The sequence below is a fragment of the Lithobates pipiens genome, unplaced genomic scaffold (assembly GCF_037356315.1).
Source record: "Lithobates pipiens isolate NorthernLeopardFrog02 unplaced genomic scaffold, aLitPip1_a1.2 Scaffold_1, whole genome shotgun sequence".
NCBI classification, from domain to species: domain Eukaryota; kingdom Metazoa; phylum Chordata; class Amphibia; order Anura; family Ranidae; genus Lithobates; species Lithobates pipiens.
The window spans coordinates 208,398,075-208,470,163 of NW_027507685.1; the positions used below are offsets into that span (position 1 = coordinate 208,398,075).

Below are 72,089 nucleotides of genomic sequence, written 5' to 3' on the forward strand. Positions count from 1 at the left end.
TTCATTAATCACATTTAAGAATAGCGCTGTATTTTTTTTGGGTTAGAGGCCTATAAATAGCTGGCAAGCACTCATATGTTTGCCTCGGTATTGTTCCTTGTGCCCTGACCTGCTGCTTGCGATCCTGATTCTGAACCTGTTCCTGTGCCCTGAACCTGTGACCCATGGTTCTGATCCTGTTTCCCTGTCCTGGTCCCTACCCTGTCCCACCTGTTACCATTATCCCTGTCCTGTAGTCTGTTCCGTCCATCCTCTCCCTGTCCTGTGTTCCTTACCCCATCTGCTGATCTCCCCTTGTATGACCTTGGCCTGGCTTGTGTCTCTGATTCTGGACTGCCCTTGTTTATTTGCAGATCCTCTGTGCATGACCCTGGCCTGCCTATCGTTTACGATCCTAGCATTTCCCATTTATTGTACATATCTGTCTGTTGTTGTTTGGGGGTCTTTGTTGGTTGATTTATTGCACTGTGTGGTTGTATTTATATTATTCACTGTCCTTAATAAATCATATTTCACTTATACACGTTTGGGTTTCCTCTGTTGCAGTCCACACAGTTCTGGTCTTATCTGATACATGACAAACATCTTCTGATTTTCTTATATCTAGCAGTGGTGACTATTGTGCTGCCCATGAGCCGTTAGAGTTAACCCCCTTTTCAATCGTGAAAATCCCTTTCCCAGTCCTTTGCCTGTATATGGCAGGGTTTCTGAAAACTGTATTTTCCGGCATCCTACGGATGTCCAAAGGTTACTTTTCAGCTTTGACGTCACTTCCGGCATGACGGCGCCCCCCTTTTTTTTTACGCCGTTTCCAGTTTACAGCTTCAGTGTCACCTCCGGTGCGACGGCGCCTTTGTTATGACGCACATGTGTCCTCGCCTCGTTTTGGCGGCAACATTTTGGCACTAAACAAGGTGGAGAGGGATATATAAGATTTGCACAGATCAGTCTTCGGGGCTGGTCCACCTATGAGGGAGTCCTTGAATGTGCTTTGTGGGTAAGGAGAGAATCTATAATAGCCGGTCTGATGGATTGTGTATTATTTTTCATTTTTTATTTCTTAATTTTGAAAATGTTTTCTCTTACTTTTAGAAGTGGACTGGGGTATTTATATACCTACAAATTTCCTCCTTCTGGGTCATTTGAAACCTTGGTATTCAGTGTATCTAGGTAATAACTCTCTAGCTTTGTCCCATTTGGGATTTTTCTTTACATTACAACTTGGCTTTCTCTGTTGAATTGGATAATATTAATAATTATTATTATTTTATTTTAAGGGCTTTGTATGACATATGTATATTGAAGTCCCTTGAAGGCTTTTCCTAGAAATTGAAAAAACGAAACATTTTTACTCTGGAGGGTTGTTTGTTCCATTTTCCAGAATTAGTTGAGGTAGGTTTTGGATTTTTTTTTGGTGGTTGTATACATCTCTACTGACATACCAGATCAGTACTATTATCTTCTCTCCTAATCTAACAGATGGATCCCAGAGGGTGTAGCCTCTCTTGACAATTTATCCCCCTCTATGGTTTCATCAAATTTGATCCTCTTTTTATTACCACTTTTGGAGTATCTCTTAATATCATCGGCACAGCTCAGCTCTTGAAGTCAATTTTTGTCTATACGATATTCTGCTTGGCTGTAATTTGTATTACATTTATTATTTTGTTTTTTTGTGTGTTTTTTTCAATGATAATATGCATATGCGATATTAACAGTTCTCCTGAAGAAGCCCTCTATTGTATGGCGAAACATGTAGAGACTTGTACATAAGAACAATTGCAATTGTTCTTATGTATTCTGTGATGTATATTATTATTTTGTTTAAATAATTCTAAAATATGTATTTATATGTTTTTTTAACAATTACATAAAAAAATAAATATATTTTTATAATACAGTGTTTTTGCGCTTAAAAGGTCCCATAAAAACTTTTTTAGATATACATATATGTTCTTTGTTTGTATACATTCAGATCAAACCAGTTTTTTTCATTTCCCAAGTAGTTTTTGAATATTAACTGCTTGCGAATCATATACATCAAATGGAAATGGTCCCTTTTGTTTACACTGGGGACTTCCGAATACAATTTCCGTCTGCAATAGGTATTAGTGAGTGAGGCGTGGTTGTCCTCAGGTGTGAGACCGAGGCTTGGTCGTTTTGTGAACTGTTGGGTAAGTAATGGAAGAGAGGCTTGGTAGAACTGAATTACGGTATTATTTATAGCGATGGCGGGATGTAACGCTCATGCTCTGGAAGAAGTCCTTTGGTGACGAAACCGGTCGGGCGGAGTTACACATTCGTGTCATTGTGATACCTGGATACAGTAGCGATTGCCATATATCTATTGGAACTTAGCATTTATGCTGTTTTATTCCCGAATCACGTAAGTGCAATATTTTTTAATGAATGCAACTCATAAGGAGGTTTTACACTATAAGCATGTATCTCTTCATTAGGACTTCTACCATTGACACGGATGGTCCCAAGGATTGACATTATCCAGTGGCCTGTCTGGGACTGCTTTTATCTGGATTCCATATGTGACTGGCACATGAGGAGACATTAGAGATTGTGTGACTTTCTGTAATAGGAGGTCCATACTCTGTGGTAAGAGTACATCCTGACTTATGGTGGTGGTGAAGAGATTTACCTTGTTTTTGAAATACTGTATTTTTCAACCTTTTTTCCCCTTTTCACTTTTTTACTTTTTTCTGTTTTCACCTGTTTGGAATTCATTGTTTCTGAATGGATTTTATCTTTTGAGTTTTGTTATAGTCTATTTGGACTCTTAGCGCAACACATATATGCATATCATTTTTACTGTGAAAAATATCTCACGTTAGTGGTGCGGTTTTTAATTTAGTGTGTTATATCACGTGTGTTATATCACGAGTGCAATATTTACAGTTGTTTGGTTGGTAAGTTGAGCTGGAAATTTTTCTTTGTTTTTGTTTGACATGTGTCACTCTTTCATGTGCTCCTTGCTGTTAAGGCTAGTTATGGGTTGGGGCAGTTGCCATTTGTTTGCGCTGGAGAAGGGTTATAACCTTGCATTTTACGTTATGTTATGTTACATATGTTAACCCATTGAGATTAATTCCCACTTTCTGTCATGAAATCTTTGGGTATCAAGGTCTAATGATCTTTTGATCTAATGAGGACCTCCAAGGCCAAAGATAGCTGACATTGTTCAATATGTGGTGGATTGTGAGGCATAGTGGGTGCAAAGATGGTGAAAGTCATTGGGCGCCAGACACTTCTTGGATGTAAAAGAGGTTTTATTTCTTTTGACAATCCCTTTTTTATATTTTTTTGAGAAAGGGGGTTAGGGCCAGGACACCCTGAGCCCTTGTACACATGATCAGAGAATCCGTCGGAATGTGTCCTATCGGACTGTGTCGTTGGATAATCCGACTGTGTGTGGTATGCATCGGACTGATTCCGTCGGACCCAATTTTCCAACACGTTGGAAATATTTCCCGACCAACTGGACCTAATCCGATCATGTGTAGAGAATTTTGATCGGACCAAGTGCCACGCATGCTCACATTCAAATTCCGACACGGAAGCGCTCGTTCAGGTAAAACTACTGCTCGTAAGCGATACATTCGTCACGCTGCAATGTTAAAAATTCTTTCATCAAGCGCATTCTCTTTTTCTTTACAATGCTGCAAGAACGAACTTCTTTTGATGCTCATAGTTACACACACTTCTCACGAACGAATTTCATTACTCTTTTTTAACCATTTCAGCAATACAATTTTAGTTTGCGTCACATTTACACAATTTTAGATTAGGTTTTTTCTTTTTTGGATTTTTTTTGGGGGGGGGGGGGGGGGGATTTCCTAAAAATCTCCTTTAAAGACAGTTTGCTCATTTCTCCTTATTTTTTTTTTTTTTTGTGTAAACTTACAACAACAACATTATTGCATTTTTTATATTTTCTTTTTCTTTTTTAATCTACAGGAGGTTGTTTAGTGTTGGTACCCCTTGTTATTTAATTCACTTTGTATTTTGGAAATGTGCCTGCTCACAAATAAACTGTACTTTTGGAAGGAAAACACATTACACAAGTATTTCATCAAACAAAAAAAAAATTATTTTGTTCGCTAGAAACTAAAACTAGGAACGCAGCACTGGAGAAACTTCTTAACTTTGGTGCAGCCTTTGGCTCCCAGGGCAGACATGACTAAATTATATATTAAAAAATTGGTGGCCTGAAGAGTAGATATCTCAGGGAGAGAAGTCTGGTCTGGATGTGGATCTTCAAGAGGCTGCATCTTCTGGCACACCAGACTCAAAACAGGCCATCACTCTCTCGTCTTCCCACCAGGCATCCTTCCAGGCTGTGGCTGGGCTCCTGTAGCTGGGGCAGGAGAAGGAGGGCGTTGGTTAACCTCCTGGCTGCCACTTGCCACAGCCTCCCCCCGACTGAGGTCATCCTGTGTATGAAAAAGGGACATAGTTTTAGTTTTTTGATCATCAATCACAACATTTTGTGCTCCTGGCTTTTGCTAATTGAATGTTACCAAATAGAACAGACTATCATTCTGACACCAGCATTTTTCTTTCCCGTCCTAATAATTTTTGGTCACTACTGTCTCTTAAGATGTAAACCACTTTGAGAAATCACAACTTACTGATCAATAAGAACATCCAGTTAACATCATTAAATGTAACACAATAAATATGTTCAACAATGCATTACCTGTCTCAAGCTGGGCCCCACCACATGGTGCTGCCTGGAAGGCCCAGGTTTTACATCAGAAGCCTCAGCTGGGGGTGAAGGATGCCTTGGAGGAAGCCTGGAGAGTGGTGGCCTGAGTGGTGGCCTGGGTACCCCTTGGTCTACCAGAAAATGCAGCCTGTCAAAGTGAACCATCCTGGGGTAATAAACAGCATCTGTATCTCCTGCTCTCAAGGACTCCGGGTGCTTCTTTCTCTCCCTGAGATCTGTCATCTTCATGGCCACAATTTTGCGATTCAGATAGGTCATGTCTGCTGTGGGGACCATGATCTGCAACAAAGCAAGCAGTTTCTCCAGTGATGCGTTCCTCTTTGCCCTGTCAGTATAAAACTTGTTGTGGAACTGCCACAGGCAGGGCATCTCCATGTAAAGTTCTATGAATAGCCCCATAAAGTTTGCATTTGTGAATGGATCCATATTGTCTGCAAGACACAACCCAAGACAAACCCTCAAACACTAATAATGCAATTAAAATCCCTCCTAATCTTGTCCCAACATCGGCCTAGATAGAAGCAGTCTAGTCTAGTGAAGCACAAAGTTAAAAATGTTACCTTCGTTTCGACGTTCGCCGCGTCCGTGCCTCACACTCTCCTCCCAGATCGTACGGACGATACACACGTGTTGCATTTTATATACAGTGCGCATGCGTGAAACTCCGCCCGCCCCTGACGTTCTTTCCAGACTATTCCCCGCCCCTTCGCTTCCCGCGCAGTGGGGAGAGCACATGGCGGAGAGAACGCAGGTGCGCACTAATAGTTCCACTAACGAGGAGGAGGGTGAGGAAAGCCCAGAGCCTGAAACGTCCCAATCCAGGAAGACAATATTTAAGGCCTCATATATGTCTTTTGGAGAGATGTTGGAGATGGTGGACATATTGAACAGGACCGAATATGATGGGAAGTATGGACCTTACCCAAACCCAAATATCAGAAAGGCCAAGATCATGAATAAAGTTGTGAAGAGTCTTCTGAAGAATTTTGGGGTACACCGATCCAAGGATCAACTGAGAAAACGCTGGTCAGACCTGAAACTGAGGGAGCACGAGCAGTGCCTGAGGATTAAGCGTGTTCTTAAAAAAAGTAAGTAGTTGTCGTGTGTTCATATGATTATTCTTGCTTGCATACATGCTCCATGTGCTTTGATTTCATGTTGTGCATTTTAAAATGGCCACTTTCAAGGTCATGGTTTCGTTCGTTCGTATGAAACATCGTTCTGCAGGGAAGTATTCCAGCTTACATAGTTACATAGTTACATAGTTAGTCAGGTTGAAAAAAGACACAAGTCCATCCATTTCAACCTTAAAGCTTAACAAAGTGTCCCCAATAATGTTCTCACCTTGTAACTCCGCCCAAAAACACAATTGTACAACACTTCCAAGCAATGTTTCATGTTCCTATTTCTGCCTTCTGTTTGCTAATTAATCTTTGTGTATATTCTCATAGGGGAGAGAAGACTCGGCAAGTATGAGGACACCAGGGACCACACCCCTCCCAAAGAAGGGCAACTTCCAAAAGCAGAAACAGAGGAGCAGGAGCAGGAGGAAGGAGAGATTGTGGAGGTTGGCCAAATTGTCACCACAACAGGTGAGTGTCGGAGAACACAGCTTCCGGTAAGCTCATCAATATATAGCACCATATTTGGATTACATGGTGTGTTTGTTTGCTTTGTTTTGTAGGTGATGTGGAAGAAGATTCCCGTTTTACCAGTGAAAGTGCCCAGATCTTGATCGGGGAGATAATGGGGTGCAATCGGGATTTGGAAATTGTACAACAAAACATCAATGATGTTAAAAATAAAATGAAGAACATCATTGATGTTTTGGGGAGAGTGTGAAAACAAAAAAACTAGATAGATAGGGTTTTATTTTTGCTTTTTAACAAAAAAATGTTGTATTTTGCAAAATTAAACATTTGGAAGATGCACAAAGTGTGTAAACATGCTCTATCTCCCATCATGGGGGATCAATGTACATGTTTTGTGGAAAGTGTCTGAGTTGAAGGGGTTGCAGCCCCAAAGCATGTACATTGATCCCCCATGATGGGAGATAGCACATGTTGACACACTGTGTGCATCTTCCAAATGTGTTTTTTTTTTTTTTTAGGGGTCACACCCCATGTGATGAAGGCAATATCAGCCCAGTTTGTACATACTCATGTCTGATATTGTCTTCACTTTTCAAAGTTGAACTTTGTAAGTTCCTGTGTTCTGTATTTTACGGTTTGATACATGCCTGTTTACACAAAAACAACAAGGAAAAAAAAAATCTGATTAAACTCTGTTTTGGATACATAAAATCTCTTGGTTTGTTGTAAAAACCTTTAATAAACGCACATGTGAATGTGCTTGTATTAAAAAGTTGAATTTTTAACAATATGTGGCTTCCTTTTTCATTGGGCTTAAAATGTATTTGTAGTGAAATTTGAGTTTGTACTGAGAAGGAGAGCAATTTACTAAAGGCAACTCCACTTTGCACTCCAAGTGCAGTTTCAGGTGTACTTTTGCAGTGCACTTGTAGTGCATAGTGGATGTGCCTTTAGTAAAAAGCACCCACAGTGATGTGTAAATTTGGACAATCATGCCATTTTCCTGCCATGGTGCTGAAAATGAGCATGATTTAGATCAGTAATGCACTACACATTAGTTAACAAAAAGAAGGTGTGTGTGTGTGTGTAGCAGACCCAAAACATAATAAGATTATCTAAAGAAGAGACTGTCCCCTCATCTCACTCTGAACTTGGGTTTGCACTGTTGGTGAAAAAGGCACAACTTTAATAAAAATGGCAAAGTGGGAGGCCACAGTCTGCCATTCCTGTGGCGTTGAAGGACACTGTGTAGTGACACAAGAACAAAAACTAGTAATTTGACAAATCAACATTGCATGCAGATTAGACACCCACATTTTTTGACAAAATTAGTATAACATTTTTTTAACTGAGTATTTAAATCCTAAAGTATAAGGTCCCCTTATGAGAGTCCTAACCCCCCCATCCCCCCCATCTGATGGGCCCTTGCTAAAAAATGAGGGGGGATGTTTAGGACAGGTAACCCTCTCCACTTGATTGAGAGCTGAATGCCTAAATAATGTGTGATACTTTGGGAAGCCCCTCCTTAGTTACACTATTGGCAGCCCACCGGACAGGTAAGAAGTGTCATAATAATTAAATGGAAGCACATTTTGACATTCTGCTATTACATAGCAAGAAAATGTATGTGTTAAAAAAATAAAAATAGCATTTGAAAGTATTGAGGCAGGCCCTTACACTACATGCTTTGGTGAATTTGTCCATAAATGTGATCAGGAAAAAGGTATTTAGAGTGTGTATTGGGTTGGGTCAAGTCATCAAATAGAGGATTGCTATCAGCTGAGCTAGCAGTTGGGGAGAGGGGGGTTCCTAATGAGTTTGGCACAACTCCAAAAATCGAAAAAAGGTCACTTTGCATGAATTGAAGCACACACATCACATTTGTAGAGATTTTAGGGGGTGTTTAGGGGAAAGCAATACTATGGAGCTGCCAAAAGACATTGTTAAGTGACTAGACTATAGTTTTAGGGGCCAAGAACAGCATGGTGGGGAAGTTAGTGAGGCAAATATACATGAGGACAAAGGGGCAGAGCATATGAATTAGAGCATATTGCAATGATGGTAATTAGGGAATGAGGAAAGAAATGCAAGACATTAGCAATCATGAAATACATAGAATGTGATGTTTAACCACTTTCAGACCGGACCATTTTGCTGGTCAAAGACCAGACCACTTTTTGCGATTCGGCACTGCATCGCTTTAACTGACAATTGCGCGGTCGTGCGACGTGGTTCCCAAACAAAATTGACGTCCTTTTTTCCCCACAAATAGAGCTTTCTTTTGGTGGTATTTGATCACCCCTGTGGTTTTTATTTTTTGCGCTATAAACAAAAATAGAGCGACAATTTAGAAAAAAACGCATTATTTTTTACTTTTTTTATAATAAATATCCCCCAAAAATATATAAAAAAACATTTTTTTCCCTCAGTTTAGGCCGATACGTATTCTTCTACATATTTTTGGTAAAAAAAATCGCAATAAGCGATTATTGATTGGTTTGCGCAAAAGTTATAGCGTTTACAAAATAGGGATAGTTTTATAGCATTTTTATTAATAATTTTTTATTATTTTTTTTTTTTTACTAATGGCGGCGATCAGCGATTTTTATTGTGACTGCGACATTGTGGGGGACCCATCGGACATTTTTGACACATTTTTGGGACCATTGTCATTTATACAGTAATCACTGCTATATAAATGCAGTGATTCCTGTGTAAATGACACTGGCAGTGAAAGGGTTAACCAGTGGGTGGCAGTGTAGGGGTTAAGTGTTCCTAGGGGTGTGTTACTAACTGTGGGGGGGTTGGGCTTTAATTTAGTGAACACTGATCTCTGCTCCAATCACATGGAGCAGAGATCAGCGTCAGTTGCTAGGCAGAATGGAGAAATGCTGTTTACACGGCATTTCCTCCATTCAGCTGTCCCGTGAGATGATCGCGGGTATGCCCGTGGTGATCGAGTCCGCGGGTATGCCCGCGGCGATCGAGTTCGCGGGTCCCGCGATCGGACTCACGGGGGTCCCGACCGGCGGCGCGCTCCCAATGGTAGGGCGGCATTGAAGATTGGACATACATGTACGCCAATATGCCTGCCCGTGCCGTTCTGTCGGGAAGTGGTTAAGGATAAAACTTAGCATAATATAGTCCTTCTGCAGGAGATGAATGATGGCAGAACCGGTCTCTGGAATAATGATCCCCAGAGCCTGGGGGGAGATGCCTGTAGAGTACTTGAGGTCCTGAAGACTTCTCCCTGTCGCCAAGTAGCGCAACATGGCGATGAGCCTCTGCTCCGGAGTGATGGCTTGCCACATGCAGGTATCCTGCCTGGTGATATAAGGGGTCAGCAAAGCCAGCAGACGGTGAAAAACGGGGTCCGTCATCCTGAGAAAAATCCAGAAATGATCAGGATTATTCTTGCGGATCTCACGGAGCAAAGGCATGTGGGAGAACTGGTGACGCTGGCGCAACCAATTCTTGGTCCACAAACGCCTCCCCTCCCTGTTCATGGACCGGGCTTGTGTCAAAGTCAAAGTAAGAACCCCAACACGAAGCCCCTGCACAGCACAAACTGTACAATGAGTACGTAGACGAAACATGTTTGAAAAACGGTCGGCTGGTCAGAACGGACACCAGAAAGCACCGATAAACAGCAAGGCCTGAAAGGACGACCTGAATAGCAGAAGCCAGCAGACAATAAAAAATGCCTTTCAAAGCGTACTATACCAAGATATTGTCCACAATGAGAAGCAAATACTTAATGACTGCACGCACTGATTATCAGATATGCAAAGACAAGCACAAACTGAAGAGCGGTAGCGATCTGAATCACTAATCTGAAAAGCACAAATCGTCTCTCACCAAACTTCTACTAAAACACACGATAGACACGAGATCAGCAGAAGGAGCCCAAAGGGTGCCGGACGTGGAGCTGAACTTCCTTTTTCTAGTCCCGCCGTACATGGCTTACGTTACCACATTGTTGGCAACTGCTAAATCAGACAACTTGGCCCGACCGTGTGTATGCAACAGTTTCGGACACAATCCGTTGGACTAAATCCGACAGACAAAATCCGACTGATTTGGTTGGCAGAATCTCCAACCGTGTGTACAGGGGCTTAGATAGTAGCAAACTCAATTGGCAGACTCCGAGACTTCAATAGGAGAACAACCGTACAGGGAAAGGCCCCAGCAAGGCGCCACTTCTGCATGTGCAGGATTGCTGTCTCCTATGGTAACAGTCCTTTAACAGTTCCTAACTCAAATGTAACTGTTCTTTCAGCTCCACTACAACTGCTCCTTGTAGTTCTTCAATACTGAGCTCCCGGTCTCTCCCTAGACCCATTGACTCACTGACTATGAATCCCTTGCACTCCTCCAAGGTTTGCGGAGGTATCCTCTCAAGCGTCACCCCTACTTCACTGCTGGGTCCCTAGCTTGGCACTCCAGATACTCCTCAAGCTTCACCCCTGCTAACCGGCTCTGCCCCTGGCTTGACACATAAGGCTACTCTGCAAGCGTCTTCTCCTCTGGTTGGGTACCTGACTTGATCACCACCTAAAGTTTCCAGATTCTCCACCTTGCCCTTCGGTGAGAATATGATTCAAGTTCTTGCTTCAGTTACTCACTATGTTTCCTGGTAAAGGTGATTGGTCCCTTAGTAGTGACAGCTTCCCTTCTACCTCCGACCACTGACTGGTTCTCTGGCTGACAGAACCCTCATTTTTAATTGGGCTGCAAGCCGCAGTCCCAATCCTGCACTGCCCTCTTACTTCTGGATAGGCCCTCACACAGCCTAGCAGCCAGATGCCCCCAGGATAGGCCCAATCTCTGGCCTAGCAGCCCAGGGCAGACAACACACATCCACCCAGATGGCAGTCTGGGTGGCACAGAACCGAGATCACCTGACCTCACCTGAATATATAGGCTCTCCCAACTGGCCAAGGGATTAAAGAAAACCCCTGTACATTGGCTGGGACACCCACATACCCATAACCTGACCTTTGGTTGCCCTTCTTGTATCTAGTACCACCAAGTACCCAGCCACCTAGTGGTAGAAGAAAAAAGCTTAGGGAGAAATCAATAGATCCCTATCAAACAACCAAGATAACTACTCTTGGCAAGTAAATTTGTTTACTTAAATTTCTCCAGGGTGATACATCTGTCACAGAAAGTGAAGGCAAATCTAAAAACTATCCCTAAAATCTAAGTAGAAAGAAACTCAATGGGTACAATTGTTAAGATGTCTAATAATAAAGGTGGAATTTCTCTTCACTTTGGAGTCAAGAAATAAGGGGAAATCTACCTAATGTGAACAGAGACAGCAATAATAACCTGACAGAGGTTCTAATGCTTCTCCACTTTTTATACAATAGAAAAAGCTTTTATCTGAATTTCTATATTGATGCCCAGTTGCAGGTCAATTGGGAGTTCTTTTTTTTTAACAATACATTTTTTTATTAAGTTAACAAATATGACATAAGTTGGTATGTAGGAAATATACATTAGCAACATGTACACAAAGTATTTAGCTCAATACAAGGTAAATACAATTCAACAATGGTTCAAACCTTAGATACATATTTATCAGCCCAAGCTGACCAAGATTGGTCAACTTTGGTGGAGTTAAGAGGTGTAGCACAGGCTTAGTATTGCCTCTGTAATATTTGCAGAATATTGCTCTCTGAAACATTGCATTGCATTTTCTGGCTAAACTGATAGCTGCAGGATTGAAGGCAGATTGTGTCCTGCTGTAGCTAAGAAAGAAGCCCACCCCTAACAACAAAAACAATGAAAGACAGGATTGGATAGCTGCCCAGGAGAGCTGTGATTGGGAGAGAGAGAGGAGGACACAGGAGGAGAGACAGACTGGCATGGTGGCAGGCAGACAGAAGAAAGTATCCCATGTGTTTATCTCTTGAGCACTTCCAGAGCCTGTGACTCTCCTAAGGAAGGTGCACACTTGAGAAGGGAGTTTGCAGTGTGTTATTCTGCCTGATTACTGAAGATGTGCTAACAGTGCAGAGAAATCTAGAGACCAATTTCAGTGCTGCAGCAATCATCATCATTATCCTGTTTGGAGGTTTCTGTGGCCTGTGTTGCTCCCATCACCATCCAGTCAACTGAGACAGCAATCAACCAATTGCTGGAAGGAAGATATATCAAGTGTATCTAATGGTAAGAGATCTTCTGCCATCCTTGTGTATGTGGATCTAGCTGCTAGGTCCTATTTACTGTTAATGCAGCTTTATCTGAAGGTGGATCTCCACATCTGTTAATCTTTGTGACACTTTGTGAAGATACCCCTTTCCATTCTGTGGATTACAAATTTACTTCACAAAAGTCTGAGTACTCAAATACAGGATTTAAAGGGCCCCAACGCTGGCAGACTCTGTGTGTGTTTGTGTGAATAGAATTCCCACTGGCCAGTGGTTAGCTAGAACCTACAAGACCTAGGTAGGATCTTATAGTCAGTAATATCACTTTTGGTAAATTGTTGAACATTATTCTTTGTATTGTGTTGTACAGTTTGTTCACTACTTGTTCAGTGCATTTCAGGCAAGGCCTCCCACTGGCAGTTAAAGTGAATGAACACAAATCCTGTTTTCCTTTACTGAGAAGTTGTAGTATATTATTGCACTTAATATTTGTATTCTGTTAATCAGTTTATCTCTTTTGAGGGCTTTTTTGCTAGTTCTAATAAAGCCCAGCTAAAAGTTTAACCACTTGCCGACCAGCGCACGACGATGTACGTCGACAGAATGGCACGGGCAGGCAAATGGGCGTACATGTACGTCCCTTTAAATTTGACGCCCTGCCATCGGCAGCACGCGACTAGCGGCGCGCTCCCGCGCTGGTCGGGACCCCCGTGAGTCCAGTCGCGGGACCTGCGGACTCGATCGCCGCGGGCATCCCCGCGATCGTCTCACGGGAAGGCTGAATGGAGGAAATGCTGTGTAAACAGCATTTCTCCATTCTGCCTAGCAACTAGTGACGCTGATCTCTGCTCCATGTGATTGGAGCAGAGATCAATGTTCACTAAATGAAAGCCCAACCCCCCCACAGTTAGTAACACACCCCTAGGAACACTTAACCCCTACACTGCCACCCACTGGTTAACCCCTTCACTGCTAGTGTCATTTACACAGGAATCACTGCATTTATATAGCAGTGATTACTGTATAAATGACAATGGTCCCAAAAATGTGTCAAAAATGTCCGATGGGTCCCCCACAATGTCGCAGTCACAATAAAAATCGCTGATCGCCGCCATTACTAGTAAAAAAAAAAATAATAAAAAATTATTAATAAAAATGCTATAAAACTATCCCTATTTTGTAAACGCTATAACTTTTGCGCAAACCAATCAATAATCGCTTATTGTGATTTTTTTTACCAAAAATATGTAGAAGAATACGTATCGGTCTAAACTGAGGGAAAAAAAAGTTTTTTTATATATTTTTGGGGGATATTTATTATAAAAAAAAGTAAAAAATAATGCGTTTTTTTCAAAATTGTCGCTCTATTTTTGTTTATAGCGCAAAAAAAATAAAAACCGCAGGGGTGATCAAATACCACCAAAAGAAAGCTCTATTTGTGGGAAAAAAGGACGTCAATTTTGTTTGGCAGCCACGTCGCACGACCGCGCAATTGTCAGTTAAAGCGACGCAGTGCCGAATCGCAAAAAGTGGTCTGGTCTTTGACCAGCAAAATGGTCCGGTCTGAAAGTGGTTAAACTGTGTTTTGGTGTTACTGAGATCCTGGGGTCATCACTGGTGTGGGACAGAAGACCCGTATATTACAGTGGCCCTTGCGGGGGTGGCGCTACAGAGGAACTGCAGTCTGCTCACATAATGTAATTTGTAATAAAAACATCTTTGCCATTCTCCCTCCACTGAGTCTGGCTGCAGCCATTTTAACTGTGGGCAGCTGAAAATGCTGCCTGTTCACTTCCTGGATTTACACAGATACACAGAGGCACGTCTCCAGCTCTGCAGCCCCACAGCTTTCATTGGCCCTCTTATGACTCATCACCCCTCCCTTCCTGGCAAACTCTTATGAGAGTGAGAGAGAGAGCTGTCCATGATGTCATAAGCCTAGACTTTTTACCAGACAAGAAACAGGAAGTAGACTGTATAAGGTATTTACTGGCAAAAAAATGTTTTACTATCCAAAGTTTAAACAAGGGCAGAAGATTAAATAGATGGGAAGTTGAAAAAATTACTGAAGGTCTGCTTTAAGTGAGTTGATCGCCAGTAGATGTTCGTAAGTGTAATTAAGAACAGTGCTAAATAAATAAGATAGATTTGGGGAATCTTGGGATTTCCATTTCTGAACAATAATGTTCTGTGCTGATAATAGATTATGAGTCAGCACCAGTCTTAGGGAGTATGAGTATCTGTCTATTCCTAAATTGAGGATAGCTAGTCCCTGGTCTGGAGGAGTGAGGATTCTCACAACCCAAGTACTTGGAAGTGAGAATTCCTGTTATCGAAGATACAAGGCAGAAAACTTGCCTCCAGAAGCTAGTTAGGCTAGGGCATTCACAGAGAATATGTAATATGCTCCCTATTTTTCCACAGTTGCGTCAACAGTTAGGGAACATGTTTGGGAAGAACTTTGCTAGACTGAGAGGAGTGTAATACCACCTGTGTGTTATTTTAACATCATTTCCCAGTGGTTGGTACAGTGTGAAAATCTGTGGACCGACTTGAAAGCCTTTTGCCAGTGCTTCAAGGAATATGAATTGTTGAGTTCTTTTTCCCACTTTTGCATGGAGGGGGGGTTTAGGAATTAAACTTTGTAGTGTAAGAGGTTGTAAAACACAGAGATGCCCTTTAATTGGTGGTGTTTGTGAGGTGGAGAAGTTCCAGGCAATAGGGAGAATTTTGTAGAGTAGGTAAAGGGTGTTTGGACAGAAAGTGTATAATGTGTATTGTATGTTGCTAGGAAGGTGGAATTCTTCTTTCAAATGTTCCCATGATTTAAGCTTGGAGTTGTTATAGAAGTTTTGTATCTTGTTTAGAACTCGCATGTGAAGTGGTTTCATATTCAAAAATGGAATCATGGATTCTGGGGTCTAGGTATGGAGATTGGGTAAAGCAATCGGTGTGGATTGTTTAGACTGGCTGTGTAGGACTATCCAAGCACACAGTGATGCTATCATAGTAGGGGGGGGGGGGGGGGTAGACATGTCCCATGACTCAGCCATAATGGGTCTTCCCTATTTTTAAACCAGAGTTTAAGTTGGTCCAATAAGGTTGTCTAATGGCAGTCTTGGATGTTTACCAACAAAAGATTTGGGGGGCACACCCTAAAAGATGCATTAAATATGGTGCAGCCATAAGACCATAGAACAGAACAAAATATTAAAGTGCACACATGCAAAAATGACATTTGCCTCCTGCAAGGCTTTTTAAAACACCTGAACATTTTCAACAAATATTTGGGATTTAGTCACACCGTATGGCTATGGCGCTTAAGCCCACTGACTACCTCAAAGTACCCTAATATCAGTGGGTCCTAAGCAATCAATAGAATGGAAGATCCTGCTTCTCTAAACCATGGGAGAAAAACAATAGTGTCCACTAATAGTGTCCATATTAGTGTGTGGACACTAATAGGAGGCAATGATGGGGGAGTGGGGTTCTCCAGTCCAAAAGGATTCCTTTAGTTCTCCCATATAAAGGAGTGTATTTCTTCCATGGTTTAGAGAAGCAGGATATTCCATTCTATGGATAGTGTAGGACCCACTGATAATGGGGTACTTTGACGCAGTAAGTGGGCTTAAGCAACATATAGCAATATGGTGTGATTAAATCCCAACATTTTTTGAAAATGTTCAGGTGTTTTAAATAGCCTTGCAGGAGGTCAATGTTATGTTTGCATGTATGCACTGTAATATTTTGTTCTGTTGTATGGTCTTTTGGCTGCACCATCTTTTAATGCATCTTTTAGGGTTTGCCCCCCAAATCTTTGTTTGTCTATTGTATGGATTCTGACAAAATCTGTTTGGTCTGGAGAACCACACTCCCCCATCATTGCCTCTTATTAGTGTCCATCTGTGTTATAGAGGAGTCCTTTAGTTCTCCCATATAGAGGAGTGTATTTATCACATGGTTTAGAGCAGTGTTTCTCAAATCCAGTCCTCCAGGCGCCCCAACAGGTTGTGTTTTCAGACTTTCCATTATTTTGCACAGGTGATTTGATCAGTTTCACTGCCTTGGTACTGTATTATCAGAATATAGCACACACTTTTTCCCCCTGAAAATCAGGGGGAAATCTTGCGTGTGTGTTATACGCCAATCCCTGCTGTCTCTGAGGGAAGAGGAGTGAGTGCCGCTGAATTACATAGAGCCGCAATCTCCTGGGTACCCGGAGCTCCGTTATGCACAGCCATGCCTCCTGGACCACATTGGGCCACTGTTCTGTCTATCATATGAGCAGGGCCAGGAGGCATGGCTGTGAGCAACGGAGCGCCGGATACACAAGAGATCGCGGCTCTGTGTAATTCAGTGGCGCTCACTCCTCCTCTTCCCTCGGAGACAGCAGGGATAATCCAACACTGGCGAGGCTGCAATGATGGAAAAGGTGAGACTGCAGATGGGCACTGAGCAGGCTGCATTTTTGGGCAATTTAATGGCTGCAGATGGGCACCGAGCAGGGTGCATTGTTAGGCAATTTAGTGGCTGCAGATGGGCACTGGTGATGCTGTATTGATGAACTGTGACCCTAATTTTACTTCAAACTTCTTTATTTAAAATGTACTTTTTTTTTCTGAAACTTCCCTCTTAAAATGAAAGTGTGTTTTATACACCGATAAATACGGTAATTACCACAGCCATTTCATCTGCGGGAAATCCTGAAAACATGACCTGTTGGGGCGCCTTGAGGACTGGAGTTGAGAAACACTGGTTTAGAGAAGTAGGATCTTCTATTCTATGGATAGCGTAGGACCCAGCCATATGGTATGACTAAATCCCCATATTTTTTGAAAATGTTCAGCTGTTTTAAATAGCCTTGCAGGAGGTAAATATAATTTTTGCATGTGTGTGCTGTAATATTTTGTTTCATTTTTTGGTTTTGCAGGTGTTGTTTAACCTTGGGAGGGACCCCTGAATCCAAGATTAGGGACCTAGAAAATGTGACTTTGTAATAGGATACAGTGCTGAATTGTGTAAGGATCTGGTGTGCCTATGGAAGTGATGATGTTGGGTTAGTTAGAAGGAGAATGATGTCGTCAGTCAGTTGGGCGTTTTGATGAACAGCTTAGTTTATATAGTTACATAGTAGGTGAGGTTAAAAAAAGACACAAGTCCATAAAGTCCAACCTATGTGTGTGATTATATGTCAGTATTACATTGTATATCCCTGTATGTTGTGGTCGTTCAGGTGCTTAACTAATAGTTTTTTGAAGCTATGGATGCTTCCCGCTGAGACCACCACCTGTGAAAATAATTTAAGGTTAAACCTCTTTGCTTCTAATTTTAATGAGTGGCCATGAGTCTTGTTAAACTCCCTTCTGCAAAAAAGTTTCATGCCTATTGTGGGGTCAACAGTATGGTATTTATAAATTGAAATCATATCCCCTCTCAAGCGTTTCTTCTCTAGAGAGAATAATTCAGTGCTCGCAACCTTTCCTCATAACTAATATCCTCCAGACCCTTTATTAGCTTGGTTGCCCTTCTTTGTACCCACTCCATTTCCAGTACATCCTTCCTGAGTACTGGTGCCCAGAACTGGACAGAATACTCTAGGTGCGGCCGGACCGAATTATTGTTTTTTTAACTCTGGAGTTGATCCCCTTTTTAATGCAAAAAGAAGGCAAAGCAATAATTCACTCACACCATAAACCATGCTCAAGTGTTTATTTATTTGCTGTGATTTAATAAAAAATTACATATAATTCAAATATCACTCCATGCCTTTGATTCAATTTGTTACAAAAATGAAATATTCCACTGTATAATTATAAGTGTGAATCAACAAGCATTCCCATATATTTTGGTTTTCTCCTGACTGTCAGAATCTGGAAATCTTCACACATTGGTACCCTTTTTTTGGGCGGTCATAGTTGATGAAAATGGATATCATCATTTGACACATAATATGGAAAAGCTTGTATTCATTTTATGTTGGTTGATCTATTTGATCTTGATAGGGTTTATTTTGGAATGTATAATTTTAGATTTGGGTTTGGATAGTGAAGTGAAAGAGAGGTCATAATGGATCAGGTAGGCATCATTATACATGTAGAGCCTGTGATCATTAGGATTGTAGGATAGACTTTGCACGTTCTCCTTCATCTTATCAAAAATTACACTCAGCTTCCCTTCCTCATTAGTTTTGGTATCATACATGTAGAAGATCTCCTCTTGCTTTGTGCTGATGGCTCGAGTGGCATACAAGACCCCGCACACCATGAAAGCATTGCTGACTCCATGTTTGAACTGGGTGGTGTTCCAGGTCTGCAGCACTGCAAGACTAGTATCGTTAAGTTTGCTGATAACAATATTTCCAGCATGCTGCTCAGTTGCATAAATGACCCAAAGACCCTCTTCATCACCAGCTAAGTCAATGTCCTGCCAAGCAGTGTGTGAGTAGGTGAAACGGTTGTTGTATGCGGCACCAGGGAGAGCCGCTCGGGTGATCACATTGTTTTTCCAGTCATATTTACAGATGTTCAAGGTGTTATAGCAGTTAAAGTAGAAAAAGTTGTTGTACAGGATTAGTCCACCACCTTGACCACAATTAGTAAAGTCATAATTATTATAAAGTATCTTCAGTGCGGCGTGATTATAGATTGTGAGATCATTATATGAAGAGTATATGCGCATACCGTCACTCAACCTTCCATCAGTTCTTAGAGGAGCGACCCACTGGAGATTTTGATCAGCTCCTAGTAGTGAATCTCTCCCCCATCCTCCATACAAATAACTGGATCCTACATAGTTTAATTGGACTACAAATGGTTTGCTGATGTTAATGATTTGGCTATGTTCACAAGTACCTGCAAAAAGAAATAGATGAATATAAATGTTTATAAAAAAACAAAAATAAATGTAAATGCAGCAAATTACAACATTTGGGCTAGCCAGAGCTTTGCTAAGAACACTTCGGTATGTCAGTCATTACCTGTTACATTTGATAAAGTGTGGTTTGCATGGCTTGCAGTATCTGTAAGTAAATCATTCTGATAAAATACAAACATATTCTATTGATGTATTATCTCGGTTGGCTATGAACTGCGATGGGGGTGGGCAAAAAGGGAGAGTAAATGAATGCTATTATGAGTCATCCATCGTTTTTGTATAGTTCCACATGTTATTTTGGGGAAAAGGAAAGACTTTTCAAATTTCTTTTGAAAAAGATTTTCAAGTGGAAGATTTCAGCCTCAAACTCAAGTGGACCCTTGTAAAGCCCCATACACACGGTCGGACTTGTACAAACTTTTCCGTGGACTTTTGTACAAAGGGCGTGGTCCACAAGTTTGTATTGCATACACACGGTTGGACTTTTTGACAACAAACACGAACGTGTTGACGTCACAACGTACGGACGCCACTTCAAAAGAGGACGTTCAATGACTCCAGCGCCACTTTTGGTCAACTTCTGTATTGTAGTCTGATCGTTTGCAATGGTTCTGAGCATGCGTGTTTGTACCTTGTACAAAAGTCCGATGCTTTTGCGTACACACGGTCGGACTTTGCTCCATCGGACTTCTGTTGTCAAAAAGTTTGTCTGTTTGCACAGCCAACAAAAGTCCGATGAAAACAGAAAAAGTTTGTCCGATGGAGCGTACACACGGTCGGATGTTGCTCCAAACCAGCTAATTTGCATGTTTGTTGTCAAAAAGTCCGACCGTGTGTACGGGCCTTAAGACCTACCAATATGTTTTATATCCAAATCATGACCTCATACATATAAAATACTGCCCAAAATCGCCATCTTGTGGCAACAAAGGAGACTGCACTGAAACATCAAAAAATACAGTAGATCTCCAGTACATTTTTTTCACACGCAATAAAAAAAACACAGAATCTTCATCACGGCTGTTCACAAACATAAGAAAAAATATTTTATTTAAAATGAATAAAAGAAAATATATTATGTATGACTGGGACTCAACTGTTGCTAATAAAACAATTTATGTCCCAGTCAACAGCTAATACTCCCAGACAATATGTTTTCATATTAAAAATATTACTTCTTACACTTTTTCCTTTCTTTTCATTTAATGATATTAAAGCGGGGTTCCACCCTAAAGTGGAACTTCCGCTCATTGGAACCCTCCCCCCCTCCGGTGTCACAATTGGCACCTTTCAGGGGGGAGGGGGGTACAGATACCTGTCTAAGACAGGTATTTGCACCCACTTCCAGGCATTGACTCCCACGGGAGTCTATGCCTCTTCCTGTCCCTGCGCGCTGTCTGCTGGGACACACACGGGTCCCAGACACAGCGCGGACAATTCCTATTGCGCTGCGCGGCTCGCGCATGCGCAGTAGGGAACCGGGAAGTGAAGCCACAATGCTTCACTTCCTGATTCCCTAACCTAGAATGGCGGCGGCAGCAGCTGAGAGCCGAGCAATCGATCTGCCTCGGCTGCCGACATCGCTGGATCCTGGAACAGGTGAGTGTCCATTTATTAAAAGTCAGCAGCTGCAGTATTTGTAGCTGCAAATTTTTTTCACAGTGAAATCCCTCTTTAAAAAAAATTAAGCTAAGTATCTGAATGCTTTAGCTAGAAATGTAGGAAATATGCATCTCTAAAGAAGCTATCATAGTATAAGCTCTGTTGCAGTCCTGTCTGGGCATGGCAGCAAGTGATACATACATTTCGGAAAGGTCAGAAACACAACTGTGGATGGTGAGAGTAAACAGTGCATGTTTCTATTAAAATGTGTTGGTAGCTACTGTGTGTATGTGTAAAGGGTTAATTGCTTGGTTGACCTGTCCCAGCAAAAGTCACTCTTAATCTTCTGGTACTTAGATTGTTGTCCCACAAACTGGAAAATCTCTCTCTAGGAGAGATTATGTGTCACACCTGTTATTTCTGGGTACACAGAAGTGCGGGACTTACTCCTCTTCCTCTCATGTTACAATGATGATGCCTGATGATTGACCTAGTGTTGTGACATGGGGAAGGGGAGACAATCAACCTTGTGTAAGCTCTGACTGGAGATCTGCTTAGAGTACATACAAAGTTGTCTTTCCTAGTTCCCAATGGCTGAATGAAGCTGTGAGACAGCAACAGGAAGGTAAGTTCATACTGTTGGAGAGGGACATTTACGTAAAACTTAAAGAGGCATTTCAGCTGTAATTTTTTTTTATTTAACCCTTTCATGACTAAGCCTATTTTTGGAATTTGGTTTTTACAAATTAAAATCCATATTTTTTGCTAGAAAATTACTTGGAACTCCCAAACATTGTATATATTTTTTTAGCAGAGACTCTAGAGAATAAAACGGCGATTGTTGCAATATTTTATGTCACACGGTATTTGCGCAGTGGTGTTTTAAACGCAACTTTTTGGGAAAAGGGACACTTTCATGAATAAAAAAAAACAAAACAGTAAAATTAGCCTAATTTTTTACGTAATGTGAAAGATAATGTTACGCCGAGTAAATAGATACCAAACATGTCACACTTTATAATTGCGTGCACTTGTAGACTGACGACAAAGTACGGTACCTAAAAATCTCAATAGGCGACGCTTTAAAATTTTTTACGGTTACCAGGTTAGCGTTACAGAGGAGGTCTAGTGCTAGAATTATTGCTCTTGCTCTGACGATCGCAGCGATACCTCACATGTGTGATTTGAACACCGTTTACATACGCGGGCGCGACTTCCGTATGCGTTTTCTTTGCTTCGCGAGCTCGCAGGGATTTTTTTTTATTTTTTTATTTATTTTATTTATTTTAAAATGACTAAATTGTTTAAAAAAAAAAAAAAAATTGATCACTTTTATTGCTGTCACAAGGAATGTAAACATCCCTTGTGACAGTAATAGGTGGTGACAGGTCCTCTTTATGGAGGGATCGGGGGTCTAAAAGACCCCCCACCCCTCCTTTACACTTCAATGTATTCAGATCGCCGAAACCGGCGATTCTGAATACCGGATATTTTTTTAAAACCGGTGCCATTGGCAGCCGAGTAAACGGGAAGTGACGTCATGACGTCGCTTCCGTGTTTACGATGAGGAGACTGGAACAAAGCCGATTACGGCTTCGTTCCAGTTCCTCCGCAGCAGCCGGAGGCGTCGGATCACTGATCGGTGCTCCCGATTGAGCGGGAGCACCGGTAACAGCGGCGAGAGGCGGCGGGAGGGGGGGACGTCCCCTCCCGCTCCTCTGGCATAACAGCCGAGCGGCTTTTAGCCGCATTGGTTGTTATACCTGGATAGCCAATCGCCTGCTGCAAAAAATGGTGCAGGTGCAGGCATCATCCCGGTATAACCCCCGGAAGCCGAGTACGCATATCTGCGTACGCTCGGCGGGAAAGGGTTAAAGTCCGCAGCTAAAAAAAAAGTAGCTGCTGACTTTTAATAAGGAGACTTATGCCGCGTACACATGGTCGAACTGTATGACGTACTTAGTCCGTCATACAATCCGACGGACAATCCAGCGTACTTTCCACTGAACGGACTTGACCACACACGGAAACACAAACAGTCCGACGAAAGCTTGCACGATGACGTACAGCAGGTACGACGGGACTAGAAATAGGAAGTCCAAGACACAGCAAAGCCCTGTAAATCCTTTCTGGGCATGCGCCATTCTTAGTCCATCGGACTAGCATACTGACGACTGTATTGTTCGCTGAAACCAAAGTACGACGGAAAGATTTTTGGGCAAACCGAAATTCTTAGTACTCCGGACTGCATGCTGAAAAAGTCCGCTGAAGCCCACACACAAGCGGATTGTCTGTTGAAATGTGTTTCAACGGACTAAGTACGTCATACAGTTTGACCGTGTGTACGCGGTATTACCTTTCCTGGGACCCACGATGTCGGCCGCCGTGGCCGACATGTCCCTCAGCTCTCGGGTCCCAGCACCGCCATCCGCACTAAGGGCAACAGGCAGTACGGCTTCACTGCTCGCTTCCTACTGCGCATGTGCGAGCCGCGTGGTGGTTTGTGAATGGGATGCGCTGTGTTAGGCTACACACAGTTCCCGGAACACAGCGCCCCATTACTCAGAAGACAACGTGGAGGATGAGAGAAGACCGAAGATCACCACGGAGTAGGAAGGAGGCAAATTAGGAAGACTGCCTAGCAACAGGGATTTCTGGTAAGGTAAAAAAAAAAATTTGCTTTTAAAATGTTTTTTTTTTTTTTAATTTAAGAATATTAATGCTCTTTTTTTTTAGGGTGGCCCTCCACTTTAAACACAATATGCTAATTAAAACCAGCATTAGCAGTGCTTCAAAGTTCAAAGGCCCTCTGACGAAGTGATGACAAAATGCGTCAGGGCGTGACTACGCAGCCACCAAGTCTGTTGATCAGCATTGAACTCAACCTAGGTACGCCGCTCTGTCACACTCATCTGGCGGTGAGAGTTCTAACTGCTCATGATACGGGCTGTTTAAATATCCTGAATGCCTTTTAAATTAATCTTTATTGTAAGTGCATCTTGTAAGGAGGGATGAGTATTTAATGAATACACTTTATTTATGGAATTACACTACCTATATGTATATTTTGTCATTAGTGACATGTAGATGAAAGCATGGACCTTGGAGCTTCAGGAATTGTTGATAAAGATGGGCATTTATCTTTCTTTTATCCAGCGAATCCATTACCATAGGGGGATAGCACACGAGGTGTGGGTGTGGTGACGGTCGAATAATAAGGATTTATGCCATTTTGGGACAAACATGGATGAACTGTTTTGATCGTTTTTGATTATATAGATTTACTGGATTAATGGACTTTATGGTTATTTGAACTTTGAAGCACTGCTAATGCTAGTTTTAATTAGCATATTGTATTTTATATTTCTCTGTTTATAGTAGCTGCTATAATTTTATACATCTTTGAATTTTATCATAAGCGCTGGGATTGGGTTAGTCTGGCTACTTTGGTATATTTACTTTTCCAAATTTTTTCTGATTTATGTACACCTGTTGCTTTGCCGTGCATGGACTAAGCACACAGATCATCAGACATACAGTACAAGCATGATCTAACCACCCTCAAGGCAGACGTTGTTTTTTTGTGCACTTTTTTATTCATTTGTCTATCTATGATGGCAGTGGAGGAGAATAATCATGGGAGAAGCAGAATGTATATAGATGGTAGTGGAAAAGACTTATCATAAGAGAAGCAAAATGTGCACAGATGGAAGTAAAAACTGAAGGAGAATAATCACAGAGTGAAGAGAGTAAGCATGCATGCAAGTGAAGAAGAATTTCAGGAGAGTAGCCACAGATAAAGGTTGAGGAGACTGGACAAGGATTGAAAGTGGAGGAGAATGACCAGAGAGAAGAGGGGGCATGGAGAGATGGATTAGAATGACCAAAATGCAAAGCGGACATGGCTGGATATGGACAAAAAGTAAGAGGGAGTACAGTGGGTTTGGATGGAAGGAAATGATCACACAAAGAAGAGAAATGGTTGTGTAAAAGACAAAACAGCAATACAAAGAAAGCAAGTGGACAAGGGCCTATGGTATGGCTGCTGTATATTGTTAGACATTTGAAAATGTAACATTTGTCCACTGAAATTCAGCCTTTCCTCTAACCTACCAATATCTGGTGAAGGAAGGGAAGGATACTCTGGTTTTGTATGGTTCTTCTCACATTCCTCCAGGCGTTTCTTCAGAGCCTCAATCTCCCGTCTGATCACTAGAACATTGTTCTTATCATAGATTTCCAACTGATTGACTATGATGGAAATATTACGGATCTACAAAGAAAATAGAAACAAACTGGTAGAAAAATTCTAAAACTGAACATTTTACTTGCAACTGCTTTTAGATTGATCATGATCCTAGCTTTTTCAAAAAGGTCATTGGTGGAAAAGTCTCTCTTGTAAGAGTGGAGTTGCATTTAGTAGATTACATCATTCATAGGAAGATCATCTAATGACTGACAGTTACTAAATGGTAACAGTGACCCCTGGTATTACTGAGGTAGAAGATGTTGCTGCCAGTGTGATATATAAAGCTAACAAGGGATTGAATCTTTCTATATCCATCCAAAACGAAATCTTGATGCCCCTGTTGAAGTCCTATAGGGCGAAACGTGTAGGGCGAGGTTGTCTTGTTCCCTGTATTGCTTTTTAACATGTGATCACGTTTTGTTATGTTACATTTTATTTATTTTTTGTTTACGCTGGTTTTATGCCAATAAACAGCTATCTATAATTTTTTTCAACCTACACTATGGGAAGCTGTTTTTTCTTTTTCATTTTACATATGATCCCTTTATGAGTCTGGCTTCATATATTGCCAAATTATCGGCTGGGAGTCTCTTCTGTTGCCGTTTATTCGGATCTTTGAGAAGAATATTGGAGTGCCTGTGAGGATGCAAACCTTTCCTGTGTCGGTTTGAAGATCTACAGTCCCTCCATTGACAGACAGATCTATGTGGTTCCATTGATGTTCCATCCCTACATGCCTGTATGACCTAGTGATCACGCACAGGTCCAGTGGTTCCGGTAAGAGTACCCATTTCTTATTTACCTTGACGTCATCGAAGCAAGATATTTCTACGATTTATCTGGCCTATACACTGTGTGCAACATTATACAATGTGTGCAGCACCATTTTTGAAACTCCTTTGGTTTATACACTGTATGAAATACTTCATTTGAGTTTCACATCTGAGTTTCATGAACTTTAAAGACTTATTCTATTGTTCACTATTTGGACTCTATTTTGGGCCCATCACATTTCACATTTATGTATTTCTTTTTTAGCGCTACATTATTGTTCTTCCATCTAACACCTAAAGCTGACCACCATGCTCAAAAAACAAAAAATGAAAATAAGCAGGGAGACACCAGTGTGGACAGAAAGTTCCCTTCATGCCCCTCACTCTGAGAAAACCCCTCTGCTGGCCAGCCACTGGGAATTGTCTTTGTCATGTAGGCAGTGACGTTCACAACTGGAAGAGGGACCCATCCAAAACGTAGACAGAAAGGTAAAGCGCTGGATGAGCACCTACATTTATCCCACAATTGGTCTTTTATACAGGGGTGTCACTTTTTTTTTATTATTTAGCAATACGAGTTCAGACAGCAATGAAGAGATGACAGATGATCTAAATCTTTTCTGTTCTATTCAAAAAGGTTTTGGCTAGAGTTTCACTCTACATACACTCAAAAGCTGCACCTAAAGAAAACATCCACATTAATAAAGTAAACATTTGAAAAAATCTTCATTCATGTATTTAGCATTCGATTTTTCTTTATTAAAGTGTAGAGCTGGAGGAGCTGCTGGATATAACTTGGAGCCCTCTACCTGGTCAGAGGCTACCCAGCCTGTGTTCGGTATTGGGCCCTATAGTAGCAGCCTCAACAACAATGCTGAATAAAGAGGAGACAGCCAATTTGAGACCCTGATGAGAATAGATACAGTCCTTGAACAGCAACTTCTGGTATCTCACCCTTTAGAAATACTTCTATACCTGGAGCTATGAGCAAAAATTCTCACTCACAATGCCTAGATCCAGCTAGCTCCCAACCAGCTCCCCTACAATATTCTTCAGTGAAGTTTTCCCTCTCCAGCCCAGCTTCCACAGGCAAGTTTCCTATAGCATTTTCCCTTAAAGGTGAACTTTACCCATAACAACTTGATATAAAATAATGTTCTTTAGCAAGGAACATATATTCCAAATTAATAATTATGCTACCAAAATGTGCTGTAGATTGCCTCCAGCATTGCCTCCAGGCTGCCATTTTGCTGAAGCCCAGAGCCCCTGAACAGTAGCAAATCATAAAGCAGAACTAAACCCACCAATTTAATGGTTTAAAAAAACAGTTACATTCTTGGAATACCTGGATTTCTAATGCCGCGTACACACGATCAAACAAGCGGGTGGAAAAGTCCGGCAAACTGAAGTCCGCCAGACAATCCCCCTGTGTGTAGCCTCCGGCATACTTTTTTGACCCGAAAGTACGGCGGACTTAGAAAGTAGTTTTGCACTCCAATCTTCCCACTGGACTCGCATTTCGGCAGACAAACTGGCCGTGTGTGTGCCAGTCCGCCGTACTTTTGAAATGAACGGACTTTTCCAGCCCGGAGAAAAGTCCGCTCGTTTTGAGTGGGTCTCCAGGTAGGCGGGGCCCACGAAGGAGACGTCACTGGCCCCGCCACCTGGTATGAACTTAAAGGGGAACCCCAACGCCAAAAAAAATCGGCGTGGGGGTCCCCCCTAAGTCCACAAAAGACCCTTGTCTGAGCACGCTACCCGGCCGGCCAGGAAAGGAGGGGCGAGCGAGCGCGCCCTCCCCTCCTGAGCCGTACCAGGCCGCGTGCCCTCAACATGGGGGTGCATTGGGGAAGGGGGGCCACGCGGTCCCCCCCACCCCAAAGCACCTTGTCCCCATGTTGATGAGGACAAGGGCCTCTTCCCGACAACCCTGGCCGTTGGTTGTCAGGGTCTGCGGGTGGGGGGCTTATTGGAATCCGGGAGCCCCCTTTAATAAGGGGGCCCCGGATAACCGGCCCCCCACCCTATGTGAATGAGTATGCTGCCGCCTTCCGTTCTTCTTCTCCTTCTTGTCCTGAAGATGTTGACTCTGCCTACCTCCTGATGTAACCTTTTATCATTATGGGAAGGAGAAATGGGGAATACTATAGAGCAGTGATGGCGAACCTCGGCACTCCAGATGTTTTGAAACTACATTTCCCATGATGCTCAACTATACTGCAGAGTGCATGAGCATCATGGGAAATGTAGTTCCAAAACATCTGGGGTGCCAAGGTTCGCCATCACTGCTATAGAGTATCAACTGAGCTGACATTACATACATTATGGCAGCACCCAGCAGCAGTCTTGGGCATCTGGATGTCTGCACTAGGATGGCTTTTAAATAACATCCATCAAATATGTTAAATGCATGAGAGGATTTTTCTTCAAATAAGAGATCCAAAGACAGGTTGTCTTTAAGCACTAGGGTAGCATTGCTCTTAGTGAATTGTACAATTTAGGAAAAGAAAAAAGGTCCTTACACTACTGTGAGGATACAAAGTTTTGCCTTACCTCCTGGTAAAGAGTCTCTATGATGACACTGGAGCCATTAAATGACTCTTTCAGCTGCACTATGAGGATCTCCATCTCTTTGATCTCCAACTTGATGAGCTCAAACTCCAGCTCAGTATAGGAAAGACCTCCGTTCTCCATGATCTCCACACGTTTGGTCAGGTTCTTCAGCTGCTCTATGTACACGGTCAGTGTGCTCTGATAGATGTAGATCTGTACATAGAATTCACATCTGTAGTTATTATTGTCAGTATATCTTACAGTCTGCTGAACATACAGTATATCTGAAAACAAACTTTTTTTTTTCATTTCGGATAACAGGAAATAATTAATGCTCCTATCAGGATTTTTGCCTTCGGTGTCCTATTAGGGAAATTTGAAGCCATTTTCTTTAAGGTTTGGAAGTGAGGGGAAATCTCCCCAAAAAGAGCACACAGCAATAAAAATCTGATAGATTCAAACCTTTCTTACTTTAACCACAACAGAATTAAATGTTTTGAGAGATGCACTTTACACATCATCCCTGGAATTAGTACGTGGTCTGCAAGTTGGAGATTGCAGCTCCTATTTGTCCTTTTGTGGTCTCAACAATACAGTAAGTTGGTTAGTTATTGATTTATTTTTTTGTAGGTAGTAAAGTCTGGATTAACCTTCCTGCAGCCATGATGATGATTACTCGTCTGTGTTATTTTCAGGGAGGACTGAGTACTTCTAACCTAGAAGGAAACTTTAATGTGGAACTTTACCCATAACAACTTGATTAAAAATAATGTTCTTTAGCAAGGAACATACATTCAAGATTAATAATTATACTTAATTATTTGCCTCCAGCATTGTCCCTGATTGTTCTTGCTGTAGGCTGCCATTTTGCTGAGGCCCAGAGCCCCTAAAAATCAGTAAAGCTATAGGCTGTCAGCAGATGGGCCTCTACATTTTCAGCACAGTGGTTAAAAATAGAGAGCAACTGAGCATATGTAGATACAGAGAAACTGGAGACAATTTCCCCATATATCCCCATATAAATAGAACCAATGAAATGCAGAGCAAGAGAGAGCGCACACCAGCCCTAGTGCATTAACGTTTATTAAATCCAATAAATAAATAAAAAGCCAAGTATCACGCTCACATGTTGCCGATATTATTATAGCATTGAAAACAAGAGCCTCCACAGCTGCCTCATCTCCCGATCATCCTGCTCCCTATAATGGCTTGCAGCGGGGATATCCAGGCATTCAATTCGCCTGCTTGTTGTGAATACACTGCCCTCTCTCTGCGTCTCACATGCACGGACCAGCCGGCTGTGGATGACATCACTCGCGGCCAGGGGGAGGATCACTCGGCATGCGTGCTATCTCCTCGGCTGTGTATCAGAATGTTTCCGTAACGACTACATGTTTCGGAGGTGACGCCCTAAGGTCTGATTGTGATTTAAATATGCAAATCCCCTCCCAACCCTCCTCGCTAGCGCCAATCGCAGGGAGCTTCTGATCAGGGGGAGGGAACGTGCCCAGAAACACATCTATCAAACAGGAAGAGCGATATGGAAACAACAACAAACTCTTATTTGCAAGTGGTCATAGATGTACTTTACAATAATGATTGTTAATTTAAAAGACTTTGCATTTTTATATTTATATATATATGCCATGCTAAAATTAGTTAAAATAAAAGCACATTACAAGACATTCTCAAAAACATACATATATACGAGATGATAGTACGAAAATAGCAGATATATGACGAATATAGCTACAATATCAAAGGTAAATTATCTGTATATAATACACCCTTAATAATATACCTTTTTTAAGAAATACCTTTTTTTTTTAAAACGATCAATTGCTAAAAATAAATAAAAACATTTTTTAATAAAAAAAATAAATAAAAAAATTCAAAATAAAAAAACAATAATAAAAATATATATAAAAATTTGTTATAAAGCTCAATTTAAGATTAATTTATAAACTTATTTGTGAAAAAAAAAATTAATTATATATATGAATGCTTACATGCACATTACCCTTACAAATATATAATATATATTATATTATATTTGATAGGCTGTCCATCCATCAAGTGATCATATTGGGCACCAATTTCCAGCTCTTCAAATAGAACCAATGGACTATCTTGTTACCCAGTAATTACACTTTAAAAAGAAAACATAAATGTTTTTATTGATACAAAATATAAAAAAGACGTATTTAGATACAAATTTAAAAGCAATGAGCCAGGACTTTTCAGTTTTGGGATCTGAGACCCAGCCAGGATTTGTGGTACTCAGGGATTTTGTTCAAATTTGGGGGCTGTAAGTTGATTTGTACTGGAGGGGATTGAGGGCAGAGGATTTGTTCCAACATGGTGGAGGGAGGTTGTTCTGGATATGTGGGAGGGATTTAAGGGATAGGATTTGTGCTGAGAGGGGGATTTGGGGTATTGTGCTGGGAGAATTGATTGGGGGAAGAAGGATTTGTAGATAAAACCTTGTGAGCTGCCACACTCCTAGCCTAAAGTCAAAAACAAAATAAATATATAAAAAAAAAAAATATATATATATATATATATATATATATATATATATATATATATATATATGTAAAAACATATTTAAAAAAAAATAAAGAAAAAAAAATAAAACTAGAAATAAAAAGAAACCGCTACCTACACTACCCACACTTGCCAAATGTGACAATACAAACTGATATAACAAATGTGCGGTCCTAAAAATAAATGAAATAGATAAAATATAAATTAGATAACTATTAAACTAATAACTAAATGCATATATCCTATAATGTAAAGGTAATAAAGTCAAACATAAAATATAATTAAAATGCACGTGCTCCGTTTGGTGCACACAAATCCTCAATAATATGAAAAACATAAATATAGAACGTGATGGTAATATCTGCATGCAATGTCCAAAAATATATATAGGGAAAGTGCACATGCTCCCTGTATTGGACAAAAATCCTTAATATTTCAATAGACCAAACATATACCATGATGGTGATATCTTCATACAATGTACACCCCCTCCCCCCCCACCAGGTGTACCCTCACCTTAAGGGCTTTTTAAAAATGCCTGTGATAAATAATATTATCAGCTTGGGAAGATCGCAGGGAGCAGCCTCATCCATGCAAGTAAGTGGATCCCTCTCACAGCTCACAAAAGCTGATCTGGATGCAAGTCTCACTATTATGTATGACAAGTAGGCATGAGCCGAACACCCCCTGGTTCGGTTCGCCCCAGAATCTGCGAACGGACCGAAAGTTTGCATGAACGTTAGAACTCTATTATTTACAATGGACGCAAACGTTCAAAATCAAAAGTGCTAATTATAACGGCCAATATGCATGTCATGGTCCTAAAAAGTGTTTGGGGACCCGGGTCCTGCCCCAGGGGACATGTATCAATGCAAAAAGAAGTTTTAAAAACTGCCTTTTTTTCTGGAGCAGTCATTTTAATGATGCATGAAGTGAAAAAAAAAAGTGAAATATTCCTTTAAATATCGTACCTGGGGGGTGTCTAAAGTATGCCTGTGAAGTGGCATGTGTTTCCCATGTTTAGAACAGTCCCTGCACAAAATGACATTTGTAAAGGAAAAAAAGCCATTTAAAACTGCTTGCGGCTTTAATCTAATGTCTTGTCCTGGCAATATGGATGAAAATCTTTGAGAAAAATGGCATGGCTACCCCATCACCCCCCCTACCCCAGCCCATTAACAGCTCCTTTGGGTCTTGTATGGATATTAAGGGGAACCCCGCACCCAAAATATGTTATGTTAATGTTAAGCAGATGCCTGTGTTGCACAAATGAAGTACACAACACAACTGGCGCAGTGCATTGTGGGCCGTTCATATCACATGAATTTGATGCGAACGGCTCACAAAGTTCTGGTTTCGACGAATGGACGAACGGCCAATGTTCGATTCGAACATGGGTTCGAATCGAACACCGGGCTCATCCCTAATGACAAGCTGGCTAACAAATTTCACTCAGAACTTAAAGCATCCACCAGCACACTACAGCAAGAGATAGCTTCCCTGGGAGGGCGCACTGACATGCTAGAGGCAAAACATGATGAACTATCAATTGCCCATAATGATTTAAGAAAGGATTTTGAGCTGCTAGCTGAAAACCATTCCTATCTTCAAACGCAAGTAGAAGATTTGGACAACAGGAACAGAAGGAACAATTTAAGAATTGTTCCATAGTCTGTAACAGATTTGATTTCTGCTGTCTGCAAACTGTTCCAATCTCTTCTACCTGACACCCCATCACAGTCCTTCGCATGCGACAGGATTCACAGGGCCCTGCGTCCCAAACCCCCCGCAGATAAACCACCTTGGGACATCATTCTCTGTATGAAGGACTTTATTACTGAGGAGAACATTCTAAGGGCAGCCAGAAACTCACACAACATAGAGTTGGATGGCATAAGGATTCAAATATACCCTGATATTTCACAAGCCACCCTTGAGAGAAGGCGCAAGATGAAGGAGATAACAACTATCCTACAATCTGCCCATATCAGATACAGATGGGGTTTTCCGTTCAGATTAACCATCCCTCATAATGGCACCATGTACTCTATGACAAATGTCGCAGAGGGCAAAGAACTCTTACTCAAACTAGGTTTGCTGGACCCTGGAGTTATCAATAGACCCCCTTCTACACCGCTCTCTTCGCCCATGTAGGCCACCCCCCCATCAAGACGTGACCAAAGAAGGATGAGTTCATCTCTGCGATTCGCTAACCGATGATAGTCGCTTTAAATGCAATGCTCTTTTATTCCCTCATTTTTTCTTTTTTTTTTCTTTCTCTCTTTTTCCATTTTTACACAGATCCGATCCTGACCTAGCCATTTCTTTTATATTTTTTGGATGTATGTTATTTCCTGGCTTTACAACCTTCTTCTTCTTCTGTTTGCACTCATCCTCCCCGGCCAAAATTGCAAGGCACTAATTCATCATTCATCCTCTATTGCAAATCTCTCCAATCAAGAAAGGTTTCCTCAGACTTTTTTTTCAAACCCATTCATATAATACACTGGACTTTAACACCTCCCCTCTTTCTTTTTTTTTGTGTTTTTGCCTTTTTCTGACATAACGCATGCACTCTACTTTTTTCATATAAGAAAAATATAGATCTGATTTGGAGTGTTGCTTAGTCCCTCCGCCTCTGCTTGATTGTCCCCCACCTCAATTTTGGAGTCTGAGGTATGGATCTCATGGCATGTATTTTCGTGCTTTTGATCCAGATCACGGCTGCCCAAATTAGTAAGACTCCTGAAGTGAGGTATGGACATTTTAGTCCTAAGATTTTTTCATTTAAGTCAATCTGTCTCTTTTCTCAGCTTGACCCCTGGTTATATTATGTTCAATCATTTCCATTTTCTGACAAGTTAGGTAACATGTACAGTTACCCATTCAATTTTGATATAATGATGTTTCGGTTTAACATCTACAACTTTTTTATACCCAAGTCTCATACAAATATCAATGTGTTAGTAAACAGTTTTGGTACAGATTTTTTGCTTAGAGCTGAAATCAGGCTTTTTATGACCGTCCTGATCTTGATCACCACACACACATGCAGAATTGCATATTGGGGTGCCTGTCCTGCGGTCATTTTTTTTTTTTATAATTTCCTTTGACTCATCAACAACTAACTCGTATCACTCTTTATCACACCAGAAATTTAATCTCCACCGATTAAATGGGTCTTAAGGTAATTTCTCATAACACTAATGGCATGAACTCTCCTCAAAAAAGGAAGAAAGCTTTCCACCATTACAAAAGGCTCGGTGCCGATATAATTCTATTACAGGAGATGCATTTTGCCGCTGACGGGCATCCCAACTTTTTTGATAAGGCATATAGGCAGTTCCATTACACCACATTTAATTCTAAAACTAGAGGAACAGCTATTTTTATTAAAAACTCTGGTGTTTGAAACACACAGCATTTTCAAAGACCCAGAGAATCGCTTTTTGATAGTCAAGGGTACTATAGGAGGACGCATGATTACAATTGCATCTGTGTACGCACCCAACGAAGCTCATGCATCCTTTTTCACAAAATTCTTCAACACATTACATAAATATTCCTCCCCCCACCTGATTATAGGCGGGGACTTTAATTTAGCAGCACATTCATCCTTAGATAGGAGTAGAACTGTATCCTCTTCCAAAACATTTCCTAAAACCTTAAACCTCATACTGCACAACCTCCAACTCATTGATTCTTGGAGAGCACACAACGTTGGCATAAAGGGTTATACCTTTTATTCGCACCCTCATGACTGCTCATCTACATTAGACTACATCTTCTGCACCCCAATCCTATTAGCTAACTCGTCAAAAGCTGATATTCATAAATGCCCCTGGTCGGATCACCAGATCACTTCTTTCACTACCTCTAACATTGGTCTAGCACATGCATCATATAAATGGCACATTAATGACGCTCTATTAACAGACCATTTGAACCTACAGCAACTATCATCCAATATGGAAGAGTACTTCACACTAAATTCTTCCCCAGACATTCTTCCCACAGCACGATGGATGGCCCACAAGGCCGTCATGAGAGGCCATTTAATCAAATTGGCCTCCACTATAAATAGAACAAAACTAAATGACATAAAAACACTAACCAGAGATTTAGATAAATTATACCATAAACACAATCAATCCCCCACAGGCAATATACTTAAACAAATTAAAGAAAAAAACGCATGACCCTAGACACTTTATTAACATCCGACACAGAAAAGGCTCTCAGATGGTCCAAGGCTAGATTCTTATATTATTATATAGTAATACATCATCCACTATGTTTGCTAGAAAGCTGAACCAATCCATGAAACCTGCCCACACCTGTAAACTTAGAAATTCTGCAGGGAACCTAATCATGCATCCCAAGGAATTTATGGAGATCTTTTAGATTTTTTTACAAAAAACTTTTGTCCTCACCGCATAATACTCCAAAACAATCCTCAATACATTGGCTGGATGATATCCCTCTACCAACCCTCTCCAGCATACAAGCTGAGAAGCTAAACACAACTTGCTCCGAAGATGTAGTAAAAAGGATAATAGGTTCCTTAAAGACCTCCACTGCCCCAGGTCCAGATTCCCCTCTGAAATGCTCCTAGCGAATATGTCATTATTACCTAAACCTAATAAGGACCACACCATTCCTCAGAACTTTTGCCCTATATCTGTCATTGATAATGACCTAAAAAATTTGGGCAAAATACTAGCAGATAGACTAGCATTAGTTATCCCCCCCTTAATCCACCCTGATCAACCAGGCTTCATTCCTGATAGACAAATTACAGACAACATAAGATTAGCTGCAAATATCATCCAAAACTAACCTCCATGCCAGATCTATAGTTTAGACATACATAAAGCCTTCAATAGCGTCAGTTGGTCCTACTTAGATACCCTCCTTTCCCGATTCGGTATAAACAATGAATTTTTACATGGCTTCAAAGCTCTTTACCACGATCCACATACTCGTATCAAATTACCTGGCCACAACTCAGAATTTTTCCCACTAAATAAAGGTATAAGACAGGGCTGCCCACTATCCCCCTCTTCTTTTTGCCCTCACCATTGAGCCCCTTGCATGCGCAATTCGCAACAATATAAACATCAACATCATGTTCCCCACTGAACCCTTGATCTCTCTGCCTTGTCTAGTCCAGACCTTAGACACATTCCATGATCTGTCAGGATTAAGCATAAACTTATCCAAATGTTCAGCCATTCCAATCAAATGTCCTCCAAATCTAACTACCACAATGAAAGAGAAATTTCCTTTCCAATGGTGCACAGACTCATTCAGATATTTAGGCATCCATATCACTCCATAATATAATTCCCTTTATCACTCTAACTACCCTAGACTATTCCAAAACATTAGGAACCTACTTAATTCATGGTCAACTTATAATATCACGTTTATGGGTAGAATAGCTACAACCAAAATGGTTATATTACCAAAACTTTTATTCTTTTTCAGAGCCCTTCCTTTACTGATTCCTAAAAATACTATGGATTCTCTACAAAGAGAAATAAACAAGTTTATATGGAACAACAGAAAATCCAGATTCGGATATTCAATAATGTTTAGACCTCCCTCCGGGCGGGGGGCTGGGTATTCCAAATCTGTGTATATATTAGCTTTCGGCAAGATACACACAACTTGCCCAATGGTATGCAACTTCCTTCCATATACCCTGGTTACTGTTTGAGGAACAATCTATTTTACCTTACCACCTTCAAGGCCTTCTATGCTCTAAATCTATTAAAACTCAAAGAATTGGCCATCTTAACAGAGTGGTACACCAAACACTTCTATTATGGCACAGGCAGAAACATAAATTTAACATTTCATCAGATATCCCCCCCCTAACCTCCTTCCTGGGGGATCCTCTTTTCTCCTCTTATAGTCGTAACACAAACCCTTACACCATATGGCAAACCCTAAAACTTACATACCTAAAATCACTCACTAAAAACAATACTTTTTGTTCATTCTCAGTCCTACAATCAGAATAACAATATAAAACATTTCTACCAAAAATACTTTTCCTTCACTCTCCAAACCCCCTTCACGGAATTTGAACAAATTTGCCTTTCTTCACCCCGTAATAGGGGGTTAATATCCAGAATCTACAAAAACCTCAACGAACACAACATGTCTGACATGACAAATGTCTCAATGGGAATCAGATTTAAAAGAATCTTTTGATTTGGAACAATGGGATGTCATATTTAACAATCTACGTAAATGCACTAAAACAGCCTCCATCAGAGAATCGGCGATCAAATTACATTACAGATGGTATCTCATCCCAGACAGAATCAACTCGTTCTACCCATCAATCTCTCTCCTATGCTTTAGAGGATGCCTGGTCCAGGGCTCTCTTATACACCCTTTTTGGGACTGAACACAGCTTATTACTACCCGGCAACTTGCACAAAGTAAGATAGAACAAATTACAGGGAAGAAAATTGTACTAACACCCAAAATGCGCCTCCTGTTCTTCCCAATTCCAGATATTCCTGTAGCACAGGCCAGACTTATTCATTCCTTATTTAGCGCAATACACTGGGCTATAGCTCTTAACTGGCTTTCCCTACTGTACCATGGTCCCAAATTATGAACCGTATGCTTTCTATCAAATTATCACTTTGGCGTGGTCTGGACATGACCGAGTAAGGACGTGTGCTTGTGGAGCTCTCAGTCTGTCATGACCCCTCCGGCCCTTAATTCAGCTTAGACCGTCAGTAAACACGGCATGTACTCTGCTGGGAAGCAGAGAAGGAAACAGAGAAAGAGGCAGCCGCCTACACTGCACACAAGTGGTGAAATTACACGTTATTTCCCCGTCCAGCAGGAAGCATCTCAGACTCCTAAGATAGCGGACACCATGAGGAGGGGCGCACAAGTGAGTATATTACAACCCCACTCAAGTCACCACCCTCTGCCTCTTGCTCCATGGACGAAGACCTCGGCACACCAGTGGTGTTTTGCCCTGACACACAGAACTCACTGCACTCGCATCCTATGCCGCTGACACTACGGGCAGATGCAGAGCCGAGAGCACTGCTGCAGGCTCTGCCTACAAGAGCTGACTTTGAGTCACTAGCAAGCAGGCTAGAGGCTTCACACAGACAAGACATAGCAGCAGTCCGCAATGAAATTACCTCACTGTCAGAGAGAATGGGAGCAGGGGAAACCACAGTATCAGAAATGGAAAAAAGACTGAAACAAGTGGAGGAGGCACAGGCCATACATGCAGCCTCAGTACTGGCCCAACAACTACACCTGGAAGAAACTGAGGACCGCAGCAGATGGAATAACCTGCGATTATGGGCCTGGACTAAAGCTGCTGGAACAGAGGATCTGGAGGCAACTACACTAGACATATTCAGGAATCTTGCAGGGGATAATTTCCCGGTTACGATGTCTTTTGATCGTATACACAGAGCGCTGGGACCACGATCGGGAGACCCAAATCGTCCAAAAGATGTGATCTGTCGGGTCCATCAGTATTTACACAAAGAAATCATCCTGAGGAAAGCGCGGGAGCTGAGAGACATTGAATTTGATGGAGCGGTCATTCAGATCTTGCCGGATCTCTCAAGAGCCACTCTGCAGCGGAGAGCACTTCTAAAGCCTGTATTGGAAATTGCCCAGCACTGTGGTGTAACTTACAGTTGGGGATTCCCTATTGACATTGACATTCAAGAAGCAGTCGCAGTCCTTTACCTTGCGCTTACTCACTGATAGGCACAGATAAGGTGGCACCGATAGGCACAGATAAGGCAGTACTGATGGGCACAGATAAGGCGGCACTGATGGGCAAAGATGGGCACAGATAAGATGGCACTGATTGGTGGCATGGATGGGTGGCACAGATGGGTCGCACTAAGGGGCACTGATAGGTACCACTGATAGATGGGACTGATGGGCACTGATAGGTGACACTGATAGGTGGCTTTGATAGGTGGCACTGCTGGGCACTGATGGGCGGCACTGATGGGCACTGGTAGATGACACTGATGGGCATGGATATGTGGCACTGGGGTGCAGTACTGTTGTTGAGGCAGATTATGGTCACTGATAGGTGGCACTGTGGGCACTGATAGGTGGCACTGTGGGTACTGATGGGTGGCACTGTGGGCACTGATGGGTGGCACTGTGGGCACTGATGGGTGGCAATATGGGCACTGATGGGTGGCACTGATGGGGGGCACTTTTTTATTATCTAGGTGGCACTTGGCAGGGGGCAGGTGGGCACTGATGAGCTGGCCGTGATCGGGACTAATGTCCCGATCACGGCCGCCGGTGATCGGCTTTTTTTTTTCTGACAGCTGACAGCGCGAGGAGGAAAAATAGCCTATTACCGGCTCTGTTGTGTCACATGATCAGCTGTCAATGGCTGACAGCTGATCACGTGGTAATCGACCCCTTGCTCCGATCCGTGATCAGACGAGTCTCACAGACTCGCTGATCACAGAGCGCGTCACGCGCGCCCCTCAGGGGGCGGGCAGGCCGCTCGTGCACAGGACGGCATCAATAGACGTCATCCCGGCAAAGCAGGTCCGCGCTGTAGTCGTCATTCGTCTATAGCACGAATCTCTAGTGGTTTAAAGAGGCGATTTTAATGTACCCTTGAATCCAACAGTGGACACATCCTCTGGTACCTCTTCCTTAGAACTGGTGTACACAAACGCATTAATCGAGATCTCCACGAAGCCCAACTGATAGATATATGGAGACTTCACCATGCAGGGGAGAGAGACTATACATTTTACTCATCCCCTCACAAAGCATATTCCCGTATCGATTATTTCTTGATACCGCATTGCCAATTGGAAGCGGCACATGACCCAGTGATAGGAAATATCACCTGGTCAGATCATGCATATATTACCATGTGCTACACCCTCTCACAGACCTCCATATCTAAATCAAAGTTCTGGAGACGGTACTGACAGACATTACAAAAGCACTGAACCAATATTTTAGCAACAACAATGTTGACAATTGTGACCCAGGGATACTCTGAGAAGCCCATAAATCCGTAATTAGGGGGGTACTGATTTAGCACGAGGCTCACATCCAACGAGACAGGGAGAAACAAATTTTAACACTTCTGCACAAGATACAGGACGTTGAATCCAAACATAAGAAAACCCCAATACTCTCATTAGAAACAGAATTACAAGCTCTCCGGAAGCAAACGGTAGACCTTTTACAATATAAGGCTAAGGCAGCATTACAAACCTGTAGGAAACTTTCCTATGAATCGGGAAACAAATGCGGGAAACTTCTGGCCAAAGCAGTTAGACTACAGAGACTACAAGCATACATCCCCCAACTCATCTCACCCTCGGGACAGAAGAAAACTATGCCTACCCAAATAGCTAGTGAATTTCAGGCCTTCTATTCCTCACTGTATAATATCCGGAAACAGCATACTAACGACACAGCAATAAGAGAATACCTTACTCTGTCAGACATCCCTAAACTACCAGAATATGCAAGAGTGACACTCGAGGAACCCATCACATTGATGGAACTACATTGTGCTATCAAAAATATGAAACGGGGTAAAGCATCAGGCCCAGACGGGTTTACTTTGCAATATTATCAAACCCTCTTCCTAATACTAGGACCTCACATGGTTAAGCTGTTCAACCATTTAACAGAGGGTGGCCATCTACAAAGAGATACCTTAAGAGCCTACATCTCGCTCATACCTAAAGAGGGGAAAGACCCAACTGCCTATGGATATCTCTTCTAAATATAGATCTCAAACTCTTTACCAAGATACTCGCCAACAGACTTTCACAACACATGACAGACCTGATACACTTAGACCAAGTGGGCTTCGTTCCCTCTAGAGAAACTAGGGACAACACCAGTAAGGTACTCAATTTGATACATAGCGCTTCAGTGACCAAAACTCTATGCGTCTTTCTCAGCACAGATGTTGAGAAAGCTTTTGACCGGGTGAGTTGGGAATTTATGTTCTCGGTGCTCAGACACGTCGGACTCTTCGAAAACATGTTATGATGGATCTCCGCTATATACTTCACACTGACAGCCCAGGTCAAAGCTAACGGAGTACTATCTGATCCCTTCAGCATCTCTAATGGTACCAAGCAAGGCTGTCCCCTGTCAACCCCTTCTCTTTGCATTAGTATTAGAACCATTCCTCGTATCCAGAATTAATATAGGCCAGGCTCAGTACAAGATTTCTGCATATGCAGACGACCTTCTATTTTCCCTTACCACACTGGTAGTATCCCTCCCAAATCTAATTAAGGAATTCAAGAGTTTTGGGAACTTATCTAATCTGAAAATCAACTTTCACAAATCCACCGCTATGGGCATTAACATGACTCCTGACATCCTGACTCCCCTGAAAACCAAATTTAATTTTAAATGGTCAGACAGCCATCTCAGTTACCTGGGAACCAGCATCCCTAGTAACTTGGCACACACATTTGATCTGAATTTCCCTCCCATGCTACTTAAAGTGAGTGGACTGCTTGAGGAATGGAATAAAGGACTCCACTCCTGGTTCGGCAGATGCAATCTAATCAAAATGTGCATTCTCCCGAAACTTCTGTACCTGTTCCAAGCGTTACCAATCAAGATCTCACCTCAGTATTTTAAACGAGTACACACAATGTTCACAAAATTTATCTGGGCCCCTATGAAACCACGACTACACAAACAATATCTGACTTTACCGAAACAATATGGAGGACTAGCCCTCCCTGACATTAAACACTATTACCAAGCGGTACACCTAGGGAGACTTATAGATTGGAACAGACATGAACAATCCAAATTGTGGATTCAAATAGAACGCGACCAGGTAGAAGCCCCTTTAAAGGGACCAATATGGTGCTAGACATGACAACACACCCCACCATATACCCCACCATAGGTGCCATGGTACATGCAGGCTCCATAATGACGAATACAACCTCCCTGACATCAAGGCAGTCCCCATTATTCCCAATTCTAGGTAACCCGGCATTCCTACCTGGACTAGACCGCGCGGAATATGATACACTTTGGACGGTGGGTAAGGACCGGGCTCTACATTACATAGACGGAGATCGTTGGTCTTCAATCCAATCACTAATGAGCGCCACCGGAAGCTTCCAGCTCTCGTTTTGGAAGGCGATTCGATTACATAATTTCTTACACTCAATACCAGAACCGGTGCAATTCAAGCGGGACCTGACGTCATTAGAAAGCTACTGTAATGACAAAGGGATTTTAACCCAAGTACTTTACAAAACATATGCACTGCTTAACACACCGACAGAACAACCAGACCTGTTGTTCGTGCAAAAATGGGAAAGGACCTACAAAGGACATTCACTGCCATACAAAAACAGAACATTATCAGATTCTCTCTAAAATCCTCCATTTGCACAAAGATACAAAAAAAAAAAAAATTACAAGATCTTAACAAGGTGGTATTATACACCACAGCTACTACACATGTTCTGTCCCGCTACAACAGACAGATGTTGGAGATGCCAAACAGACGAAGGAACACTCCTCCACATCTTTTGGTCTTGCCCGTTATTGCACTACTACAGACTACTATGTATGTTTGATTGCCTATGACGACTATCTTGTACTTTTTCTGTACTCTCTTTTCTTGGAAAATCCAATAAAATTTAATATTTGAAAAAAAATTATCAGAACACATCCATCACGCACTATTTGATACTATGATCACATATAAAAAAATGGAAACCATGGAATCTCTCTTTATTGATACAATGATTTAACGCTTGGTTCTGTAAATCTATTCATCATCTTACATACCTGCAAGTGTTCGGTAACTACATGGCGCTATTTCTTTGCTTAAATATGCATTTTTAGATTTGTACCTCTCTCTTTCATGCCTTTGTTACATATACTATATTTTTATACCTTGTGCACCCAATGCTATGTATGTATTGTAATATCAAACTGTATTGAGACTTATTTTTCAAATAAACCGTTTGTGAACAAAAAAGAAAAGGTTTTATTTTGCAGTAGTAACATCCAATAGAACAGTCTCTCATAGGAACAGAGGGCATGGGTGAAGAACTCAGGCACCTTGAACTGCAGGTCTAGCAAAGTCTACCCAGAGAGTAGCCACTCGCAGCTGGGTACTTCAAGGCTGAACAGATCTCTAGCCAGAGATCATGGCAGTCAGAACATTGACTCAAAACTTGGAACAGTCCTATGAACGTGTACAAGTTGTAACTAAGGGTGAACAGGAACCTTTTTCCTCAGTACCCGGAACGTCTCCCGTCTCCTCAATGGCACTAGAAAAGTGTGGATTCGTCAATGTCCTTCCCAACTCAGTAACCAGGCACTTCTTTGGATGCCACTTGCCGGCCCTCCTCCGAAGAGTCCTCCCCCGATCACTACCACGAGCTGTGGTGCCTCTCCAAGCCGAGAGCACACCCGGACACCTTGAATCCTCCCTCAGTTACTGCGCTTCAGACCAGCCGGTTCCGAGACTTGGGAACAGACGGATTCCTACCCCAGACCAGGCAGGTCTATCAGGGGCCTCTGACAGGAACATGTTGCGGGATGTCGAACACCCCCCGTGACCGGGACCCCTCACGGGGCTACCCTGGTCCTGGAACCAGAACAGACCACAAGGGTCTCACATACTTCTCTCTCTGAAACACATGACCCACACCTCTTAAGTACTCCTTCCCAGACTCCTCAGTGGGCCCCGGCACTCCCACTGATTGGCTCAGAGAAGGCCGATACCCAAACATACAACCAGGCCTGGTTCTGGCCTGTCATGCGCGCCTCACTGTTCACATGACCAGGCAGAACTTCCAAACACAACCTGGCCAGACTGATGTTAAGGCCAACCTATGTAATTAACCCTCAGAACCCCTATTGTTCTGAGGCAAAAACTAAATTTACATGCGTATGACATTTTGTCCAAAATGTCATCCGCTACATTTTAAAACAGGTTTATTGCAACTTAAAATCCCACATAGATGTGCACTCACATTTAGCACAATAAAAACACGCCTTGATATGCTTATGATGATAGAACGTGATAATGTCACTTGGAGACCAAATCTGCAGCCACGGCTCTCCACGTTCGCCCTGTCCTAAGCCTGTAGCACAAATGACTCCTCACTTCCTTCCTCGTCAGCTGGCGAGTTGTTTGTACTACAGGCTTAGGACGGGGCGAATGTGTGCCAGAAATGGGGAGAGGATTTGTGCTGGAAAGGCAGATTTGGAGGAAGGAAAATTTGGGTGGGGGATTTTTGCCAGGATGAGAAGTTGTGCTGGGAGTGGTGATTTGTGGGGAGGGGAAGAAGATTTGTGCTGAAAACGGGGATTTGGGGAGAGGATTTGTGCTAGACGTGGAGAAAGGATTTATGCTGAGAGAGGGAGGATTTGTGCTAGAAGGGGAATTTGTGGGCGGGGAGGATTTTTGCTTGAAGAGGGGGAGAGAATTTTACATGGGAGGAGGATTTTGGGGGAATTTGTGGTGATAGGAGGAGGTATTTGGTGGGAAGGAGGATTCTTGCTGGAGGGATTTGGAAAGAGAAATTGGGTGGGGGTGGATTTGTACTGGAATGAGGGTTGTGCTGAAGGGGAGGATGGGGGAGGGGGGTGTGGAAGAGGAATTTTTTTTTAAAAAGGGGATTGGGGAAAGGAGGATTTTCACTGGGAGGAGAAGAGGATTTCTGTTGGAAGGGGAGATTGAGGGGGTGATGATTTGTGCTGGGATGGGGAAGGGGGAATTTTGCTGGGAGGGGAGATTCGGGGGTTAGATCTTTGCTGAGGAGGGGGATCGGGGGTGGGGGGGCAATTTGTGCTGGGGAGGGGGTAAAGATTTGCATTGGGAGGGGTAAGTATGCAAATTAGTGTTGTTTTTTTTGAGGGGAGGAATTGGGGATTTGATGTTTGCTGAAAGGGTAAAGTGGGGGAGAATACTGTTTATGGGGGGGGGGACTTTGCATCTCCTGACCCCTACACTTTGCATTACACAACCCTAACACCTGCACTCTTTGCTTTGTACTCCTGATTCTTACTATGCATTACACTCTCCTGTACCCTATATTCTGTTCATAATACTGGTGCCGCCTGCATTCTGTGCATTACGTACTTCTAGACCCGGCATTCTGAGCATAGCACTCCTGCCCCTGCACTCTGTGCTATTCTGACCCCTGCTCTCAGTGTGTTACTGTACATACTCCTGATCCTTGAACACATTGCATTACACACCCTGGACTCTTGTACCCTCTGCTTAGCATCCTAAACCTGACACTGACTGCAGAAGTCTGTGTGTTATGCAATCCTGACCCTTGAACGCCATTGACCCATGTACTCTGCCTTAGACTCCTGCACAATATATACTATATTGCAGTGGTCCCCAACCTTTTTGGCACTGGGGACCGGCTGTGTGGATGAAAATTGTACCAAGGACCGGGGGGAGGGGGGTCACGATTTTTCACGGGCAATGGCTGGTGTTAGTGATTCAATAATCACGGCACCATGCTTGATATGGTGTCGGGGTGATTGAAGCATATTATTTCTATTATTACATTGCAGTAATAAATGAAATAGTTCAACTCGCCATACTGTAGAATCAGCAAGAGCCCCGAGTGTGTCACTTACCACTATCGCCTGCTGCTAGATGTGCATAGTCACTTGCCACGCTGCCTGTCACCAGAAGTGGAATGTCACTTGCCACATCACCTGCCCCACTGCCTGCCACAAGATGTGCATTGCCACCTGCCACGTTGCCTGTCACCAGATGTGGAGTGAGTGGCGCGCCCCTTGTGGTATGTCAGGCAGACAGCTGAGGGGGTGAACTACAAGTCCCAGCACACCTCACCTGTACTCCCACACACAGCTCACCTGTCACTGATGACGTCACATCTCTGTGGGATCACCCCTCTGGATGTTGCAGGGTGTCTCTCTCCTCATGCTGCAACTGGTCTCATCTGGCAGAGGGAGGGTCCGGGACTCCTTCCGCTCTCAGTCTCTGGCTCCACCCTTCTGCCATCCCTGATCAGCTGTCTGGGGGGCAGGCAATCTGCGCCTCTGAATAAGGAATCCTACGTTTTCACACACCGAGGAGCCAGAGGAGAGCAGCGTTGCGATGGTCTGGTTATTAAGGGTGTTTAAGTGCCCAGTGGTCAAGTGGTTAAACAGGTCTGTGTCATTTTTTTGGTGTATATGTGTTGCTGTGTTTGGGGGTATTTAAACACACAGGCGTCTGCATCTTTATTAGCACTTCTGCCTAGCAGCCTTAGGGTTGTTGATTCAAATCCCAAACACGGCACTACCTGCACAGAGTTTGCATGTTATCACTGTGCTTCTGCGGTTTTCCTCTAGATACTCCTGTTTCCTCTTACACCCCAAAGACATGTGGGTAGGTAAATTGGCCCTAGTATGTGTATGTATGAATGTGAGTTAGGTACCTTAAATTGTAAGCTCCTTGAGGACAGGGGCTGATGTAACTGTATATGCAAAGCACTGTGTAAATTGATGGAACTATATAAGTACCTGAAATAAATAAAATTATTATCTTTAGCCCAGCCAGGTGTGTTAGAGAGTACAGAGTTCTTGGAAGAGTCATGAATAGAAGAACAGACGACCCAACACATCAAGTAGCTCCTTTGGGGGTAAGCACTACAAGCTTCCTTTGCGCTTTTGGACATTCGGTCACATAACATCTCAAAGCTGCAAATTAAGTCAATGTTGGTAGAATTCCCTCTGCCAAATGCTGTGATCACAGGTCTAAACAGAGTGCTAAAGTAGCTATCTAATGTCCAGCATGTGTAGATCCCACTCTGGCTGGATAGTAAAGTATTTCCACTGAGGACCATCAGCCCAATATATCTCAATAGTAGTGGCCCAGGGGGCCACAGTCCAACCCTCCCCTGGTTATTTTAAATCATACCCAACAGAGAAATGTGCAAACATTTTTATAAAGATGTTCCTGCCAGATTGTGAGACCTTCTTATTTTTGTACTTTATTGTTGTATAATATTTACGAAAGTCCCCATATTCAGGAAAACTTTATTTATCTAATTGCTACTCACTTATTCAGTAGAGTAAATGAAAGAGCAATAACAAAATTACAATATGCTATATATGACTTTGTAAAGCCTCTTCTGTATGGAATTTCCAAAGCAGAAGTCTCATTGTAATCATTAGGAATCCAAACCAGGTTTAAAAAGTGTGCAATGCACAGCAGCAAATTAAGCTGAATTTTTCAAACTGGATTGGGATGCACCTGTCAACTGCCTAACAAGATCATGTGGCAAAAAAAAAAAAAATCAGCTCATAGCATCCCTAGAAATAATGTATACCAATGTTTTTTTTTTTTTTTTTGCTGCATAGAAACTTTGGCACACTCTAACAACAGTAGTGGGAATATGGCCATAATCAGTATAGACATAAGAAGTAGTCTGAGCCACTTCTAAATCCAAAAATGTTACTCACGGTCTAAATCTAGCAGGGGGCAGGAGCCTTGGGCCAGAAAAGTACCTAGAGAGGAAGGCATAGGCGCACAAACAGCACAAGCTACTCATTCCAGAATCTGTAGTAAGAAGTAGCTTGTAGTAGCTCCAAGTTTGGAAAGTGGTAACATTTTGGCTGTCTGCACTACTGCTCACTGCAGTCCACTGCTCTAAATCACTGATGCTCTAGCCTCCCACACTGTATTCTTACCACACTTTTCCTACAAGCAGCAAGGACCTCTCTCTATACTGCCTTTTATCTTAGCCACAGAGTGAGTAATACTTGGAGGAAGCTTTTTTTTCTTTTTTTTTGCAAGAGATATAGAATTTTATAGAGTCTCTGATTGTTTTTTTGTAGGTCACATTGCTCCCATGAACCTTTGGCAAGCCAAAAAAAAAACCTAAAAAACAATGAAATGTGAACTCTGCTCTGGATATCCAACTGCATGAAATTCAACCATAATCCAATTCTCTCAACTAATGGATCAACTCTTCTAGGAAGCTAAGTTTACCCTGTTTCTCCTGTATAATATGAGTGTTTTAAAGAAGGGAATATTGATGCGTAAATGTCATACCGGGCACCATGTAGTGTTTGCTCTTAGATGGCATAGGCTGACCTAAAATTGGGTAAACTTAGCTTCCTAGAAGAGTTGATAGGACTTTTACATTTAAATGACAGAAAAGTTGAAGTTTTAGGAATTTATTAGGACTTATCAGGAAAGTCAATGGATTAGAACTCTTCATCATATAGAAATTGGCAGTCATAGGCTGACCTTTCAAGGTAAAACTCAAAGGACCTTAGATGCATTTTGGGAATCATTACACACATTTTAGCTTCAGTATATAGATAACTTTGTCTGATCAGTTCAGAAACCAAACCAGAAGTTTCACACTCATAATAAGCCCATGCACGTCCATCATCTTCCTTTTCCAGTGGTCTTAGAACCACACTGGTAGTCTCTTGCCTTCTTTTCCTCAGCCATGACTAATTTCTCAGGCACCAGAGACAACATATATTACTGGATCAGGCACAAGCTTTGCTGGTTTCTAGTCTTGCAATCTATTGATTCTTAATAAAATCTTTGAAGATCGCTCTCTTAGGATGTCAAGACTATTTGGGGAATACAGTCTAAAAGCTAGGTTCTCCCCAGTAAGAGGAGACCCCAATTCATGCTCACATGGTTGAAAAATAAGTATTTTTTCAGTCTCTGCAGAACACCGCCTTTACCCATCAACTGGCACCCTTAATCCAGATTGTAGGAAGAGCTACCACAATCAAAGGGGCAAGAAATTTGTAAGCATACCTTATGTACATATTGATGAGGGTGAGTGACTCAGAGTACTAAAGAAATTAATTCAGTATAACATCCAGGCAACTAGATTTTCACTCCAATGGCAGGATAAAAAAGGCTCAATGCTTAAAGCTGGCCATACATGGACTGAAATTTGATTGGTTCAGCAGGGACCAGCCAAATTTTAAAACATGTAAGGGCACTGTGGATGTACAGAAGTCGATCTACTGATCAGCTTCTGTACAACTGCTGTACTTTCCCTGCTCAATCAGTGCTGCGGACTATAGCTGATCAGTGTATTCTGATGGTGGGAAAATCTCCCTGCTGTCAGAATACAATAGCTCAGTGGGGAGGATTCTCCCATCCACATTGAGTGTGTGCATGGGGGAATCGAGTTAGCTTTTTTTGTTCAAACTACTGCTTGAAGCAAAAAACTGACTCATCTATGGGCTGCTTTACTCAGTCCAGGTTTCTTTGAACATGACTGATTACATTCATCTTGCTAATCATCAATTCTTGTTCATAGAAGCTGCTGTAAGCTCTTTATTGCTTTCTTTCTCATGTCACAGCTCCATAGTAATTACTAAATAACAGCTGTGAAAACTCCAAAAATGTACTTTACCTAATTTTACTTCAGCTTTCTTTATTGAAAATATATTATTATCTAGGTATTAGTACACCATTCCCCTCAACCCCTCTAGTCATTATCAGTGGCAGCCCGTCCATAGATGATGCACAGGCGCCGACCCCCATCCATGCATCCAGCCCCCTGATCTACATATTAGAGTGCCCGATTATGGATTCCAGTGGGAGGGAGTGTTTTTTTTAACCACTTGGGTACCGCGCTATTGCCGAATGACGGCATTAGCGCGGACCTAGATTTCCGGGACTACGTCTATTGACGTCGTCCCGGTTACGAGCGGCCTATGAGACTCGCCTGATCACCGATCCGTGCAAGGGGTCGACCCCGACCCCTTATCACGTGATCAGCTGTCAGCCAATGACAGCTGATCATGTGATAGAACGGAGCCGGTAATCGGCTATTATTCCTCCTCGCGCTGACAGCGCGAGGAGAAAAAAAAAAAGCCGATCACCGGCGGCCGTGATCGGGACATCAGTCCCGATCACGGCCAGCAATGCAAGGCACCACATGCCACCTGCCAGTGCCCACCTGCCTCCCGCAGTGCCATCCTGAAGGATAAATAAAAGTAAAAGTAAGTGCCCCCCGTCTGTGCCCATAGTGCCCACAGTGCCACCCACAGTGCCACCCACAGTGCCACCCACAGTGCCACCCCACAGTGCCACCCACAGTGCCACCCACAGTGCCACCCAATCTGCCTCAAAGGTGCTGCACCCCAGTGCCGCCCATCAGTGCCCAGCAGTGCCGCCCATCAGTGCCCAGCAGTGCCGCCCATCAGTGCCCAGCAGTGCCACCTATCAGAGCCACCTATCAGTGCCACCTATCAGTGCCCATCAGTCCCATCTATCTGTGGTACCTATCAGTGCCCATCCGTGCCACCCATCCGTGCCACTTATCCGTGCCACCCATCCGTGCCATCTTATCTGTGCCCATCTTTGCCCATCAGTGCCGCCTTATCTGTGCCCATCGGTGCCGCCTTATCTGTGCCTATTAGTGCCGCCTTAACTATGCCTATCAGTGCCCACCAGTGCAGCCTATCAGTGCCCACCAATGCAGCCTATCAGTGCCCACCAATGCAGCCCATCAGTGCCCACCAATGCAGCCTATCAGTGCCGCCTTATCAGCGCACTTCAATGAAGGAGAAAAATGACCCGTTTGCAAAAGTTTATAACAAACTATTAAAACATGATTTTTTTTTTTTTTTTTTTGCATCTTTTTTTGTTTGTTTAGCAAAAAATAAAACTCCGAGCTGTAACTAAATACCACCAAAAGAAAGCTCTATTTGTGGGAAAAAAATGATAAAAATTTCATTTGGGTACAGTGTTGTATGCCCGCGAAATTGTCATTCAAAGTGTATCAGCGCTGAAAGCTGAAAATTGGTCTGGGACTGAGGGGGGTTTAAGTGCCCAGTAAGCAAGTGGTTAAGCACCTGATTAGATCCAGAGGCTCTAATAGGCTTCAAAAAAGGGTGTGCTCGGGGCGCAGAGCACTGTGCCCTGATCCTACCCTGTTGTGTAACAATAGCCAATGAATTTTTGCTATTTTCACACTAAAGTTCCTCCCAGGCAATCAGGACCTGTTTCCTGATTGGCCAAAGCATCAGGATGCCTAGCACATGGCGGAGGAAGCTTGGGAGCGGATACCGGAGCGGTCGCTGCCTGCAATCCAGGAGAGGACTCCATAGCCCCGCCACATGCAGATTGGGTAAGTCCCGGACCCCCCATGTGGGGAGGGGTGGTGCTGTCAGTGCTACGCCGAGGGGTTCTATGTTGCTTGCCATCCCCCCAAAAGAAGAGCCCACCAGCCGCCACTGGTCATTATACTAGTGATCTTTTTCTTATCTCTTAGCAGTACAGGCGAGAGATTCCAAAACACACTACAGATTCCTTGCCGTCCTTTAAATGCAAAAAGCTTCAGAGCCAACAATCACATTCAAACCTGCTTCAAAACTTTGAACCTGATTGGTAATGCTGTACAAAGAGGAGGATTCTACTGGTATCTACTGAGAACAGAACCTTTTAGGGCGAGCTATAACAACGCTTCATGAAAAAAAATACCTATAGTCAACAAATAAATAATTATTTCATGTAAAAATGCTATGCAGTCTTTTGGTCTGTTAATTTAATGTTTTGAATGTTTTTTGTTCTTGATAAAAGTATTGTGAAAATGCAGCTTTGTGAACTGACACTGAAGTCTTTGGGGAATGTAATCCTTCCGTGAGAAAAAGTGGCTTTTGGGAACCTGTCACTGAGGAACCCTATTGATGAATTTTGAGCTGGGTACATACTGTATATCTGCAGTGTTTGCTTATCTCTCTTCAAAGCACTAAGTCCTGTGGCTTTCTCCTGCTCCGTTCTTGCTATCAGCATGATAACTTTTGACAAGTTCTCCGACACAGGAGCTAAAACCAGCCTGAAATTTGTGTTGTGGGAGATTGCTATACATAGATTAGTAGACAGCTTGACTTGTCAGAGCACAGTACTGCACATCCTTTCCTTTCTTTGCCTATGTAGGGGGGTGAGGGGAGGGCTGCCTTTCCTCCAATCAGCTGTCTTGGCTGTATGCCCAGACTTCACACTCGGTGTTGAGCAGAAAAAGAAAATCTCTAACACATCTGCTTTTAATATATAAAGCTAAAGACAGCAGATATACATGTAAAACTTATGTAGGGAGATTTTTTCATCCCTGTGTATCACCTGAGGTTATTCACTTCACTGGGTATATGTGAGGGTTTACACTTTAATTAATACTATAAATAATAACATTTTCCACTTCAGGAGTATATAATGAGTTTGAAAATTGTAGAGAAATGCTTAAATAATGCATTACAATTTAACTACACCCATTAGATTTTAGACAACTAAAATAAGTTTTAGTCGACTAAAATGTACTGGAGATTTAGTTGACTAAATACGACTAAAACAATTGGAGAAGACTAAAATGGGACTAAAACTAAAATTCCATTTTAGTCAAAAGACTATAACTAAAACTAAATCAAAATTTGCTGTCAAAATTAACACTGGTTTAAACAATCATCTTTCACATATCAATTCTTCATGGCTCCATAACATGATGCATTGCAGGGGTGTGTCCTACATACCTTAAGCCCCAAACACATGGGCTGAATATTGACCGAAATCAGCCGATACAGTAGAAACCATCCGACTTTCGGCCTGTGTGTACAGCTGATCAAAATCGGATCTCACCATTGGCTTCTGTGGAACAAGCATGCTGGAAAATCGTCATCTGATCAGCACTTGCAGCCAATGGCTGTGAACGCTGACTGGTGTTTTCTGGCAGAGGGGCGACCCCCCTGTCAGAATACAATAGCACAGCGGGGAGATAGCAGCCTGCTGGGTTGAATGAAAAAGAAAAACTTAATGTGTGTACCAGGCTTTTGCATCTCAAAGTTGGGAGGTATGTTAATATATAGTCCCTACTTATATATAGGAGATATAATATTTATACCTTAGTGATTTCCTTCTCCACAGTGATTGTCAGGTTGCGGTTTGATATCTCCAGCTTCTCAAAGCGGTCAGCCGGGAAGGTGGTATCTGGGAGATTGACGGTGCAGTAACAGACTCCATTCTCATCAAGGAATCCAGATCCAGATTCAGAGATCAAACTCTGCGTCTTGTAAAAGACCAACATACACATTACTAACCCATACATTGCTTTGACAGATAAACAAAAAAGTAATAAAATATAATTAGAAATATTAATATGATTCTATCTTATTATGAAAATAACTACAACAATATGTTAAATACACTGGTATTGCCTTTTAGTTCACATCAGATGCTTTGTCATGTATTTCCAGTGCAGGCAGTGGCAGTGGTAATTTATTTTCGGGGTAGGCAAACAGTACCACCCCCTGTTGGTCGGTTGGCAGGTAGGTTTGGTGCACTTACCCCATGTATGCAGCACTTCACCTGCAGCGGCAGCAGCGACAGCTCTCCCTCCCCCAGCTCTCCATGGGTATCAGCGGCTTCCATTTCCTCCTCCTCCTCGGCAGCCAGTTGAGACTCTTCTCTTTTCGGCCAGTCGGAAAATGGGTCTCAGACCTGCTTCCGATTGGCCGGATTGAGGTTCAGTGTTACAACAGTGAATATTAATTCACTGTTGTAACACCTGGGTGGGCTCATGGCGAAATGTTCTGCACCGAATCAGGTGCTTCAAAAAACACCCCCACCGCAGTAATTCAGGGGCCTGGCATCCTGAAAGGGGCTGGACGCTTGAATAGGGAGTGGCCGCAGTGGCTGTGGATAGATTCATGCTATGCAAGCTATGCTCAGTGGCAGATCAATGGACAGATCCCCTGCTGAACAATTGTGAAAGCCTTGATAACAGGAAAACAGGCAGGTTAAGATCATTAGCATTATGATAACACACAAGCGGCAGTCAGCAGGTGCTCTATCATGGCTGTGCGGGTGCTGCTGACCAGTGTGTCACGTGACATGGCTGTTTGGTGCTGACCTTGTTAACTTATGATCAATAGATTACTCCACCAGGGAAGGAAATGGACAGCAGCAGGCTGACGACTGGTACTTTAAACAGTGGATCGGGCACGGAATGCACTGCATATGTGCCTGAAACTGAACAAAAAGTCCCTCCACTCCCATCACCACATAATCAGAGAGGAGGAGCCTGTAAAATAGCAACTATACACCCCCCTAAGCTAGTAGGAAAAGCTGAGTGTGGGTGTAAATAAAATAAAAAAATAAAAAATTATTATTCCTGCACTACCATGGGAAAAGAAAAAAAAATATTATATATATATATACTGTATATATATATATATATATATATATATATATATATATATATATATATATATATATATATATATATATATATATATATATATATATATATATATATATATATATGACAAAAAGGGGTACTGCAGCATACACCGAAGTGAATCAAACCGTATTGCAAATAATTCAAGGGGGTGGTGTTGCGCTGTTCAATGTCCTAATCTGGCAATACTAAGAAGAGGGATAGTGTATTACTGTGTTTACAATATCAGCATGAATAGGTATAGTAAAGTGTAGAAAAAAATATATAAACGAATACCAGTATTTCTATTTCAAATATTGCTTTGTAATAATAGTATTATATAACCAGTACACCAAGACAATTCAAATAATTCCAAGGTTGCTAATATAAAAAATCTGAAAAATATATGCAAAAAATCGCATTAAATCCAAAGTTGCTACTATAAACAATCCAAAAAAATGGGCAAAAAATTGCATTAAAGTGCTCTGGAATGGCAGGTTAGCAAGCTCAGATCGCAGTTTGCCGACCTGTCATACCACATCGGTATTGTGAATGAAGCTGGTGGTAGAGGAACAAAACGGCTGCAGAGCAGAGCCCATAAGCCGATGCTTCCTGTACAGGGCAAGCTTTTGCCACAGGCAGAATCAGTGGCAAAGTTCAGTTAACCCACAGGATAGACACAGGAGCACTACGCTGCACCTGCGGTGTGGGTAATCATCAGTGTGAAAGCAGTTTAGGCCCTTTTCACACGATCGGCCCTACCCAATCGGACCCTCAATTCACCTCTACAGAGCGGCAGATGTAAATAGACTTTTGTTCGTTTACTCCTGCCTGCCTCCGGTCCTAAAAATCCGATAAAAAAATAGAAGGGAGTTCACCCCTTCCATCTAGGTGTATTGGATCAGAAGGCCTATAGAGTAGCCGTGACCTGTCATCCGCCCATTGTGGCCCACGACTGGTTACCAAGTTGCATAAGTGGCCCTCGCTCTTTAAAAGGTTGGGCACCCCTGGTGTAATATTCTTCAAACACCATCGATAAATTTATTTATCGATATAAGTATATATATAAGTATCTCACAGGGTACTCACATTTGAAATAAAGACAACAGGCTTATCTCCGAAGGAGCAGCGAGCTTGCGCTGTATCACATCAAACTCGAGCGCCTCTCCCATCCCCGTTTGGGAAACTTCCCATATTCTCTTGCACTTTATATGGACTGAACACTGTTATCTATTGTCATTTTTTACACAGATTTTTTTATTTTATTTAGAGATTTATTTGGATCAAATTATTTTATAAGATATTTGCTGCTATTTGAATATTTATGCACGTTTGCACAGGCTGGGTGTAGAGTACATTGTGATTTTTCTTGCACTTGTGCATGATATTTATTTATATCTATTTATTATATTTATTCATTTTCTACTGGTTCACGTTGCACTTTAATGCGACAGCAGCAACCACCAGCCATATCCGCCCTGGGAGACGGCAGCAACCACCAGACATACCCGCCCTGGGGGACAGCAGCAACCACCACCCATACCCACCTTGGGGGACAGCAGCAACCACCAGCCATACTCGCCCTGGGGGACAGCAGCAACCACTAGCCATACTCGCCTTGGGGGACAGCAGCAGCCACCAGCCTTACCTGTCTGGGAGACAGTAGCAGCCAGCGATAGCTGCAGGAATCCTCAGGAAGAAGTGAAGATTGTGGTCTGTTTTTAATTAAAATCTGGTACATTAGCTACACTGGGCTGCTTTCAAACTGATCCACAGGAGCAGTGCACCTGGGGGTTACCTGCACTGAGCCATAGACTTCTCTTATTACCTGCGGGTTTGGTGTGGTTTCAGAAAGTGCACCACACTTTGAAGATATAATAGAATTCTATGGCAAAGTGCAGCTAACCCACAGGAAAGCCAAAGGAGCACTACTCTGCACCCGCAGTGTAGGTAAACCACAGTGCATCAGTGTGAAAGCAGCCTTACGCCCCTTTCATACAATCAGTCCAATCGGGTCCACCTGTCTGTTTTTTCAGGTGGACCCAATTGGATGCTCCATTCACCTCTCTTGAGCAGCAGATGTAAACAGATTTGTGTCCGTTTACACATGCCTACCCCAAAAAAAAAAAAAAAACAGAAGGGGATCCATTCCCATCTGTCTGTGAAAATCGGAGGGCCCATAGAGTAGAGCAGGCTGTGCCCATGTCTGCTCTGCATATGTGGAGTGGACACAGACCTGTCATCTGCCCACTCCACTCATTGTGTCCCACGATTGGTTACCAAGTTGCTTAAGTGGTGATCGCTCTTCAGGGGTACCCCTGCATTAGCATACTTCACAACTTTTTGAGATGGAAATGAGGGACACCTATTAGCAAAAGTATGTTGCCATAGGACACACCCCCTACCATGCCCCTTAAAATAGAATTTTACAAAAATAATTGTTAGTTAAACCCACGGTTGCTTTATTTTTACCACTACTATTCCTTTATATTGGCTTTTGAAATTTACATTTTCCTATTGCTGAAAACTGGCAGGAGGAGGAGGGGGCTTTCAGCAGCTTCAGGAGGAAAATGGAGAGATTTTGTAGAAACTGTCCACATTTTGACATACTGTTCCTCTCCAATTCTTTTTATTAATCCTCTCAATATGTAAATAAAGATCTGAAATAACTCTTTAGCCACCTGGAGTATCTTGACATGCTGAAATTGGTGGGTAGTAATAGAGGGACCCCAGGTCAATTTTTGCATCAGGCCCACAAGCTTCAAGCTTCGGCTCTGCCCTAACTCCTAAAGTACATCTAAAGGCTCTTGTGTGTTAGCCTCATAAATAAAAAAAAAAAGCTTTTTGCATCCCTTGAGTTAACCAAATCTTCCTTTATTTTTATGTCACATGCTTCCCCTCCCAGACACTGCAGTCCAAGTGGAAGGGATTCAGCAGCATAGTCAGTTCTTCCAATGCAGTAGTGCTTGGTGTGGCCAGCTGCTGATTGACAAGCTATAGGCTGGCCCTCTGCCCAATCTTCTTATCCCACTGCAGTGAAAGCAGCCACAGCCTACATAAAGGACAGTTCTGCTTTGAATACAGTATTAGTGAAGCAGTATTGTCCCCCCATCACAGGAAGCTGCATGAGATGGATCAACAGGTATTTGTGAGACTTTACAGGAGGACTAAGGGAAAAGAGTAAGTGCAGATTCCCTCACAATTAAAGCTGGAATCCAGACAGACAAATCAGTTGAGCTCTGTATGTAACAATATATTATTATCTTTACCTAGTATCAACTTATTTCAGGCCCTGTACAGCAGAGCTTAGATGTGGAAAGAGGTAAGCAGCACAAGGAGGCAATCAGTTACGGAAGTGCTCATATGTTAATAAAGGGGGCATGCTGATAGGAGAATGCAGCAAAGTGACGGAAAGATGAGCTCTTCAGTCTAATGGTCTCCAGTCCCAGGTTGGGGAAGGTTAAGACCTGTAAGTGCTACTAAACAAGAGAAAAAAAGCAGGTCTTTTTCCTTGCCAGATAGAGCAGTGCTCTGTTTCAGAGCTGTGCAAATCTCAGGAATGAGTGGACAGAAATACAAATCCTTTGACAGGTAAAACTGTTGCCTTATAATTATTCCATTGTTCCATTTAGCTGTTTGCTGGGAGTTCATCTTTAGGTGGCGCAGCACATAGTTTGTAAGGGAAGGCTATAGTCCTGCTTTAAATATATTTACTAAGAAAACACTTCAGATCAAAATCATATTAATATTGATTGGACCCTGGGCAAAAATCTTGTTTAATCTCTGTTAAGACTTACCAAAGTGACAGCATGAGCCCGCCAGATGGTGAGAAGAAGAATGAAGAAGGTGTACATGGTGCCTCTCTGGTCTTCTGTACTGATGAGCTTCTTCTATCCCACTATATATACCTAAAGTATCATGCCCATCCCCATTTTCCCACTGTTATTCATTAATAAAAGTAGGATGGGAAAAACTGTAAATGATAACAAGGTTATAAAAATGAATCAATTTCAATGACATAGACAATGACATAGACAATGACATAGACAAATTGAATGATTATTACTATCAAGTTATGACATTTCGATAACTGTGTAAAATATTGTTAACGTTTTAGAGCTAAAGGAACATAAATATCTCTTTGTTAGATTTGCAAATGTACCTCCAGCAGACTCTTCTAGCACTATCCTTATTTGGGTGGAATAGCAATTACTGAATCCAGCTCCACTAGTCTATCCCCCCACCCCAGCATATTAAGTTTGAAGGCACCCCAATGACCACCTAATGCCTACAAGCAATTTTAGTGACTGTTTAGCTATCTTTAGAACATGAAATAATGGTCTCCATTATAGGCAAACCTTTATTACTTACTTGCCCTGCTGCCCATACCACCAAACTTGGCTAGGATGAAGCTTGCTTTAAGACTTTCTGTATTTGACACTGTTGGCAGTATATAATGTTGGTGTTCCCTGCTGTGCTATGTGGTTTCTTCTACATGCTAATACATTACTACAGGAAACATGGGCCAGCCGAAGGAACCAAACCACACAGCAAGGGACTTTAAGTGTGCAGAATGCTGAAAGATATTTCAACAAAATAATAATTTGAACTCAGCAGAGGTCAGCAAGGCTAGCAATGGGACAGATAACCAAAGAGCCCCTGTGCAAGATCAGTTTTTTGCCCCCTATTCAACTACTGCCCAAATACAAATACTTATTTAATGCATATAAATAACAGACAGCTAAACAGAAGGATAGACAGACACCTTAAAGGGGGGATGTGCTAAAACTGGAGCACTCAGAATCTGGTGCAGATGTTTATGGTAGCCAATCAGCATCTAAATTCAGCTTGTTCATTTAAGCTTTGGCAATAAAAACTGGAAGCTGGTTCATTTCTGTGCAGAGCTGCACCAGATGTTGCACCAGTTTTAGTAAATCTCCTATATTTCTCAGGGTTGATCAGCCAGGTGATACTCTGCAAATGACCTAATTTAATTCAAACTATGGTCTAAGTCTAAGTGGCTGCAGAGGGAATTCCAGTACACTCTGGACTCAAAACAAGTATAAATACTGTAGATTCCTAACTCACAAAGTGATTTTTTTTCTAACTGTAAAGTGTTTATAGATGATATATCCACCCTTCCTGGCCTTTCCTTCTGAAAATATATTGGGGTGGTTTACTAAAACTGGACAGTAAAAAATCTGGTGCAGCTGTACACGGTAGCCAATCACCTGCTAACTTGAGTTTGAACTACAGTTTGGGGTGCACAGGTGAACAAGGAGGGAATGTATGGAGGTAAGAAAGGTGGGTGCAAAGATAGGAGCAGGGGAGATAGGTTGTGGGGAGGGAGATTAGAGTGGAGAGGATGGAGGAGGTTTGGGGTACAGAGGTTGCCATGGGTTTTAGTGTAGTGACAGGGTTGATAAACATGTAGGTCATGTGTAGGGTAGCCCATTCATAAAGATGTAGGTCATGTGTAGGGCAGCCCATTCATTTCAATGTTCTGCTCTATGCACTACAAATGCGGAAGAAAGTCCCAAACCTTTTTTCAAAATCACACATTGCCAAGGCACATGTTAGCAGATGCATGAGGGTGTCATTAACAATTAAGGGCACTGCTGTGTATCTGCTATAAGGCAACAGGTTTCTGTGGTGTCAGGAAAGCGATTTTGCATGCGTTCCTGACACACACAAATGTCAATGCAGGCTAAATGTCTTAGTTACATTTGTGGTCAGTGTAAATCTTCTCATTACATTGATGCTTGGTGTAGAATCCTTGCATTCACACTAGTGGCCAGTGTGAATGTCCCCCTTACATTGGTGGTTAGTGTAAATCCCTCCTTACATTTGTGATTACTGTGAATGCTTCTATTACATTAGTGCCCAGTGTTGAAACTCCTCTTTATATTGGTAGTCGGATGCTGGAACACTGAAAAGGGCATATGTTTTCAAGTGGCTAAAGCTTCAGCACCCCCACTCAGAGAGCAATTGAGTGCTGGAGCTAAGCCTGGGCACACTGAGGGTTTGTGGTCCTGGAGGCTGCTGGTGATATTAAAGTGGAAATAAACCTTCCTATTCTTTACAGACAGGGAAAGTGACATTCTAGCATCTACTGTATTTAGATCTGCAGTTTCCGTGTTGCCAATGACACGATCAGCTATGATACCAGCTATTTAAAGTGGTTGTAAACCCTTACAAACCACTTTGACCTACAGGTAAGCCTAGATTAGGGCTTACCTGTAGGTCCAAGAAATATCTCCTAAACCTACACGGTTTAGGAGATATTTGCCGAAAGACAAGCACCGTAGACAGCGGCACGCAGGCACACTGAGCACGCCACTGTCAACGGCGATATGCCGCGCGTGGCGGCAACCGTGCGCATGCGCGGGAGTGATGTCATCGCGGCTTCGCCGAATGACAGTGGCGGAGCAGCGAGACCCACCAGAGGGGTGACACCTGTGGGCAGAGGCACTGGCAACACTAACACCACACTGTCCTCACTTGCCTGCTGTCTCACACGGCAGAGCATAACGAAGCCACCTTTCCCTCCTCTCTGTGTACATCTACGCGGGGGGGAGGATGCTTCGGTCCACTATGCTGTGTGAAAGGGAGAAGGGAGTCCAAGGGTCACAACGCTATGCCTGTCCCATGCTGTTCTGAGGTCTGTAGTTTAAAGCAATATAAATGCACATGTGCTGGGGGAGTGCTATGGGAGGGGGAGAGGGGGGTCTGCACTGATGGAGAGTGGACTGCACTGAGGAGGGTCTGTACTGATGGAGGAGGTCTGCACTGGAGTGGGGGGGTCTGCGTTGGAGGGGGGATCTGCACTGATGGGGGGGAGGGGGTCTGCATTACTTGGAGAGGCAAGTGATGATGGATTACTTTTTTTTTGTGAAAATTGTATCATGTACCTTTTACTCATTCACATGGAGGGTGGTATCTGGGGCCCCCTTATTGTTAGTGGTAGTCTACACATGTTAAAGGAAGTGGGCTTGTATGGTTCAGAGGAAGGAAGGGGGGACACGCTGGTTACCCCCTATTTCCTGACCAACCAGGCTGACTACTTGGATAAGGTATAGCTTGCGGGTGGGGGGGGGGGGAGGGGGACATAAAGCTCATCCCTAGTTATCACCAGAGGCATGCCTTGAATGTAACTGTTTGGGGTGTTTGGGGTAAACATTAAATTGTTGGGTTTAGATCTGTTTTCGTGTCTTAGCTCTGAAGCTAAAATGATGTCTCCTGCGGTACTTAGTAATGTAATAAATAACATAAAATAAACCAAAATCTAGTCATGTGGACCTAATCCAATTGCACTACAAACAGGAGATGTTTGCTGGACATACTTTACCTGTTTAGTATCCAGTCCCCAATGACATGGAACTTATAGATAGGCAACTCCTATCCTTGCAGTAGGGAACAGACACAAAAGATACACTCAGCCTCTTTTCAAATAACTACTGTATTCTGCCTTATTATGATGCAATTGAAGGTTTCTATACACATTATTACGTAGGTATCACATTAATATTACAATTGCATGTTTATTGTAGCAAGGGGTGTAACATAGGCAGACTAATTCTAATCAGGACTTGAAAGAATGCAAACATGTAATGAAAACATTATTAGTGCCGTGTGCACAGTGAGGGCAGTGAGCAATACACACAAAATAGAATACAATTATATACAGAACATACAAATTTCCTTTTCACAACATATGTGTGTTAGCAAACAGGGAAGGGATTATCACGGTGCCACAAATAAATCGACAAGTACTTTTATAAAGAAAACCTTTATTCATACAAAATTATACAAAATGTGATTTAAAAAGGGAGCTAGAGAGAAAAAAATAGCAAATCAAAAAATATTATATTACGTATAACGCAATAAGCTCAATTAATTTTATTTAAAAAAAAATTATATATACATCTCTATACATACCAAAAATCTATTATAGTTTGGAATAAACTGGGCACTGATCAAACATATTGTTAATTGGCTCTAAGAGAATCAGATGGTACTTGGAGCTTATTGCCTTATACATAATATAATATTTTTTGATTTGCTATTCTTTTCTTTTTAGCTTTTATAGTATTTCACTTCAAGCCCCCTGCAGCCACCTTGTATTGGCTGTGTTTGTTGGCTGTTTTTTTGGCGCCTGGGAGCATCTATCCTGCCTCGCTTGATGTGCATGGCATGTTGGCCGAGTGTTGATAGGATGGGGATTACCCTCCCTGGGGACATCTGTGGGGGAGGGGTTAGGAGGAGGAGCGGCCAGGGCTGGGACCCTTTATAGACAGACAGCTGGTCACTTACTGTAGCGTGCACTTTAATAATTATATTATTGCTTTTTCTCTCTTTAGTGCTAAAGCAATTTTTGATCATCACTTTATTCTACTCCCCTGATGAAGCCAATGTGTTGGCGAAACAAGTAGGGAAGAAGTTGGCCTACTACTTATCAGCTGGTCATCAAAATTTGCTTCATTATTGATATGTGACTACTTTGTACTGACGGCTCCCTTTTTAAATCACATTTTGTATAATTTTGTATGAATAAAGGTTTTCTTTATAAAAGTACTTGTCGATTTATTTGTGGTACCGTGATAATCCCTTCCCTGTTTTCTCCAAATTGTATTTAATTTCAGGGATGAGGTGCCTTATCTATCAAGACATACCAGACACACCCTTTTCTATATGTGTGTTAGCCCTTTCCCCAGAACATGTGCAACAATTCCTCAAATTTGTTTAACTATTATGAAAAATATTAACATAATCTCCACTGTCCCTGGTTCACTGTTAATCACAGCTTCATTGTTCCATTTCCTATGTAAATACTAAATCGGACTCTTGTAAACAAAAGGGGCTTGGATCCCCTGTGATGTCCCTAACCAAATATGGTCACGTCCATATCTGGTCAATGATGTCATTCAAGTTACCCCACCCCTTAATTTACATTCAGCTGCCGGGCAGGGAGCTATCATTCCCTGTGAGCAGTCTTCAGACATGTCGGTGGTCCAGTGCCTTTTTTTCTTTTGGTGGGTTGGCAGGCACCAATTTTCGTGACTGACCAGGATCTACATTGCTGGACAACATGACTACCAATGGAATGAAATTGCTGTACTTTTTTTAATTGTAGCTCCCTCTTAGTTAGGTGATAGGATGTTAGGAAAATTTTGTTTTTTCTGGATCTCCTGTATCAGAGGAGTAGCAGTTGATTGGTTTTGGCTGTTCAGGGTTTCACAGGCTGCAGATTTGATTGCTCTTCCCTGCTTTCTAGAATGTGCTGGAACATAGGAGTGGGACAAGGCAAATGGGCAGCATGGATATTTATGGCACTGCAGCCAATCCTGGGGAGCTGTGCTCAAAAGGTGACTGGGGAATGCAAAAATAGTTTGAGCTCTAGAACAATCAGGGTTCCTGTTGAGGGGAGACCACCTGTTAAGGTGGGTGGTAGCTACCTCTTACTTCCAAGCTGTTCCACTGATCCAAGGGGCTGATCATCGAGGTTCCAGCTGTGGTATAGACAGAAAGCCTACACTCTGGAGTTTGATAACACCCCAAAGACTTCACCTTAGGATCAAACAACATTTTGTTCACTAAAAGGCACCTGGAGTAAGTTGAATGGGCACAGCTACTCCCTTAGCTATGTGATTACTGCTCTGCTTCAAGATCTGGGTAACTGTTAGACATGTGCATTCGTTTTCGTCCGAATGCATTTTCGTCCGAATTTCAGCTATTTTTGTTTTCGTTTTGACAAACGATAACGAAAGCACAAAATCCGAAAAACGAAAGATCCGACATAAATAAATGCTTTATTTTCGTTTTCATTGTTACAACAGTTCGATATAGAATAGGAGATTCGACATGACTCTGACAACAATCTGTGTCTATAGAACCTGTGTTCGAATGTGCCTAACCTTACCTCTATTAGTCCAAGATTATATAGAGAAAATATTCGACAGAGAAAAAAGATTTGACAGAGAGAAAAGATTCTGCAAGATACTGTCCTAAAAAGTGTTTGGGGACCCGGGTCCTGCCCCAGGGGACATGTATCAATGCAAAAAAAAGTTTTAAAAACGGCCGTTTTTTCGGGAGCAGTGATTTTAATAATGATTAAAGTGAAACAATAAAAGTGTAATATTCCTTTAAATTTCGTAGGGGGGGGTTGTCTATAGTATGCCTGTGAAGGGGCGCATGTTTCCCGTGCTTAGAATTGTCCCTGCACAAAGTGTCATTTATGCAGGAAAAAAAGTTCTTTAAAATCACTCGCAGCTATAATGAATTGTCGGCTCTGTAATACAGAGAACACTCATTGAAAGTCATTGATAAAAAAATAAATAAATAAATAAATAAAAAGCGTGGGGGTCCCCCAAATTCAATTACCAGGCCCTTCAGGTCTGGTATGGATATTAAGGGGAACCCTGCCTCAAATTTAAGAAAAAATTTGACGTGGGGTTCCCCCTAAATATCCATAACCAGACCCTTCAGGTCTGGTATGGATATTAAGGGGAACCCCGCGTCAAATTAAAAAAAAAATTGACGTGGGGTTCCCCCTAAAAATCCATACCAGACCCTTTATCCGAGCACGCAACCTGGCAGGCCGCAGGAAAAGAGGGGGGGACGAGAGAGCGGCCCCCCCTCCCTCCTGAACCGTACCAGGCCACATGCCCTCAACATTGGGAGGATGCTTTGGGGGTCTGTGACCCCTCAAAGCACCTTGTCCCCATGTTGATGAGGACAAGGGCCTCATCCCCACAACCCTGGCCGGTGGTTGTGGAGGTCTGCGGGCGGGGGGCTTATCAGAATCTGGAAGCCCCCTTTAATAAGGGGACCCCCAGATCCCGGCCCCCCCCCTGTTTGAAATGGTAAGGGGGTACAAAAGTACCCCTACCATTTCACAAAGAAAGTGTAAAAAATGTTTAAATAAAACAAACACACTTTTGAAAAATTCCTTTATTAAAAATAAAAAAAAGATTCCAGCGGCGGTAATCCACTCTTGCTATCCATCGACGGACGGTCATCTCTCCAGCGATGTCTAATATCATCCAGCGCAGCGCAGCATCCTTCTTCTGTCTCCGTGGAGGAGACACTACAGGCATTCCGGCGGCTGACGTTTGTTATATACGGAGGGCGGGGCCACCCGTCACCTGACCCCGCCCCCCTCTGACGCAAGGGGAAACCCGGGGTTCCCTGTGACGTAGGGGTGACCCGCACCCCTCTGATGTAACACAGGCAGGTTTCCGTTACATCAGAGGGGGGCGGGGTCACCCCTACGTCACGGGGAACCCCGGGTTTCCCCTTGCGTCAGAGGGGGGCGGGGTCAGGTGACGGGTGGCCCCGCCCTCCGTATATAACAAACGTCAGCCGCCGGAATGTCTGTAGTGTCTCCTCCACGGAGACAGAAGAAGGATGCTGCGCTGCGCTGGATGATATTAGACATCGCTGGAGAGATGACCGTCCGTCGATGGATAGCAAGAGTGGATTACCGCCGCTGGAATCTTTTTTTTATTTTTAATAAAGGAATTTTTCAAAAGTGTGTTTGTTTTATTTAAACATTTTTTACACTTTCTTTGTGAAATGGTAGGGGTACTTTTGTACCCCCTTACCATTTCAAACAGGGGGGGGGCCGGGATCTGGGGGTCCCCTTATTAAAGGGGGCTTCCAGATTCTGATAAGCCCCCCGCCCGCAGACCTCCACAACCACCGGCCAGGGTTGTGGGGATGAGGCCCTTGTCCTCATCAACATGGGGACAAGGTGCTTTGAGGGGTCACAGACCCCCAAAGCATCCTCCCAATGTTGAGGGCATGTGGCCTGGTACGGTTCAGGAGGGAGGGGGGGCCGCTCTCTCGTCCCCCCCTCTTTTCCTGCGGCCTGCCAGGTTGCGTGCTCGGATAAAGGGTCTGGTATGGATTTTTAGGGGGAACCCCACGTCAATTTTTTTTTAAATTTGACGCGGGGTTCCCCTTAATATCCATACCAGACCTGAAGGGTCTGGTTATGGATATTTAGGGGGAACCCCACGTCAAATTTTTTCTTAAATTTGAGGCAGGGTTCCCCTTAATATCCATACCAGACCTGAAGGGCCTGGTAATTGAATTTGGGGGACCCCCACGCTTTTTTATTTATTTATTTATTTATTTTTTTATCAATGACTTTCAATGAGTGTTCTCTGTAATACGGGAGCCGACAATTCATTATAGCTGCGAGTGATTTTAAAGGACTTTTTTTCCTGCATTAATGACACTTTGTGCAGGGACAATTCTAAGCACGGGAAACATGCGCCCCTTCACAGGCATACTATAGACAACCCCCCCCTACGAAATTTAAAGGAATATTACACTTTTATTGTTTCACTTTAATCATTATTAAAATCACTGCTCCCGAAAAAACGGCCGTTTTTAAAACTTTTTTTTGCATTGATCCATGTCCCCTGGGGCAGGACCCAGGTCCCCAAACACTTTTTAGGACAGTAACTTGCAAATTAGCCTTTAAAATGAGCACTTTAGATTTTGAACGTTGGAGTCCCATAGACTTTAATAGGGTTCTAAAGTATGCTATATACTAGCTCTGTCGAATCTTCTTTATACATTCGACAGACACCATAAGCCTTCAAAGACAGATTCGACCGTGATTCATGTGGATTTTCGGACGAATGCAATTTTTGAACGAAAAATGAAATAAATAAAAACGAATTTCGGGAGTAACTAAATAAATTAAGTTTTCAGACGAAAACGAAATTCCGAAACGAAATATTTTACTCTGCACATGTCTAGTAACTGTACACTATTGGGATTGCCGGGATAGTTCTTCTCCTGAGCGGTACATACTGACCAGTCCCCTCTAGTTTTGTGGAAATACTTTATGCCAAAGTATTCTGTGTGTGAGGTTCAAACTGTTAAACCCTTCTTGTATTCCCTTTGTTTCTCATGGGAGAACTGTCCTTTTAAACTGGAAGATAAGTAGTTCCCCTCTGGAGGGGTACATACCCTACTATTCTCTCGTGGAGGGTTTTATTTTGAATTGGCAGAAGATTAATTCCTGAGGTTGCAGTTTAGAGAAGTGTGTCCTCCTGTTTCCACAAGTCACCTTGGAGTATCCTATACTACACTACACCCCATCCAAGTTACCCAAAACTAAAACCTCAAAAAAACATCCCCTAGACAACTGTTTGTGTCAGTGTACCAGCACTATGCATTGTGTGTGCTGGCAGTAGGGATGAGCCCAATGTTCGACTCAAATGTAATTTTGACTCGAACATCAGATGTTCGCCGAATAGCGAAAAATTGGGGTGTTTGCATCAAATTCAAAAGCTCTATGGGAGAAATCAAAAGTGCTAATTTTAAAGGCTTATATGCATGGTGGGGGACCCCCACTCCATTTTTTTTTTACTTTCTGCTTGGGATTCCCCTTAATATTCATACCAGTCCCAAAGGGCCTGGTAATGGACTGTGGGGAAATCCCATGCTGTTGTTTTCAATGGCTTTTATGTGTACTGCCATGACCAACAATTCATTAAAGCCGCGAGTACTTTTAAATTACTTTTTTTCCTTTAGAAAAGTCATTTTGTGCAGGGATTTTTGTAAACACGGGAAACATGCGCCACTTTACAGGCATACTATAGACACCCCCCGGTACAAAATTTAAAGGAATATTTCACTTTTATTGTTTCACTTTAAACATTATTAAAATCACTGCTCCAGAAAAACGTCAGTTTTTAAAACTTTGTTTTGCATTGATACATGTCCCCTGGGGCAGGACCCGGGTCCCCAAACACTTTTTATGACAATAACTTGCATACAAGCCTATAAAATTAGCACTTTTGATTATTCATGTTCGTGTCCCATAGACTTTAATGGTGTTCACATGTTCAAACAAATTTTTTGCCTGTTCGCATGTTCTGCTGCGAGCCGAACCGGGGGTGTTCAGCTCATCCCTAGCTGGAAGCCTCTGCACCTGGGAAAGAGAACCCTAGTCATCATCATTATCATCATTAAGGCTGGGGCTGCTATTACAAAGTGTACAGTGACTGTGTTTGTGATCATTATCAACCTGTGGCCCTCTTATTTATTTTTTACATTTTACTCATGACTGCTGAGGTGCAATGAGCCCAGGAACCATAAAGCATAAAATCTGTATAACCACCTTTTAACCCTTGCCCCTTCATCCCATTGAATAACACACATACAACTGTTAAGTTGGAAAGGGCAAGACCACAGCATTATTTAAATCAAACACATAACATCTGAATACTTCAAACACTGCCTGTCACAGTTATATGGCGAGCACATAATTTCAAAGGAGGAGAAGGAGATAAGAAGGGGCCTGTCCTTACCATAAGTGCTGGACAGACCATCTGCTTCCCATTTCTGTCAAGAGCATAACAGCCATTTTATGCTCGCAAAGTCAAGAAACCGCAGCAAGCTGTGACATACCAATGAAATTAGGGTGGGAGGGTGGGCAGCTCTTCCACACCATGCTTCCAGAAAAATCCGGACTTCTTGGGGGCAATACTTTTGTTGAGCTCAGGCCCAGCCCAGTCCTCTTCCCAACCAATCTCAGTGACCCCATGGTCACTTTACCCGCCCTGGTCATGCCCCCATCAGTCAGGGCTTTCTTTCCGTAAAGGGGTCAAGAGGCCTTCATGACTGCTGAGGTGCAATGAGCCCAGGAACCATAAAGCGTAAAATCTGTATAACCACCTTTTAACCCTTGCCCCTTCATCCCATCGAATAACACACATACAACTGTTAAGTTGGAAAAGGCAAGGCCACAGCTTTATTTAAATCCAACACATAACATCTGAATACTACAAACAGTGCCTGTCACAGTTATACTGTGAGCACATAATTCCAAAGGAGGCGAAGGAGATAAGAAGGGGCCTGTCCCTCTCTTTTTTCATTCACACTGACCATAAGTGCTGGACAGGCCATCTTCTTTCCATTTCCGTCAAGAGCATATCCCCATAACAGTCATTTTATGCTGGCAAGGTCAAGAATCTGCCACCCACCCTTCAGTGAACAACTGACGGGCGCCCCACCACAGCCAGCACCTGTTCTATACCCCGTTGCAGTCCCAGATTAAAGATGTCCAAACCAATTTTATTGAGGTGAACCCCATCCGATCTCAACAGATCCACATTAGCACCCTCCAAATCTCTGTGACGGATGACGAAACCTCCGATCTGTCAAACAAACAATGGGCAACATCTCGCTTGATCGTGGAAATCAGGTCCACAGAATGCATATAATCCACGTCATTTCCACCAACATGGAGTACCGAAACAACTTTTTGGAAAACAGCGCTGTCCAAAACAATAACTCAATTAATCAAACCAAAGCCTAAGCCGGTGAAAACAAACTCTAAAAGTGATAATATAAATAATAACAGTATAAATTCCTGCTGCAGCCCAATGTGAGATACCCACACTAAACACAAACCAAAAAATAAAGCTGTGCTAAAACTTATACATTACAATATTAACCGGGTGACATGTTAAATTCTAGTATTAGACAGTGTATACTATCAAAAAAATTGTGTATAAAATCATCAAACTTGAAACACATAAAAAGTCCAAAAGAAGGGAAGCACGAAGGTATGAAATAAGTCCCTTGAAGTGACTCTTTACAAACACCCTTCAGATGTATAGCAGGTGCGCCCAAAGAGAAAGTTCTATCCACCACCTATTTCAATGAGGCTTACCAGCTGCCAAGATCTCTTTTTAGGGAGATCATACAAGCATGAAGAAAAAACGATCGTTCCTGGTCTCTCCGATGGGTTCTGCTGGCTTCTCCACCTCTTATGTCTCTTTCTTACAGCGTCTCATATTCCACCGAAATTATTAGGTAAAACAAGAAAGAAAGGCTCCCATAGCGTAATTCCGCATAAAAGTTTTAATACGAACAAAATAAAAGTAAAACAAACTCACAAATTCCAGTTGAGTACAAACGTAAGTACAAACACGAGCCGGCCGGCTCTCTCCTATTAACACTGCCCGTCCTTCCTGGACAACGGGGAATGGTGGTAATGTCAGCACGCCGCTCACCCTACGTCGTTTCGTCAAAAATGACTTCTTCCTGGGGTACGGGCGGCGCGCTGACCCACCGCCTTAAATACTCACTAGCTACAGAACGTAACCGCCCACTTCCGAGCTCCTGGCTCCTGAAAATAAATAAAATACACGAACGCTCTAAGGAATCGGACACAAACCGTTTCCCAAATAGGTTCATACTCACTTAATCTTTTTTGTAAATTGAAAAAATTCTTAAAAATAAACTACACTAAAAGCCACTCTAGAGAATCAGAACTAACCCGTTCTCTGAATGGGATCATATCTAATGGTACAATCCGGTCGCTTACTTATCCATTAGGGGAGCACGATCGAACCGGGTCAACCCCCCATACCCGATCGCACAATTCCAGTAAATGCAACCAGAACATGGGAGGGCCCACCATCATTCCCCGACCTTACTCTTCCCTATGGGCAAAGGACACAAGACTACCAGATCATCAGACCATCTCTTAAGTCTAAAAATTTCATAAAACTCTATAAAAATCAGAAGGAAAGGAACATTCTCATATAAAGGACATTATTCCAATTAAGCCTTATATAACAAAGGCCATTGGAAAAATAATATCCTCAAGTGAGCCAAATATATCACAAATAACAAAACATCCCCAAGTGAGCTTAGTTAACCCAAACCCACAGAGGGGGATTACTATCCCATACTTTATTATGGGTCACCCACCAATTATGGTAGACTTCTTAAAAGAGGGTGGTCAAATGTTAATACTACCTCATATCACCACATATCTAACGTTTTAATCTATACTAAACCCTAAAGGATCGGGGGTTCTATGACGTCTCCATATATAAATGGGAGAGATCATAGGGCCCTCCTCATCACCCACCTAAAAAAATGAATGAAACACATTCCCAGGGTGACCCAAAATACTGTAAAGGGTGGCCAAAACCACGCTACCAAGTCTTACTGGTCAGTGCTAAAGCGGGATATACCCCTCGCATCACCTCACAGGGGATGATGTCAGATAGATGGAAGTAATCCCGCAAGGCCAATAATTAATTACTATACTTCGGAATGGACGCCACCAGTGATTTGTCGTAAAATAGATAATTCCAAAATTCTCTAATCATATCAGGACTAAAAATACGGACCCAACCCGGGAGTTCGGAAGTGGTTCACATTAAAGGGGTTTAGCCATTATCTATGAAGGCATTCACGTCAACATCCACGTTGAGACCATGGGGAGTATAACACCGTGTTTTGTGTATCCACATCATTTCTAGTCTAGACAAATCACGCACCAGGGAACTCCCCCTCCAGTGCGCACTAAATTTGTCTATACCTAGAAATAAGGTGTTTGCTGGATTACGGCCATGATGTAAATCATAGTGTTTGGATACTGAGTGAAATTTATACCCATTTTTAATGTTTGTGATGTGCTCACCCAAGCGTACTTGCATAGCTCGCTTGGTTCTCCCAATATATTGGAGCCCGCACGGGCATTGCAACAAATATACGACGCCCTTAGAGCTGCACGTTATAAAGGGTTCAATTTGATATTCTTTCTGAGTACTAGTAGAGACAAAGGATTCAGTTTTTCTCTTTTTACTCTTAGGCCGCGTACACACGCGCGGACTGTTTGCCCAACCTTGTTCGTCAAACAGTTTCGGCAAACAGTCCGCTCAAAATTTGCATGAGCGGACTTGCCCACACACGAGCGGACTGTTTCAGCGAACTGTTTGCCAAACAGTTCGCT

General features: G+C 42.5%; 1 protein-coding gene across 1 annotated transcript; it reads right to left on the reverse strand.

The window, feature by feature from the left end:
- Positions 1-18,183: 18,183 nt before the first annotated feature.
- Positions 18,184-58,261, reverse strand: LOC143982458 (olfactomedin-4-like). The gene is made up of 5 exons (XM_077481184.1): positions 58,111-58,261; positions 53,000-53,164; positions 28,539-28,751; positions 25,077-25,236; positions 18,184-19,339 (listed from the first exon to the last, which is right to left on the reverse strand). Exons 1-5 carry the CDS (start codon positions 58,165-58,167, stop codon positions 18,474-18,476), a joined length of 1,461 nt encoding a protein of 486 aa, XP_077337310.1. The 5' UTR covers positions 58,168-58,261; the 3' UTR covers positions 18,184-18,473.
- Between the last annotated feature and the right edge of the window lie 13,828 nt (positions 58,262-72,089).

Coding starts and splice junctions, on each gene's coding strand:
- LOC143982458 (XM_077481184.1), bottom strand. CDS start 58,167: ATGTACACCTTCTTCATTCTTCTTCTCACCATCTGGCGGGCTCATGCT. Junction 53,165..58,110: donor GGGCTCATGCTGTCACTTTG/GTAAGTCTTAAC, acceptor GTCTTTTACAAG/ACGCAGAGTTTGATCTCTGA. Junction 25,237..28,538: donor TAGAGACTCTTTACCAGGAG/GTAAGGCAAAAC, acceptor TTTTCTTTGTAG/ATCCGTAATATTTCCATCAT.